At 44.9% G+C, this 71,124-nt stretch overlaps 3 protein-coding genes and 1 pseudogene across 8 annotated transcripts in view; 3 read left to right on the top strand and 1 right to left on the bottom strand.

Annotated features, from left to right (window-relative positions):
• Window positions 1-38,347: 38,347 nt before the first annotated feature.
• LOC104842390 (polymeric immunoglobulin receptor-like) lies at window positions 38,348-45,618 on the top strand. 2 transcript variants are annotated; one of them, XM_010584703.1, is made up of 8 exons: window positions 38,348-38,470; window positions 39,505-39,855; window positions 40,223-40,540; window positions 41,234-41,563; window positions 42,627-42,702; window positions 44,117-44,232; window positions 44,652-44,701; window positions 45,165-45,618. In XM_010584703.1, the coding sequence occupies exons 1-8, from the start codon at window positions 38,428-38,430 to the stop codon at window positions 45,369-45,371; spliced, it is 1,491 nt and encodes a 496-aa protein (XP_010583005.1). In that variant the 5' UTR covers window positions 38,348-38,427; the 3' UTR covers window positions 45,372-45,618. The 2 variants fall into 2 exon arrangements, with proteins under 2 accessions (XP_010583005.1, XP_010583006.1); XM_010584704.1 differs by lacking the exon at window positions 41,234-41,563.
• Window positions 45,619-48,624: 3,006 nt separating this feature from the next.
• LOC104842391 (triggering receptor expressed on myeloid cells 2-like) lies at window positions 48,625-52,807 on the top strand. Its single transcript, XM_010584705.1, has 4 exons — window positions 48,625-48,667; window positions 51,308-51,652; window positions 52,029-52,083; window positions 52,488-52,807. The coding sequence occupies exons 1-4, from the start codon at window positions 48,625-48,627 to the stop codon at window positions 52,702-52,704; spliced, it is 660 nt and encodes a 219-aa protein (XP_010583007.1). The 3' UTR covers window positions 52,705-52,807.
• Window positions 52,808-54,951: 2,144 nt separating this feature from the next.
• On the top strand, window positions 54,952-61,494 carry LOC104842465 (annotated as a pseudogene).
• Window positions 61,495-68,944: 7,450 nt separating this feature from the next.
• NFYA (nuclear transcription factor Y, alpha) overlaps window positions 68,945-71,124 on the bottom strand; it is a 13,815-nt gene continuing 11,635 nt past the window's right edge. For all 5 annotated transcript variants that reach the window (XM_010584698.1, XM_010584697.1, XM_010584699.1 and 2 more), the window contains 2 exons: window positions 70,677-70,778; window positions 68,945-69,881 (listed from right to left, as the gene is read on the bottom strand). In XM_010584698.1, coding sequence (XP_010583000.1) covers window positions 69,828-69,881; window positions 70,677-70,778 — 156 coding nt within the window. In that variant the 3' untranslated portion in view covers window positions 68,945-69,827. The remainder of the gene's footprint in view (window positions 69,882-70,676; window positions 70,779-71,124) is intronic.

Below are 71,124 nucleotides of genomic sequence, written 5' to 3'. Positions count from 1 at the left end.
GCTTTGGGAGCTGAGCAGAGATTTGCAGGACAGCATGGTGGGCTGTGGATTAAGCCTGGTTGGGGACCCAGGAGAGCTGGACTCCATCCATGCTTCTCCATTCATTTCCCTTCCTGATTCAGATGCAGGAAACCGTTCTGGATAAACATCACAGAGCAGCAAGCACCACAGCTCAAGCAAGAGGCCTCCGTGATCACATCAAAGCCGGCTGGGGAAGTTAGGTGTCCACCTCTGACTAGGATTTAGACAAAGCTTCTTTAAAGCACCTTGGCTTAGCACCTGCCTGCATTAAAGCAGCGCCTCTCCAGGCAGGCTGTGCCGGCACCCGGCCGTGGCGTGCCACTGCAGCCCCAGCTTTCCCAGCCACAAGGCAACCGCTGCCCAAAACCACTGCCAGCACCACACTGGCACTTCCAGCACCTAACCACTAAATACTAAGATAACAGCAAGCTTAAATCTCCTCCTGAGCTAGGATTTCAATTGACGGAGAACACCACATTCCCCTCAACCCATTAGATGTTGCAGGAGGTGCAGAGAAAGAAATGGGACCGTGCCCAGCTCCCCATCTGTCCCAGGGCAGCAGCAATAACCTGCTCTTGGGCAGTATTTTGCATTCACAGAGCTCCAAGCATTTCACAGAGGAGGCTGCCATTTTCACCTGCATCTTCGAAGGGAAATGGGTGCTGAAAGCTCATTTGTCTCAAAACCACCCTGCAGGTGAGGGCAGAGCTGCCAGACCATGTTTCCCAAATCAGCCAACTGCAACTGCTAAACAAGATGCTGCTTCTCTCCCCGTGAGACTCAGCCCTGGAGCCAAGTGGGGCTGGGGAATGGGGTGGTCGGAACAGCAAGGGTTTTTCCTTACTCCTTCAGCATCACCAGAGAAGTGAGGCAATGTTTTCTGAGTGGTAAAGGTTTGTGAAAATTTTTCTTTACATTTGACTTGTGATCAAAGACGGAAGAAAAGTAACATCCCCAAGCCCAGGGTTCGCTTTAGCACTTGTAAAGAAAGTTCAAGAAAAGCAAATCTTTTACTAACTCCTACATGACAGTTTTCAGACTCCCATTCCCTGTAATGGCCATGAGAAATGACTCATTTCTGCATCCACCCCTGTACGGCCACCATGCTCCTGAGTGCCCAGTGTTTTGACCTGCCTCTCGCTTGAGGTCATGGCTTTATTTGCATGATGTACAGCACTAGGGACACGGCAGTCCCGGCACACGCGAGGGGTCCCAGAGGTCAGTCCTCAGCTCAGAGGGTGCTGGCGGTCCCCATACCCTGACCGACACAGCAAGAGTAGCTCAGCCACGCAATATCGCACTCTTCCTACAAAAGGGCTTCTCTCTCTGACACCCTGGTGCTGGGGAACCTCTAGCAAGCTCTGCAAAAGCTGCTTTTGTGACAAACCAGCTTCCAGAAAGCAGCTTCTTAGCAGCTCCCTGCGAAATACAGCCAGGGTTTTGCAGCCTCAACTTGTGATCTGGCAGGACACTCGGCCCTGGAGCCTTCATTTCCATGTCCTACTCCTAACCCCACACCTGCAACTCCATCAAAGCAGCAACAGCAGTGTCACCAGCTCCTGGATAAAAGAGGTGGAATTGCTGGCAGCAAATGATGACTCAGAATTTGGTAAAATAAAGTTGGAAGTATATGAGAAGAGGTTTTTGTCAGCTGCCTTTGGCATTTCCTATTTAAAATGAAAATGTAGTGAGAGAACAGGCTCTGAGTGTATTTTGGCAATTTTTGGTGAAGTAAAACAAAGCTGTCAAAAGGATCTATACTTATATATAAGAAGCAGAGCTCACCTGCAGACCTTATTCTGCTTATTCCCCAAGATATTCCTGAGGCCAGGGTTCAGCAGACTTGGAAAAAACATAAAGGAAAAAAAAACAACCACAGAAATTGAAACAAATGATACTTAGAATCATAGGGATAAAGTTTAAGAAAAGAAAGCTTACAGAGGAAAGGGATGCAAAATTACTTGCTGCAAAGGATAAAGCAACCTCTAGCTGATGGAGATTAGGAAGAAACTCTCCCAAAGGACTGGTTATCCCATAAGTTATCAATAGTGTCACAGACCTCAGTCACAGGGTCCTGAATCATTGCACTAAGTGCTACAAGTGTGTGAGCACCCTCCTCTGAAGCAGCTGGGGCTGGCCACTACTGGAGATTACACCATAGACAGACGGAGCCCAGATTTGAACTGACCATTCACATGTTTCAAAGCAATGCCAAAAAAAGGTCATAGTGGTGAATGAGTAAAAACACATGAATCTTTTCTGGTGGAGAGGGTGCTAGCCCTAACTCAAGCCTGACTTGACTTTGATCTTGTCTGTTAGACCTGGCAAGAAATTTCCTAGGATGCGCACAAGTCTTCAGACACACTAGAAGCAATCACCAGTGTTCATTCAGGCCAGAAAGAGTTACTGCCTCCACTACCTACACAGAGAAGACTAGGTGGAGCTCACAGCAAATGCTGTTCTCCTGCAGGTTTAAGTTAACACACCTGCTTGCAAAGTAGCTTAATTATTTTTTGTGGAAATAATTGCTATGCAGAAAGGTAGTCTAAGCTACAGGTCCCAGATCTTCAGGTGGGCATATTTCTGGGCCAATGCTCCGACTCAGCCCCACAGTATGGTCTGGTGGGAGAATCATTTGGATTTTAATCTCTGGCCTTAGGTATATGGGAGGCCAGGTGGTTGCATTAGTCTCTTCCTGACCTACAGTCTAAGAAAAGCTGGCTGCCTTGCAAATATAGTCACAGGGTTATTCAGAGCACTCAATTGCTTAATGACATTTTAGCACACTATTTTGTTAAAGAAATCCAGGTAGCTGTTCTATAACAGTTACACCTTCGCTCAGAGATCTCTGCTCTATCAGGCTAACACTGTTGCATAGCTACAGTCCACAGAGATTCTTAATCTACCCTGGAAAGCAGATTAAACTTCCTCCTCTCTTATCAAACTGCAAAAGGATCCTCCTCTGCCTGACCCTAAAATACATGGGCTGTGCACCGCACTCAGAATAAACAGCCTGATACACTCAGAAAGAGCTGCTTGCTAACACAGAGTCCACAGGGACTCTGCAGAGACACCTCATTAATAAAAAAGAAAAAATCATACTCATCCAAATAAGCTCATGTTCTAAACTTGCCAGAATTAGAGAGAGCCAACTGCCCACACCTCCCTCTGCCCACTATTCCTCAGAAAGAAGAAAAGCTGCAACAGGCTTCCCTTTATACTGCCAGCATGGGATGATGTGTGCCCCAGCCCCTCACAGCTGATTGTTAACAGGGCATGACTCCATGCTTAGAAGGAGAACTGAAAACCCACAGCATCACCTACAGCTCTGGCCTTTTCTGTTCTGAATCATTTTTACATCTCTCCCTTTATGCAAACAGGGCCCTCCCCTCCATACTTTGGAACATGAACATTTAAAACAAATATATTCTTAAACTTTTAAGATACCAAGGAAACAATTATCCAATTACTTTGTTGGTTATTTACTATTGTTGCTCTGGCTGGGCTTATAGCTTCACAGCTAGAGTTGAGCTTTGCACTTAAGGTTGATATTAATAAATAATAGCCATGAATTAACAATATGCCTCTTGCCACCTTAATTATATATGTGATCTCCATTCCATGGCCTTTACATGCCTCTGTGCTCACACCACTGCTGGGCAGGGTTACTGGCTCCCTTGTACAGAGGGGAAATTGCTGCACATGGAGCTTATAGCCAAGCTTCCCAGGGATATTTAAGAGTTTAACTCCCACTGAAACTGCAAATTGCTCCAAGGCTCCCAGCCTAAGAGACTTGCCCAAGCCTGTGGTGGATTTGGGAGTACAGCAGCATTTCCCTCAGGTTCACACCCTAACTTCGAGATCCTCCCTTCGATATCTCAGGATCTTGAGACCGTTTAAAAGCATTAATAAACAAATGCAGAGAAGGGGCCATCTCTGTTTCTCAAAGGGGCACCAATGCAAAGAAACAGATGAAGTAACTTGGACAAGATCACATTAAGGTTTGCTGGAAGCTCTGAAATTCGAGCGCCTGTCTCCTTGTTCCCATTCCAGTGCCTTGACCTCCAGGACCATCTTTGCTCTCTCAGCAAATGAAAATAGGCAGGGTATGACAGATTGACCAGCCAAGCTTCCTGGAGGCATTTCCCACAGATTGTTGCTGAGACATACAATGAAAGCGATAAATATCCCACTGGGAAATATATGGCACCTCATCTCCCACTTGTGTTGCTGTGAAGAGCTGGGGATAAATTTTAAAAAGGCCTTTTCCCTCTTAGGGGATAAATCCTTCAGGACCAATCCTCTGGTGGGAAGCAGAGAACAACTAGAAAACCCCATGACCCTGCCTGAAATCGTGGAGTCAACAAGTGGTCAAGCAGAGGTCAAGAGGCCAAAGTGGGGCCAAAAAGGATGCTTTCTGCCAGGCCCATCTGCTGGCAAACAGACAGCAATCACCCAAAAGGTGCAGCATGGATCAAGCTCCAGGACTCAACTGTTTCTTCCCCCAGACAGTAGCAATTATCATAATCAAGCAGTTGACTCCAATTACGCCTTCCTCTCATTACAGCCGAGGGGATGGACACAGCCACAGCAGCAAAGGGAAAGTTCGCAGCTGTGTCGCCTTTGCATATCTTAATCTAAAATGACAGGGTGTGACACGGGGGGCCGGTGACCCTGCCAGCCTTCAGCTGTTCGTGTGGCAACAATTTCCAGCACCAAATTACTCCCAGGCAGGGCTTGATTGGAGGTTCAAGGCAGCAGGAGAGAGAAGCCATTTAGGGGACTGAAACATTCTTCACAGCCCTATTTAAATACAATTTACATTCCAGGCTCTGCTGTTTGTGCATTGTTAATTGCACCTTGTACCTTAGTTTATTTTATAGTTGAAGGGTTTTTTTCTTTGCTGTTGTTTTTCAGAGGCATGCTTTCTTTGTTTTTCCTTTTTTTTTTTCCTAAGGGGCTGTTGTTCTCAGAATATAGTTATATTTCCTGGAAGGGAAAATAGATTAGTAGATTTAAAGGCCAGAAGGGACAAAAAGATCATCTAGATGACCTCTTGTAGAAGACAGGCCAGGACATTTTACTCAGTAATTCCTGTATCTTGATTTGTCCAGACTTAACCCAATATCCTGCGTTGACTAAAATACCCCTTCCAGAACAGCAGCCCCAATCCAGACGCCAAGAGTCACGCGAGTCACTAGTTCCTGGGATAGCTGGTTCCAGTGGGGAACCATAATCATCCCTCGCCTGGAGCAGTCACAGGCAGAGATCTGAACAGCTTCTGGGCTGGAGGGACAGTATGGACACTTGGATCCAGCCTGTTTTCATTGTGTCATCTCGCAGCTTCAGTTGAAATCTGGTACCCACTGTGCTTGGTGCTTGAGCGATAGAGGAGAGCGCCAACCCAGAAATGCTCACCAGCAAAAATGGACAAGGCAGGCAAGTAAGAAGCCCTGTTGGATAAAGCCACTGCCCCAAGAGACCAGCATTTTGCCTGTGCTGAGGTCAGAGGCTTTCAAATTCCAGCACTTTTGATCTGAGTTTGTATCAAACTTATGATGACTTGGTCACTCTTGGATAGACATATTGGTCTTCGTTTCCCATATGTAATGATGGTGGTTCCTCAACTTTTCTCCAGCCCACTCTCAAAAAATTTACTGCCCTTTGTTTGCTGGGTCAGATTGGTGAGCCAGTGGAGGATGAGATGCATTGGTTAGAGCTTGATAACTGGACAATGTATGGACCATTTTCATCATCTTTCCACTGACTGAAGAGTTGTCGGTAGGAGGTGTAACAACATGGGAACAGAAAATGATTTAGTTAAGAGTTGGAAAAAAAAATAGTGCGAAAGACAGAGTGGTTCTGGTTTGAGTCAATTTTTTCAGTCAATTGAAATGGGGCATATAAACTAAAATAAGAGCATTCACCCAGCTTTTTGCATTACTAAAATATGGTGCAGAGATCAGATTTACCCCATAGTCCTAAAGCCTGTGGACACTGGCAATAAACCCTCTCTTCTGGCTGGTGCCAAACAGCAGGTCAAATCCAGGCAACACAGCTGACTTTCCTACTTAAAATCCTGTATTTTTGCCCTAATTATGCTTTACTGCATGTTACCACACACTGTGGAGGCTGAGAGAAGCCTCATTTTCTAATATTATTTTAACACGCACTGTGTTAGTTGCCTTACATGAGGTTAAGTCAATGAGAGTATGGACAGAAAATCCTATGCAGATGAATTATGGGGGTGCAGAGATTTACCTCTAAGATGAACTGTGTGAACTGACCAAAGGCTGACTTCGAACCTGGTGGTAATCTAAAGTAAAAAGTTTTCCAAGTCCCTTTTCCTCAGCTATGCAGAAAGGGTGATTGCAGAAGTGGAAAATGGATTTTGAATTTCCAAACTTGGGTGGAACTTGAAATCTCAGCTCTGCCTGCAGAAAAAAACAAAGCACCCAAACAAAATATCTGTTGGGGGAGCACAGGGGTAAAACATTGAAAAACTTTTCACTCCTCTTTTTCCAACTTGTTCTGCTATTGGATTTGAAAAGCCAACATCTTTTGCAAGAGTACTAGATTATTTGTGACTGTGGGCTTTCCACCAGGTTAAGAGCCAACTTTGGATACCTAGTAGCTGGAGCCGGGACCCATTTCAGAGCCTCAGGACTGCTTGCTTTAGCAAAGCCCTGAGAGCTTCAACTTAGTTGTACAAGTCTGAAAACAATGAACTATCATCCAGGTGACAGCCAGGAGGCAGGCAAAATCACCCAGTGAAACGTCCTGCCACATGGGAAAGGTTTGATTCTGCCCTGACTGACACCAAGCAGCACTGACAGTTTACAGCTATTTTGGCATTCTTTTCTTTGAGCCCCATCTGCTGGAGTCCCGTGATTTCATGACACATTTCATCTTTCACTCGTTCGTTCATATTTAAAAAGCACATTTTTAGCCGTTGCAGCCAAGGACAGAAGCTGTAAGCCCCAAAAAATGAATGAAAGAAAAATGATCAAATCTGAGGAATTTCAGGATAGTCCCATGATTTCACAATTTCTGAATGCTTGCGGCTGGGAATATCTGGTGCTGCCACTGGTAAAAATAACCTCATGGGCCTGGTTCTCATTTACATGAAGGTCCCTTCACACCAGTCTGGCAATGTTGGAAGCTAGTGTGGATATAAAAAGAGGTGTCGGTGTAAATGACAACTAAGCCCACTTGACCCCAGTGAGCCTACTCCTAATTTACTCCAGCTCTGGGGAGGTCTGAGTCAGACATCAGCTCAGTAAAACTTGACGGAGAGACAGACAAATGTACGCCACAACCTGCTGCTGCTCCAGAGGCCTCCAAGCCAATTATTTTGGTGATCTCACTCCTCCCTTCCCTCTTCTTTCTCTCCCCCTTTTCCCATCACGTGCTCACTTCCAGCACATGCACGTCCTTCTGCAACAAAAAGCAGTGCCGCAGAGGAATGTGGAGGGTTTGAAAGCCCCCTGAGAGCAGGTAGATCCATCTGAGTGAGAGTGCCTGCCTCCTCCAAGTCAGGAGGGGAAGGCGGGAGGAGATCGGTTTACATAAGTACTTTGCCATATGAAGAAATAATTTAGTGGTATTAATAGAGGTTAAAGTTTCCCAGGAATCCAAAACAGGCCCCACAGACACAGGTGGGTTCTTTCACTCACAGGGATAGGGAGGGTAACCCGACTCCCTCCAGCGAAGGGGAGACTGGAGGGCAACGAGGGGCAGAGGCTCTGCCATGGTCTGCGGAGGGTGCGGTGGGTCACGCTGCCTGCCGGCTGATTTACTGTGGGGTGTGATGGCCTGTGAGACAGGGGCTTTGCTGAGGGATGTGGTAACCACGCCGCTAACCCCTCCACGCTGGCTGCCTGGGGAGGACAGGATTTGCAAGGGCAGGGGGTGCTGGCTATTCAGGAGATAGGAGCCGAGTTCCAGATCAAACTTGTGATCAGGAAGGGATCTGTGTGTATGACACTGGCAACACACACACGCACCCATGCATGGGTGTCCAGCACATCTGCCATGGTCCGAGCATGCTCCCTGCATGGGGCAGAAAGAGCACATGGCCCTACAGACACGTGCAAACAGGGATGTGCTGCTTCTTGGATGGAACATGCACCAAACATGCTCAGCAATGTGTGTGGAGTGTGCTGCCCCATTATCTGCACTGGAAATGTCTGCCTTTTCGGAGCTCAGATACCACAGACCAACCTGGAATCACCTCCCACTTTGGCAGAAAGCCCCAGCTGATGCCCAGCTATGATTGATCTCCAGTGCCTCCTGGAGAGCAGGACTTCACCCTAACCAAATGGATAAAATGCCATGGAACACAGAGGGAGCTACCAGTGAGGGACTAGCAAGCCCAAATCCCCCTTTGTTTAGATGAGGATCCCAGATAATGTTGCTGATTCTCAAACACAGAGCTTTTTACAGCCCAGGGATTTTTACGTCACCCCAAAAAGAATAATTTCTCAAAACTCTAGTGATTATGGTGCTTTCACCCTATAAAACACATGGGACCAAGCTCCAGTCCACCCTACATGGGGCTGTGCTGCCTTGCACTGATTTGGGATTTGGCCCACAGCCTCCAGATCACAGACCCTCCCAGAACACGTGGCTGCTGTTCTGCTCAGGAAGGGACTAACAAAGAAATAAGAATATTTGTTAATATTTTTTTTCCACTGAAAAGCAGTTAAACCTCCTAAGACACTTTTTCCAGACATCTAAATCCTTTAAAAATATTCTCTAGACTCCATAAAACTTACATTTTCGCTGGGTTCTCCCGTGAGTTATTAAAAAACTGAAGTCCCTACCTTAAGAGCTTAGAGTTTGGTCATGATCAGAAAACCAACTATGTAGAATGGCACCTTCTTGTGTATTCAGAGACACATCTACTAACTTAGTGGGGAATATCAGAGTGAACTGCAGGACCAGCACAGCCAAAGGAGAACAGCCGAGACACTAAAAAGAGATAAGTGACTTATTGGGTATCCAGGCTAAGACAGATTGAGGGATGTGTGTTTGAGATGACAGAGGCTCAGCACTCTCTGAAAACGCAGCGTCCTTTGACTGATACCCCAGATCGGCACAACAACGTTTCTAGCTGTTGGAAAACAGCTATCACATTCTCACTGTTTACTCTTTTTCTCAACAAACACCTGGCAGAGTCAGAATTTTAACAGCAGCATCTTTGGTTTCTTCCAAAGAGGCACTTAAAAATCAAGATTTTTTCAAGGACCTCTTGACACATAGGCCAGAAGAAAATCTATGTATCCCGTCATCCATCTATCCATGCATCACCACAGCATCAGAGCACTACTGTTACTGGTATGGCACAATGTAGAGCCTCTCCCTCCCAACACAGGTACCTGTATGGAGCCTGTATGGTTCTGTATGGACAGCAGGTCACTCACAGCGAGCTGTGATGGGTGCAAAACCTTGTCTGTGCATCAGGACGAGCAAATGATGTGGCTTGAAAGACACCCAGCACGGAGGGGCTTCAGAGAGTCAGAAGAGGGTGGGGTTTTTCTGTAGCTGCTTTTCTAGACCAGAACTGTGCTCCAACACTGCTGGAATCAAAGGGATCGTAATACCCTCCCTGGTTCACTTAAACATCAGTTTGTCTGGGGCATGAACTCTGCCGACAGCAGCTCCTGCAAAGTGCTTAGCTCTTTCTCCCCCCCCCCTTTTTTTTCCCTTTTAAAAAAGCCTTCTCTTTTCCTCCCTGCTCTTACCTTGCTCCCTGTCTACCTCCCCATAGCCTCCCAGAAGCACTGGCGTGTTTTTAACCCAGGCATGAAACAATCCCACAGCCACAGATTGTGATGTTTCAGATAACATACGGAGAATGTAAATCCTGTCAGCAAGTGCAACAGCCATAAAAGGCTAAAATGGATTCCTGCGGATTAGAAATAAAACACAGAAAGGGCCCTGTTCTCTCACTTTCCTCATCTCACAACCTCCTCCGCCTCCCCTAGCCCTCCCTCTCCTCACTCCCCCTAAAAAATCGCCTGGAAATGCAAGGGGCGGGTTTTTTTTTTCATCAACTTAAAAGAAAAATAAAATACATTCCAGGAAAAGGACTGCTGCTAAGAAAACTAAAACCAGAAAATGCTTAAAGATGTTTTAATGACTTAAACACAGGGCCGGGATTGTGTCTAAAAGTTTCCACATTTAAAAAAAAAAAAAAAGCAAGCAAATTCAATATTAAATGTCCCCCACTACCACTGCTGCTGTATTTCTTTCTTGAACCATCTGATTTAAGCAGTGTATTATTAACACGGCCAGCGCGAACAGACACGAGCCTACATTTAAGCAAAGTTTACTCTTCTGTTCCAAACCAGAAAGGCACAACTGAAAACACTCCTAAAAATAATGAAGGCCACGTGAGTGTGGGTCCGAGAGGCTGTTAACAAGCAGCTGACAAGTTTCTGCTCTAGGAATTAGACCCTCATTTAGAGGGAGATTAGCAGAAATCTTCCTTCTAATTACAGAACAAGCCCAGCGATCTCTCCACTCCAAATTTGCTGTGTTCGGCTGGAGGCATGTGTCCGGCTCAGCAGACAAAGAGCCTCCCTCCAGCCAGAGGTGTGGTTCAAGTGCTGCTTCAAAGCCTTGGGGTAAGGCGAGCAGGGTCAGTTCTCAGCTCCCTTCTGAAGCCAACCCATGTAATTTGTCACGACCGGTAGCTTGTGTTGTGGAGGGGCCTGACTGCTGATCTGGCATGAAGGGCTGAATCAAATCCTTTCACAGAGCAGACAGTGCGGTTCTTCTAGGTCACGGCAGAGGTTAGGGCAGGGCAGGGTGCTACAGCTGCCTGCAGTGTATTTGGCCTTCGGATATGTTCAAAGTGAGAAGTGGGGAAAGCCCCATGCTAAAATGTTGGCTTGCATGCAGGAGCAGGAGAGACAAACCTCCTGTTAAAACCAGCAGCTGAGAAGTTAACACACAGATACGCCATCTGAAACACACAGCGTCAAGAGCATTTTGTTTAAGTGACCAAAATCTAAAGTATTCTGGGCAGAATGTGAAAACCCCAAATTTGAGTTGATGCTTTGAGACTGTATAAAGGATAGACAAATCATCAGACAGCAGACAGGCTGAGCTTTGCCTATTGAATGTCACCCGTCTTATTGACACATGTGTAGACACACACATGCAGACACAAGATGTACCCACAGGTACAGCTGTTCCCCAAAACAACCCCATCCCTGTCAACGGTGGGGTAGGGAAGCTATCAGTATTGCAGAGCAAAAACATTGCCTGGATGGGAACTCTAGACAGTCCTTGCATCCCGTCTAGAGTCAAGCTTCCCACCCCTGCTCTCACATCCTACCTCTATCCCCTCCCAACTTCGCTATATCAATAACAGCCTGCAACTACAGGGTGAAAGCCTGCTGACAAGCCAGAACTGCCCAGAAGTCTTGGAGAGATGAACAAATTCTGGACTAGGGGCTGGGACATGTTGACTGAGGCTGAAGAACCACCTAAAGGTGCATGTGTCCCTCAGGAACTCCCGGAGGGGAAAGGGAGGGAATCAAGGGAGCTTCCCGCAGTTCATCACAGTTCTCCAACCATTGCCACGGGGTCTGACCCTCTGTTTCCTTCCAGCGTACCTAAATCTTTTGGGGACAAACCAACAGATTGAAATAAAAACCTCCTGCCTGCACACAAAAGGGTGGTTATCTAGCCAGGTCATCTGATTGTGTGTGTGAGCCTTCAATGGGGCCACACCAATTTGCACCCACTGAACACCTCCCTTCCTATTTGCAGCCTGGCCATGAAACCAGCTGCAACAGGAGCTGTTACGGAGAGAAAACAAAATGGGCTTAATTTCTTTTTCCTGAAGTCAGACTTGATGGACCCAAGGCTCTTCTCACGGCTTTGAGAGGTGGAAAGCCCTCTCCTGCAGGGACCCTTTGGGAAAATAAACCTGTGTGGGACCAGGGGATCTACCAAGACTCAGCTGAAAGTGACCCCCCTGCCCTCCACCTCATCTCCCTACTGCAGGAAGGAGCTGCTGAGACTCAAGCCCAAAACAACTCTTTAGCAGCCACTCTGACAACATCTCTCCATCTTCATCCAAAAGCTCATTTCTCTTTTCAAGTCAGCATTGGGGAGGGGTGGTTGGCTTTTTTTTATCAAGAACGTGCAAACGTGTTTCAAACCCAGATTTCCATCCAAAAGAGTAGGAGGCCATAGTCAGACTTCCCAGACCACAAAGACGCACAGCTCAATCTCTTTCCAGCCAGAGTTTCCATTGTATTCTTCCCAGATGAACTTTTAAAATTTGTGTGTGTGTGTGTGTGTGTTAATATGTGTCGGTGTGTGCGCAAACGTACATGTTTTTACTTCTCTTAAAAAAAAAGAAAGAATAGAAAAAAAGCGAATGAGCAAGTGAGGCTTTTAGGAGGTTAATAAACCGACCTGTTGCCAAGTTGGATATGTGCGTGGAAGGGGGGAGTTGAGGGTTTTAATCCCAGTTTTTGATAAATAGAAGACATTCTAGTCATAATAAAATGTGTTTTACACTTGAGGGAGGGAATAAGGGGGAGAAAAAAGGAAAGTTTTGGCCAGGCACTGCAAGCTCCTGAGCCCAAACAATGAGGTTAAGAAACATAACTGTAACGCATTAGTAAATTGACAATGAAATTGCAGTTACTTCACTGGCTCTTTATTAAATAAACACAGCCTGAAACGGACCTGTCTGCCCCGGAGGTATTTGTATAGGGTTCATATTACTAACTCAACACTGCTGCTAACGCACTCTCAGGCCCTGCACACCCTGGAGTGCAAACACATTCCAGAGCAGACCCTGCAAGGTGGGGCCGACCTTGCTTTTCCCCTTGTCACTTTTTCCCTTTCGTGTAGACCCCAGATTTTATAGCCACTGGCTGCTACCATGACATTTTATCCCCAGTCACAGCTCCTTTCAGGACCAATTGAGAGAACGGCGTGTGTGAATACACGTGCGAAGAGCACGCTCGCGGCCTAGCACTCTGCCACACACTCTGCCCCTCTTCCTGCCCCACTCTGACCCCTTGGAAAAGGTCCTCCTCTCTCAGGGCTCCTTCACAGCCTGCCCCCAGCTCATGGTGGCTGCTTGCCCTCAGCTCCTTCAGTTCTTCTGTTCCTGATCAGCAGTCGGCCCTTCCCACCTATTCACAACCCCAACAAAAAAAAAATCACACACCCTGTGACAGCATGCACAGTTCAAATCAACAGCCATTTACCCCTTGCAGCTACAACCCCAAGCAGCAAACATCACCACTTCTCACTCACCGGCTGTTATACCTCTGCACAAGGGATTTTCAACAACACGTCTCCATCCCTGTCCTCTTATATATCAATCTAATCAACAGTCCTGACACTTGTGCCATAGCCTTACCCACAACCATCCAATGCTGCAGCTACAAGTGGCAACTGTAATCAACAAGAAGCTGTTGCATTTGGAGATACAGCTGCAACTCACGTGCAAGGTGAAAAGCCACCTTACAAAACCTTTACCTGTAGTTCTACCTAACCATTGATACATACTACTAGCCCAGCCAAATCCCAGTCCCACTCACACAAGCAAACTCGGATAATCCATCCCTGCACACATGCACATGTTGGAGACAATAGGAACTTCAGCATGTTCAGCACCTTGCAAGGCCTTGAACAGCTGCCAATGTCCTTTGGAGATGCGCCAAACCAGTTCATAAGATGTGAATGATAGAGATTCTCAGCAGCCCATGGGGTCTGTAGCAGGCTGTGCTACTGTTAGCTTGCATGGTCACGACACGCTTTTCCCCTTGTTCTAAGACATACCTCCTGTGGAGTCAGGTTTTCTCAGTGAGGAATTCTATTCCTGTCTGCAAGTAGAGTGAAAGCACTCTGCTCTTCTTTTATATGTGACCAAAACAAAAAGAAGCAGTGGGTTAAGCATTTTCTTGCTCCCACTGTCATCAAGAGCTTTATGGGAAAACATCAGACTCTCACAAAGGTAAAATAGAGAGATAGGACCTAACGATTTGTGTAGAACAGAGAATTTACCTGTCACTAATTCCATCCAACTAGTCTTCACCTAGACTTGAAATTTCCCCAGATACTCAAGGCTCACATTTTCAAACCTTCATGCAGAAGAGAAATCTGATGTGATGAGGAAGTGCACCAAAATTCATTTTTTCTGGAGTAATTTCTTCAACAACTTCTACACAAACCTGAGCCTTGGAACAAGAGCAAGGCCATCCAGCACATGCTGAGCAGCCTTCATGCATGTTCCTGCAGAGTGCAGCCAAAGTTAGCTGCAAAGAAAGCAGGAAGCAGAGATGCAGCCACTGATGGGAATTTTAGTAATATGGAAGAAGAGATGGACATTTTGCAAATGTGTCTCACTGACACAGAAGACAGCAGATGAAAAGGCGACTGTAAAAACACAGTACAATAACATGATGTGGCTTTACTAAATCTAAGTGCCAAAGACAAGGGTAGGGATGATCTGCAGCACACTTAGAGATAGGTGTAGGGACCAATGGATAGTGATGATTTGGGCTCCTCCTCTTTGTCCCTTCTCCTCAGGTGCCAAACTGCATTAAAATCCACCAGGATCAAGCTCGCACTGAGTATTTTCTTAGTCATCCTGTTTTTCCATATAAGCAAATGGTGTTGTTGGCACATCTAGGCTTTGGAAGAGCTTACCAAGGGGGGAAAGAGGCAGAAAATTCTCAAATTGTTTGGAATCCTTAAAGCAAGACTGGATGTCTCTCCCTAAGAGTCAATGCCCTAGCTCCACCAGGGACTGCTTGGAGCATGCAGGAGCAGCAGATGGAAATCCCTGGCCAGCTGTATGCAGGAGGTTAGCCCAGCCACTCCAAGGGATTCCGTCTGGCCTTGCAGCTGAATGTGAAATCAGAGAGACGTCTCCTGCCTTGCCAAAAGCAGTTTTAATTTTTTAAGGGAGTGAAAGGGAGAGCTTTCCACTGAGTTCTTTCATTCATATAGACTGGTGGATTTTTAGCCTCCCCCTCGCCCCCCTGCCCCAACTTGTTGAAGCCTCCAAGTTTCCCTCTGGAAATTCCATCATGGGATGGTTTTCTCTTTGAGTTACCTTTTGCAGACTCCTCAGGTGCAACCCAAAGGCCTCCAGGGGCCAGGATTGAAAAGCTCTGCAAATTTAAGTGGATGCAAATAGGAAGATGCTCTGTTCCTACGTTTGAGCTGCCTTTGACAGAGTCTCTTGGACAGGAGTCAACCTTGGCTGTGGATGGGAGGGAAGGTCTCTCAGAGAACATGGCTCTGCCCTATGGTGCTACTTGTTCACAGAGATATTGTTGAAATAAAAACTAAGAGTAAAGCAGTACCATATGTATCCAAAGATTATTTAAAGCACACAAATATTGCACAAGGGTCCTGAAAGCCTCACCTTCCTGCTCCTATTAACACGGCAATTGCCAGAGTTGGGGAGCTGGAGCCAGTGAGCCCAATATCCTTCTCCAGAGGCATGACCTTCAGACCAGCTATAGCAAGTAGCAGTGACATGGCAGCATCAGCCTCAGATTTCTTGTTAGGTTACCTTAACTGAAGCAACATCCATCATTAGCGGCCAACTTGTGAGCCTCCAACAATAAAACAAAGAGTTGAAACAGCTTGGGCCAATATCTGCTCTTCTCTTTCCACAAATAGAAACATGGAGCACCTGTGTTTATTGCTCACCTTGTGCAGCTCAGTCCTGACAACAGGCATAGCAGGTCCTCAGGACATGCTCTTTAAAGGGGTCCCAACCTTCTCCTAACTGGGATAGGGTGAAGAGCTTCACTTTAAGAAACTCAAATCCTTTGTGGACTTATCCTTTGGGGGTAAGTCATAAGAGAGAGAGAGATTGTAAGACACACTTACAGTGAGTTACACCAGTCCCTTCTTGAAGTTTCCCTCTTTCCCCATCCATCCAGGTGGTTTTACACATCCTCTATTCCTCACAGTGATTTGTCACTGCTTTCAGAAAGCCCCCCCCTTCCCCTTACCCATTTTCTAGGCATTCACTTGACATCTGGTAAAGAGCGATATAAGCCACTCTGCAATGAAATCTTACCCTGCCTCTTTTTCCAGCCTGTCTGACAGAGAACAAGTCAGCTGTGGGCCTCACCAACAATTTTAAACAAAACCCCACAATCCAGCAGGTCAGGCCATTTTAGCATATGTACCTTTTATTTGTAGCTGACTGTTAATAATTAAGTGATGCCTTTCATACAGACATTTACAATAATTTAACCTTGCCCTTGCTGTGTAATTTATTCTTTGCAGAAGCCAATAAAAATAAAGGCCCCATATTTTGTGTCTCTCTCTCTCATTCTCTGTACATATATATAAATATATATATATACACTTATATCCAGAATAGCGTAATAGGTTTCACATATTGTTCCATAGGTATCATTAGGCTAACAGAGCCAAGTGTCTCAGTTCATATGACTCTCTTTATAGGTGCCTTATAATCCACATAAAATTGAGTTTATGTTTCCTCTCCATTCACTGATTCTAAAACAAGATGAGGAAGGGTTCCCTCTCCCTCCCTCTCTCTCTCTCTTTCTCTTTTTTCTTTCTTAGTTCCAGTCCTCACTCCACCAAACTCAAGATTTTCCATTGGTGGGAAAGACCAATCTTTAAAGAACCCAGCAATTACCAAACTGGACATCACTTACAATCCATCTCTTGTAATGTCTTACCTCTGACCATGACAAGTATTAAAGGCTCCAGGAAAAAGGTTTGAGCAATGCCCATAGTAGACAAGTATCAAATTGCCTGCCCAGGGAGGAAAACCCTTCCTAAGTTTGTGAGTGAGTCATTACTCCTGTTTCTAAAGCCACAGAACAGAGAAGCCAGCAGGTAAGTGGAATAGGAGCAAGGGAAGGGACTAAAACCAGAGATTTATTTCCTTTCCAAAAAAAGAGAGGAAAAAAGCACAGGACAGGGGAAAAAAAGAGCCAAAGCTAGTACTATTGGCTTCACTTCCACAAAAAGTCCTAAAGAGGCTACACAGAGAAACAAAAGAAAAATATTTTCCCCTAAAGAAACATTAGTAAAAACACATTTATTAAAGCACAAAACATTCCATAACACTTAAGAGACCTCATGCTCTGGAAAGTGCAGGGTTGACCACTGTGTGTAAGCCAGCGAGGCTGAGGAGACACGGCCGCATGCCCGCGCAGACTTGCTGCTCCAGCAAGGAAGAGCTGGAGAGCCTGGTTTGCCAGTCTACCCACTCCACATACAACCAAGGCAACCAGCACAGCCCAGTTTGTCCTGATCCTGGCAGCTATGGAAAGGGGCCTAGAACCTCAGCTGCACCATTGTTGTGCTCCCAAAATAAAGATCAGCTTTACTGTCCTTCCTGAGGTCTCACCTACTCTTAAAAAGCTCCTGCATTAGATATTCCACCTTCTTAAAGGCAACCATGCCATGCAATTAAGACATTCAGGCTGTGTTGGAGAGGTCGAGACACATACAAGCACTATGGATCTCCTAGCACATGTGGCCTAGAACCGATGGGTCACATGGGGGACATGCTTCCCCCATGCTGTATATCCATGCTAACGCTGCAAAAAGTTTCCATTCAATCCCAGCCACAGCTTTTTACCAGGGTCCTTTAGAGCAGCAGCTCCTAAGAGACCTGAAAGCATGTCCGTATTGTTATTGTTGTTATTATTCACTGGTGTGGCAGAGGGAGAAAGGAGCAGGGACAACACGGCTACTGGTCCCTGGTGCATGGTCGGCTTGTGGCGCACGGCTGTTTGGTCCATATGAGGTGATGGAAAACTTTCCCTAGCATCAGGTGTTGCTGCTGAGTGTGAGCTGCTCCAGTTACACTCTCGGCAAGTGTTATAAACACACAGGCACAATCTAAATATTTATGGCACATGAAATCTCCCGTCTGCTGTTCCTCAGCAGAGAGAGAAGAGAGGAGGGAGGGTGGGAGGGTGAATTAAGAGGTGATTATTGTGCAGGGCCTGTAAAATCAAAATATGGAATCAAGATGTATTCAGTCCCCAGGAATGGTCACCACAGAGAGGAGCCAGGTGTCAGCTCCCTGACATTGATCTAAGAGGTTTGCCACAGACTGGGGTCAGCTGGCCCAAGCCATGGCCAGGGGAAAGCACTCAGCTCCCACCAGCTGAAACACGGCTATTTTACACCAGATGGAAAACATGGCCCTGGTTTCGTGGTCTCCCTTTTCCTCTCAAGCACCTCCTGAGAGACTGATTGCTTCAGCTCGTAAAACCTTCCTGGGGCTGTGAAGAAGGAGTAGAGCAGGCTGGGAAATTATTTCCCTGCCCTTGACAAAAATCATGATAGAATTTGTTTTCTTATTCTTTCTATTTTTGCTCAAATCTCTGGGGTTTTTGTTAAAGGCTGAAAAAAGGAAAAAAAAAAAGAGAGATCCAGACTGGGGAAGTTCAATGTGTTTCTGGAACAATTGCCCATTGATCCAACCTGTAAAGCGCTGAGTATCTGAGGGTGATAGGACCGTCTTGGCAGGAAGGAGAAGTGGAACCGCTTTAGGAGAAATGCCCCACTTAGCAAAGCTGGGGAAGTTACTATTGACCAAAAAGGCCCCAGCAACAGAAATCCTGTCTGCACTGGTCTCTGGTGCTAGCAAATGCCATTTCAGCCCATTTCACCACCATGGCAGGAACCAAGGACAAGGTGTTTACAGGTGCACACATACATTTGGTTGGATAGCAGGGAGCCCACCAACAATCTCCTCCAGGCCATCACAAAGACCTGACAAGGAGAAGAGATTGCAAATACATTTTCAGGACCATAACACACTACAGTTCCCAAGGATGTGTCTGCCCACACACAAAAGACATGGAGGGCAAGAGCATCATCCCCTCTGGTAATGTAGATTCAACCTGGAACACTGACCCATGACTGGCTTGAGCAGACAACCCCTGTGGAAGACTGCCTGGAGAGCAGGCAGATGAGCTCTCAAGGTGCTGCCCTGACTTCTACTTTGGATTTTGCACTATTGTTAGAAGAAAAAAACAATGCAGAGGCCAACTCCCCTATTGCAGAGTGCTTTTTCTTTACACTGGTGTTAAGATATTGACAGTGTTAGATACTGCATTGGTGGCTCTGACTGAAGCTTGGCGATGTCCAGCTGGAAATAAAGCAAATCCTTCCTCCATGTGTTGGAGCTGCTGCTTGCTGTGTTCCAATAGCCCCATTGATTTCTATCAGGAAGGGTGACACCACAAACAGTAATAGTTTTCTAGCTTCTGATTACTTTGGTTTCTGGCTGCCAGAAATCTAAGAGAACCAGCACATGGGAATTTGTATACTGCTCTGTTTTCAAGGGAGCGTGTTCAGTTAAGGTGGGGCCCCCAAAGTTATTTTTAGCACAGCACAAATAACGGAGCAGAAGGCTTTGACGTTTTTCCTGAATGAGTCCCAGGACCAAATTAAAAAATCTAGGCAATTTAAGCTTTGATCCGGAATTTATATAACCTTTCACCTTCATTTGTGCTGGCTTTGGTGAGTTTGAGCACAGGCTGGTGATAGCAATGGGAGGATCAGCAGGAGGAAATGCATGGGGTACGGTTGAGGTGAGCTATACCAATTGAGACCTCATTTTTCTGTCCAAAATATGGGTTCAGTTTCTTCAGATCTGCCCTGCAAAGTTGCTGAACAGCAACTCTTGACTTCAAGGAAGTACTCCAGTGCCTCAAAGGGCTGACGGCTCACTGTTGCCAAATTAGAATAAACAAGCCAATTTCCACGTCCCCCGGAACTGCAAGCACGCCGATAATCACTCAGGAGAAAGTTTAAGTGGAGCTGAGCCTTAGTAATAACAAAGCCAGGGCACGTTCTAGTTGGCACACCCAGATGGATGTTTACACTCACACCCACAGAGGCGCCAACCCCAATCTCCTTCCACTGCAATGGCAGGCCTGACTTTGCAGGGCTTCCAAAGGCATAACACCTCCTGCCCTGCAGAGGAATTTTACTCCCAGAAGGCTGAGAACGTTTTCCATAGGAATCTGCAGTTGAGAAAGGTGCTATTTTCCATGTTTCAAATACGCAAAATGAGACACCATCTACTGCTTACATTCCATAAGCCACACACCATCTCTGTCAAAAGCTGGAACAAAGGTACTGAGTTCAGTGGACTTCTTATGGACTCAGCAGGGTCGCTTGTCAGTGAGACAAGGGGATAAGGGGTAGCTTCTGAATTCCTCTTATTATACATTTCCAGGGTCTCTCATTTAAACCCCTCCTATCCTATGCCTCTCTAAAATCAATCCAGGGAAACAAAGTACGTTCCCCCTAGGGACAGCTCAGCTGATTGCACAGCCAAAGGTAAAGCTACTGTGGACATTAAGAAGCCTCCATGCTACCCTGTGTCTGAGCTGAAATGTCAAAAAAGCCAAAAATCTCCAGCTCAAACTAATAGACACATCTGCCAACAACTTCTTTTAATTTTTTGGAACTACTCTATAGATTATTTCATTGCCAAGAAAAAGAAGAGATATTTATGATGGTGACTGAAAAGCCTTGAAATTCCAAGTCAGATTCTCAGTGGTGTAAACTGGAGCTGCTCCAGTAAGTCAAGGGGACACTGCCAATTTACACAGGTTGAATTGGCTCTCTAGTTTTACCTGCCCGACTCTCTAGCACACATGGACAATTAAAGGTAGCTTATTGAGGTACTATATGAATATCTGCCACTCTTCCCTCTTGAGTCATCTGGTTGGAAAAGAAATAGAAGGGCACAAATGCCAAAGTAAAACCAGACATTTGCTCCTACCTTTAACTTAGAGGTAGCTGGTGTTGCAGCTTTAGCATGAAAATGGGAATGGAAAGCTGGACAGACAGAGAACGCCTGCTGATACAGTGTCAGGTAGTTTCCTCAAAGGCACTGGGTCTGTCCTGTAAACCAGGGGAAAAAAAAATCTTTGGTTTGTGATAGAGTTGCGAGTATTAAAAACAGGTAAGACAGGGAGGTGTTTCAATACCAAAGCAACAGGAGCATGGGGGAGTTCTAGAGATACAGAAAACATGTGCTTAACATTCAGCATGTGCTTAGGTTTACATAAAGTGCAGCTCAATGAATTTCTTAACTTTCCTGTCCTGAGGTTCTCTATGAACAACATTGCCCCAGGTGGGTCTCGTTCAGAATTGGGGCCTTATTTAACATCAGGGAGGTTCTTTTGATCTGTCAGTCTCCTGGTTTCCATTATGACCAAGACATCTTTTTGAGAAGGTTAAGGAAGTGTGTATTAAATAATGGCCTTTATTCTTAGTCTTTGGAGTTAAAAAAACAAAGTATGTAGTCAACAGAAAATACATGTAGATTATGACAGCACGCAACTGAGGACCTTTCTGAAGGTGTGCACCTAACAAATACCAGGCTGTGGTATTAGCAAACACATACACATGAGTAACTTTACTCATAGCAATAGATGCCATTGTCTTCAACTACTCACACTGGTAAAGTGACTCCCATGATTAAGAGTGCTGCAGGATTGGGCCCTGTGTACAATACATAGCATTTTTAAAAATTTAAATGTACCTAATCCTTTAAAAAAATGTAAACCAGTTGTGACCTCCTGGCATCCTGTGAGTTTAATGGGGAGTTTTGTCTGCACAAGGAACGAATCCTTTGTTAGATCGGAACATGCTGAATTTAATCTCAGAATGAATTTTTATGGCCAAGACATAACCCACCCTTGAAAAGAAAGAGAGTTTATAATGGAAAGGCTGACACAATCTGAATTATAGAGCTACAAATGACAGCACTTTAATCATTCGATTAAAATGACCAATCACTTCCAACAAAGGGGTGCTTGAGCCAAAGCTCTTGTAGCAGGTGGAGGGATCCTCCAGTGACTTCAGAGGTCTTTGGATCAGGCCCAGATTGTTAGTGGATTTCAACTGGTTTATATTCATTTCAATCCTTATTCAGCTAGATATTTAAACACATGCTAAATATTTATTGTTTGTGCAACCTGGAACTAATCTCAAGTTTCAAATTAGGACTAGGTGTAACTATTTTGCCAACTGGTACTCAGATGAGCTAGTTTAAAGAGGCTCTTACTTGAATTTGATATCGTATTTCACTAAGCTTTTTGGTGTTACCCTGATTGCTTTAATGCAGTTGTCACCTTTTGTTAAAGCACATACTGACACTGTAGTGCAGTGATTTTAATTGTGTGGATTTAAAAAAAAACCAACGACCAAAAAACCCAAACCACCTCTCCAGTTATTTGGGGTTTAATTTTCTTTTTTTTTTTTTTCATGTTTGGGGAAGAAGAAAAGACACACCAAAAAAATAGAGTGAAAATGGAAGGTTGAAAATGATTGGGTTTCGGGGAAAAAAAAAATCTTTGGCAATGAAATCAGGAAAAGAAGCAGGGTTTTTTGAATAGTGAAGCTCACCAACTAAGCCAGGGGAAAAAACTGAACTGAGCTCTGAAACTTTACCTTCCTTTAATTATACAGGTGACATTTCAGACATTTAGTCTGATTTTTTTGCATCTGCATATTGAAAACACCCTTTTAAAAATACTTTAAAAAATAGCTGCTACAGAACATTTATTTAGTGAAAAGTAAATCTTATAAAAATTCAATTGCAAAGTAGTTAAGGTATTTGAATTTTTTTTAAAGAAGAAGAATCCCAAGAAAGAAAGTATTTGATGGCTAATAATCTCATTTCAATATAATAGGACCTTTCTTTTGCAAAGAGCAAGACAGGTTAAAAGATATAATTATGACTTTGCAAACTCTCCCAAGTGCTACGAGATCATCTGACAGTTCTGATCCCGGGCTCAGCTCTCAAAGGGGAAAAGTCTTTGTCTAGTTAGAGAGTTAAAGAGACAGGATCCCTATTCCTCCCTCTGCCTACATTGCAATTTAACTGTCAAAAAAATCCAAGCTGCAAAATTGTCTTATTCCAACACAGCACAAGAAAAGAGAGAGAGGTTTGAAACTGACCTGTCAAAAGCACCCTGTTTAAAAATGTATAATATATTTTAAATATTTTTTTCCAGAGGTACTTAAAGGTTAAAGATGTGCCAAAGAAGTAGGATGGATTTTTTTCCCCTTCACTAAAGCTTTTTAAAACAATTAAAAAAAAAAATCATTTCAAAATTAGGGATCATCAGTGTAAAAAAATCCCCTGAAGATCAAAAGGAACACATTAGAATCACATTAATTCTGATTAAAAAAAAAGAGAATAAATCCCCTTTTTCAATGGAAAGAGAAACTTCGAGGACATTTAAATAGTGTTTTCATTGTCAGAATTTACAAGAAGGTGGAGCAGAGTGTCTGGAAGAGACGAAGACCAAGGCAAGCACTGAGCCATGAGGAAAGATACAGAGGCTGCTGTTGACAGTCCGTCCTGGATATTCTTGGGCTCTTTAAAGCTTTGCTTTTTTTAATGTTTCAAAATAGTGAAAGAAGGAGGGGAAAATATTTTTCCCAAGTAACCAAACAAAAGAAGCCATTTCTTAAGGGGGGTTTCCAAGGAGCCACAAACAAACAATTCCAAATCATTTTTTTACCAAATATAGATGGCAAACAGACAGCCGGACATGACCAAAGGCTTTTACACAGTGCCACCCACTTGGCATTTTGCAGTACCACGAGCATGTAGCGTTGCACCAAAGCAGATCCAATTTGTCGTACTACAGCAGTACTTCCCTCGCTCAGCACTCCCTCAACGGGATCAGGCCCCAGAGTGCGTTAGCAAAGCCAGTGGGATGCTGGGGGCTGCAGAAATGCCAGACTGGGATCTGTAAGCATGAGCTGTGTGTTTATCTCTTAGAGCATGCAATGCATTCCCCTAAGCAGGGAGCACAGGCCAAATTTCCCTATTATTCATCTTACTGCAAGTCAGGAATGAGCCCTTCATAAATCAGGAGTCAATTCCTCAGAGACAACAGTTTCCCCACCTGACAGAAGCCAAGTAGGAGTGTGTTCAGTTCTGTTCATCCACCTCCATCAAGCCCTGGCAAACACTACAACAAATTGGAGCAACTGAGAGGGCTCTCACACCAGCAGCCTCTTTGTAGCCTTTATTTGTTGCAGGAGGACTTGTCCTCCAAGGAGCCAGTTGGGTTTTCTTCCCTCCTAATCAGCAAATTGTAACCTGCTCCTTCCCATATGTGGCTTGACTAATGGTCCTGCCGTATATCTGGCAGGGGGACAGGCCAAGCTGTTTCACACATGTGATTGTATGCACCCAGCATGAAGGGACAGCCAAGGGACAGGCAGAGCCACGGGTGAGAGATTTGTAGCTTTTGGACAAAAGGGTTGCAAAATAATGTCCCTCCCTGTCCCTCTTTGGCATTTTAGATCTTTCCCATAGATGAGTCCTCTTGCAGATGGTCCCAAACCCACCAAGGAAAACAGGAATCTCCTTTAGGCTCTGCAACTGGTCCTTCCAACCAAAGGCTGACAGGGAGGGGTACCCGCCTGTCTTACCCTTAAAGTCACAAGCTAAAATCTTTCTAGGACTGAGAGGCAACGGACACTACCTCAGGGAGTCCCCCAAGTCATAGAAGGAGATCAAAATAGCCCTAACTTAATAGCACTCGCAGACAGACAGACTTGTGTTGCCAGCACAAGGGCCATGCAGCTGGGCTGATGCCATAGAACTGCTTTGAAACATACACTTATTTATTTAGATTTATACAAACACCAGGGCCATAGGCTCCAGGCATCCTTGGCATACCCAATAAATACACCCTAAATGGTATCAGTACAATCCAAGATAACATGGCACCAGCAAGACAACTGGCATAAAAATCAACCTACCCCCCCACTGCTCCCCCTGCCAAATTTCCTCCCTTTCCAGCCCTCTTCACTCTGTCATTTCCAGGTGGGTGGGGAAATACATGAGCTTTGCAACAGCACTGAAGTCACCATCAGACACAGGGAACTTTGGAACAGGGGTAAAGCAGCAGTTGTGTATTGGTGCTTATCTTCAATATTTTAATATATATAGAACTCTAGTAAATTGGGGTGTGAGCGGGGGACCTTGTTAAAGCATCCTTGCAAATTGATTTGCATAACTCCTGCTGCATTAGGAAGTGTGTCAACACAGTCCTGTGCTTCCATAGGATCTGCAAGGTGACCAGGCTTTAAGTATTACTCACTAAAAGTTAAAGCCAAACTGGACTCCTGCTCTAGGAAACTCGCCAGATTTCTGCTCTTAAAGGAATGATAAGCCTTTGAGATGCTGCTTTTCTGACTGTGCAAAATCAGGGTCAAGTCTGGGATAAGAGCTCCTCATTAAATAGCTCCAATCCCACTTCCATTAAATCTGGAGGGAAGTCTTCCTTGAAGAGCAGAACCAGAACCCACCAGCAAGATGAAGGTATGCTCCTGACAGCCCAAATGGATTATACTAGGGCAAAGGGCTTTTTAGAAGGTGTTCCTTTCATGTATGTTGCTCATAAGAAGACAAGAAAGCCTTCCCCATCCTTTCCAATAAGCTCTTTGGTCCCAAATTCTTGTCAGTTTGCCTCAGCCTTTCAAGGGATGAGATAGTGATGGGGTTTCCCTGGTGTAACCAAGAGCGGGACCTGGGTCTCCTTGGTAAATATTGTATGCTAAAGCCAGCTTCCTCATGCTACTGGAAAGCTGCCATGATTCTGCCCACATATGAAGCAAAACTCATCTGCTTTGCTCATTTTCCTCTTAACCCAACCTGTTCTCCAGCTCATCTTTTCTTGTTTGTGATGAGTTTGGAAAGATTTATGGCTTTGTGTCAGGGACGGTCTAGCTGCTTCCTTATGACAGCACCAAGAGGGCTGCAGGTGTCAAAAGGGAATTCCTGCAGTGAAAATCATGGATGTAGTTCTAAGGAGACACAGATAGTGGGGAGTAAGACAGTGTGAGTGTCACCTGGTGAGAAAACAGTAGAGAGTGGCAAAGAGCCATGGCACCCACTGATTTTACATGTTAAGTGTGTAGCAGGAGCAGAAATATACACATGAAAGGGGAGAGGAAGTCAGCAGGTGTAACCTCATGAAATTACACAACAAGACCCGTGCTTCAGTTTACCATTTTCACCTCATCACTTTCCTTCCACCCTGTTGCCACAGAAACCACCCTCACCTGAGCACCCTCAATGCCTTTTTCCAACTGGCACCCTCTTACTGGCCAATTCAAACCAAAGGTCATGGTTAACATTAACAGCTTTACCAGGATCTTCTCAGATAGGGGAAATTTGCAGGTTGTGTGAAGCTAATGATGCTGGCTTTACACAGCAGAGTGCGACCCTACAGAACCAGAGTACCTGTCCTCAGAGCAATGTCTCACCATCAAACGAGACAATTTCAGCTGAGCTGCGAGCTGAGCTGCCTTCAGGCTGGGACAGGCTCAGGCGACGTCCCCACTCTGCAGTTGGTCCCCCCACAGCGCACAGCACACGTTTCGGTTTGATTGATTTTGTAATTGCTCGTTTAATTGAACAGTTACAGCAACACTATCAGGAAAAGGTTTCAGGGCTGGGAAGGGGGGTGGGAGGGTGTGGGGGTGGAAGGGGAATTGGAGCTGGGGAAAGAGCAAAATGGTTTTTTCCCTTTCTCTTAAGATGAAAACAGAAGAGGAGGCAAGGAGCTGAGTTCCCTTTAGCAGGCACTGAGGAGAGGGAGAGCTGAAAACAATAAATTACAAAACGAGAAGAAAAATGAGAAGTGGGTTGAAAAGTGTGGCAGGGCCAGAGGGTCCCAGGGACTGCTTAGCCTCTAACTGACATCCTCTTCCTGCTAGCTGTGAATGCTGGCATGAGGAAAATGGGCCACAGAGAAGGAAAGCTGGGAAGCTGTGAGAGCTAGAAGGTGGAGAACAAGCAGGACACGGTGGGAGAAGATGCCAGTGTGCCTAAATAAAAGCTGCATGAGCAACATGGAGAGACAGGGAAAGACATACCTGTGTCAGACAAGCTGCAAAGAGCAGAGAATGTATGAAAACAAAACAGATGTGTACAGGAAGGTCTGCATTTCAAGCACGAGTACAGGTGGTATGTGTAGCATATCCCTGCATAAGAAGTAAACCTCCAGGGAATGGGAGAATGGACCAGCAGGTGTACATAGGAAAACCGGGATGTGTGAGAGTGAAGGGAGAGTCCATAAATATGAGAAGAAAGCGAGAAAAATAGCAAGAGAGATATGGATAGACACCTCCGCAAAAGGAGGCGAGTGTGAGAGAGATCAGGACACGTGCTGGCTGGGTTTATCAGCGAGCCTGCTATTGGGTATGCTCTGTTGTTATGCTGTGATATGAGGTTGCCACTTCTTTGCAGAGCTGGTGCCACACCGCTTTTCATGTCTGGGGCTGTGTGGGCACTACTTCCTTGTGTCTGTGAACTTCTTGGAGCATTTCTGCCTCCGACCTGCATACACTGCCTAGGTGGGTTTCACAAAGGGGTGAGCAGCCTCTAGTTGTCGGCACAGTGGGCATTTGCATGACTTTTCACAGCATGTTTGTGTATACCTGTGTGAAGGGATGGGCATGGACGTGTGTGTAAATCCACTACGTGCCCACCTGTGCGGTGGGCATAGCACCCCTCTGCCTCTGCTTCCAGATGTGGCAACGTCACTGTGTGCCCCTCTGTAGTATGTGTGTGTCTGAGCAAGGAGCACGTGCTTGTTGGGTGTGTGTCAGGAAAAGGACAGGAGAATCCAGACAGGGTCAGGGGGGAAGGTGCACACAGAGGCCATGGTGCAGCTCCACAGCAAAGGAGATCAGGTTTCAGGAGAGCCTGGAGCTAGGGCTGGAGGGGGACAGGAGGTGGGCTTTGCTGCCTGCATTCCCTGGCAGGCAGCACAAGGCAGGTTTTAAAGAATATCCTTCCATTTAGGAGTTTGTTTATTATTCTTAACTAAGCAGCTCAGACAGGCAAGCCGGCAGCACCATATCCACACTGACTTTCCAGGAAGGCAGGGAAGGGAGGGACAGGAAGGCAGATTTCCAGACTAGGGGACAAAGGGATTTATGTACCGCTGGGCTAGGGAAGGGGGCAAAGCTGCTTTGCCGACTATTTAGAAAGAGTGTGGAAGACACTCAGCTTTGGGATGTCAGAGTGGAGCCTAGGTGAGTGCAGCTGGAAGTATGGCAAACAGGATCATCGCTGAATTGGTGTTCCAAAACCCAGCAGCACCTTTGGGTTGGCTGCTCCTCTTACACTTAAGAACTTCAGACTCTTGTCTGAAATTCCTCAGAACCAGGAGCAGAGACTCGGCTATGTGTTTTCTAGGGAGGAGGGAGAAGTGATCTCTCTTCTGTTAAAATCCACTTACTCCATCAGAAGTCACAGGGCACCAGGACGTTTGTGGTTATAGAAATTCCCTCACCTTGCAAGTCTGTTCATACCAGGGACTCAATGCACATCTCCCAGCTCTGTGTTTTGGCTTGCCTGGCCCATCTAGCAAGTTTTCAGCTACTACAGCAATGACCAAGAATACAGCAACCTAGACAGAAAGGAGAGAAAGTATTGGTGTATATTTCTCACAGGGACAGACCACATAAATCTGTGGGCTGCCTCGAAGCATAGGTGATGGAGAGGCGAAAGGTTCTGCACATCTATACATAGAGTGAAATACACAGGAGTATATTCCTGCATACTGGTTGTGCATGCACACCAGCTCAGCTAAACACTGTCCATATGTACAAAGATAACACAGATCAGCATTTTTCAGCCAGCATCTTCAAAGTCTCCGGACTCTAGTGTGCAAGGGAGTACTGCAGATCCAGGTGATGAGGCACCCATCTGCAGCATGCGAGCACACACACCAAACCTACCCCACGTGTGAATGGGAGAGTTAGCATCCTTGCAGCTCAGAGGGCAGGACTGCAAGGGAGGGACTATCTTTGCCATTCGCCAAGTGCCGATGTGTGTGCTCACACTGTCATGAAAATGAGGTCAAGGAAGGTCATTCAGTTCAACAGTATAAATCAAGGAGGAAAGTAGAGTGGAAGCCTGTGAATACTCGGGAGATCTCACCAGTGGGGGGTGGCCGGGGGAGCGGAGGAAGGGCTAATGAGACCGAGAATGCCACACGCGGGTGAAGCAGAAAATAACAGTGAATGAAAGCAGCAAAACGGTGGCAGCCAAAACAGAAGGCAGGAAAGCCCAGCCTCAGGTCCTTTATCCTGTGCTATAACCAATGCTTCGTGTTAACTCACAGGATTATTCTGCCAGAGCAGGCAGAAAGGCTCCACGCCCTCCAGTCCCAACCCGCTGACAGGAAACCTTTCACTGGAAACTTGCTTGCATTCAGTGCAAAATGTCTCACTTCTGTTAGCAATTTGTTCCCCATCACAGGCATTCCTGGGAGAAGTTTGGTGGGGGTAGGAAACAGGCCAGGAGGGCTGCGTGCGGGGCGATTCCACCTGGCGACCTGGTTAATAACACAATGGAGCAGACAGCCAGCCTTTCACCACCTCTCGCTTTCTTCTATGTCCCTCATTCTGCCTTTCACCACCTCCCCCTCCATTTCTCTCCTTTCTCCTCCCTTTTGCCAGCCTCCTCGTTCCCTTTCTCCACTTCCCCTCTTCTTTCATCCCTTTATTTTTCTGCTGCTATGTGCTCTTAGCACATTTGGACCTTGCACGCTCTCCCCCATCTGCAGGCCTCCCAAACTCATCACACCTGTGCCCCACCACACTCTCGGGTATGGCAGAGCTCAGCACTTTCTCCTTGGGCTTAGTCTGAGCCTCCAAAACGCTTTTTGCAATCAGTCTTCCCCCAGCGCTCTCTGGACAGAAGTCTCCCTCTCTCCCTCTTCCCTTCCCCCTTCTCTTTCTCTCCCTCACATAATATTTTCCATATGAAGAAGCCTTCCTGAAGCCGCGCACTGCCCTCTCGGCGAGTCTTAGGCGGGTTAGAGGAGACCCTGGGAGCCTTTAATCCTCTCTCTCTCACTTGCTTTCATCCTCAGCCACAGCTGGATGCCCCATTGATGTGGAACAGACCAAACACCAGGCCTCTCGCTAAGCTGCTGCTGTGGGGCCTCTTCTCCTTTAGAGCCGAGCCGAGCCGAGCCCATGGCCCATGTCCTGCTTACAGAATGCCTGTCCTGTGTGCCCAGCAGCCCCTGCACACACACAGCCAGTGCCTCCGGCCCCAGGTCTGCCTGCCTCCCCCCAGCCATGCTCCTGCTCCCACTGCTCACTAAAGCTACCATTTCCCTGAGCCATCTTCTACCATCTTATTCTAAGACAAGCCCTCACCTTCTCCCTTATCCCAGCATCCCCCTTTCTCAGGATTATTTAGCATCAATTCCCCACTGCCTCGCATCCCTGCAGAGCATCAGGCCTGGATAAGGGTAAAGGACTAGTTTGTGTTGCTCTGCTGAAGAAGCAACTGGTGCTGATGCCCCCAGGAAGGGCTCGGCAGGCTCCATCATCTGACAGATAAGGTCTTAAGACTTTAGCCTCCCTACAGTTTTGGGAAGAAGGATCTTTGGCTCTCTGTTCAAGATCTCTCTTAAGGCACACCGCAGGGTGAGGCAACGATAATACAGCTTCTCTAAAAACTTTGCAGCACGCACAAGATGGGCTCACATGGGCACCTGCCTCCCAGAGCCAGGGGAAACAGAGAAGCGACAGAAAAACTGCTATGCCCGGGCACCTGCCTGCAGCCAGCAGCGTGACACCCCGGGCTTCGGTCACTGCACAGTCTGCTAGCTGAGCAGAGCATTTCGTTTTCGTTGCAAAAACATGGGGAATATGGCGAAGGCACTGTGAAGGCCAGCATTTCACCTTGGTGCCCACCTCCAGGCAGCTAACCGGCTGCTTGCGGACAGAGACGGGACTTGGCTACCGAAGACCCCCTGCTGCCTGCGAAGCCCCCTCCTGCAGCCCCCGTCCCCTAGCCTGGCACCCCATTCCTGATCTTCCTCTGCCCTCTAGCGGCCTCGCACCCCAAAACCAGCCCTCCCCTTCGCACACAGTTCCGCGGCAGCACCCGGCTTCTGCCTGGGCTCTGAGACCCCATGGAGCAGCCCTAACGCTGCTGCGACAGGGACCCCTCTGCCAGGTCTTCTTATAGAGCTCAGCAAGGGCCAACGCATGGGGCAAGTAAACCTAAAGCAGGGAAGTCTCTGTAAGGTCACTGACATTTTAAGAAGTGTCTAATCCAAAGAGGTTTCTGCGGCAACGGGAGTAAATCAACGGGAAGCAAAAATTTCTATGGAAGGCAATGGAGAGGCGTATGGTTTCATCCTTGGTTGGATGAAAAGCTCAAAAGAAACTTCAGGGGGCTTTGAGGACTCCAAGTAGATAGGCAGAGAAGAGGTGGATTGATGAGAGAGTTCAGAGAAGGGAAAAAAAAAATGATCCAAGCTGTCAGAAACACAACCTAGGAAGGAAAATTAAAAGAATTGGGGATGGTTAGTCTGGAGTGGAAAGACTGAGGGGAGGCATGGCAGGCATCACTGCATACAAAACAAGAGAAAGGGAATAATCTGTTCTTCAAGTTCACAGTGGATACAAAAGGGAACGACGTGTTTAAATAGCAGGGAGAGTCAGATGTTAAGAGAAGCTTTCAAATAAGGATGGTGCAGCACTGGAATAGGTCACCAGGAGAATGCTGCAACATAAACTAGTTAAACGGAGATCTTTAGAAATTGCACTGAAAGAGCTGATCCTATTGTGTGTCACTGGGCTAGATTAAGTGACCTCCTGAGACAACATTCATCTTTTTTTCTGTGATACTATCATTAAAAGCCATAACAAACCTCTGTCAGAGATGCAGCAAAAGGACCAACTTCATTCCTTCCTTGCTACTCCTTAGTGACAAACATGATGGGTCCTGGACAGACATCTCTTCATGACCTGTCCTGCCCGAAAGAGCTTCTCTCCTCAAAGACAGGACCTCCAATGGACATGCCAAATGCAGATGCTATGGGGAAGGATGAGGCATTGCAATGCAGCACACTTCTTGGCTCAGTTTGCAGGCAACCAGTTGCAGAAACTGAACTAATTGCAGACTCTTGGGATTTGTTCATAAGAGAACGAGTGCGTTCCCCCTTCTTGTTACTGAGCATCAAGTGCCTGATGAGAGAGGGATTTGGGGACAAGACAATGCAAAGATATCTAGCACAAAATGATTAGCCAGAATGTATTGTTAATAAGCTGCTTATTCATATAATTGGAAATTATTTGCAGCCAGGGTGTCAGTACAGTCTTTCTGCACTGCTCTGATGGAGCGAGGCAGGTAGGTACTGGCCCAGGGGAGGCCGCTGTGAGCACATGTGCTGGCAGTGGGGAGGCAGAGGAATTTACTGCCATTATACTTCTTTACTGTCAGTGCCTTGAAGGGCAGAGAAGGGCACAGGGATTTCAAGGGGAGGCAGAAGGGAATCTGCCAAGTCCCAGTGACTAGGGGCATGTTTCCCAGTATGGCAAGCACAAGGCGTCTGGGGAGCAGAGTGGAAGGACAGGCATTCTCCAGTATTCTTACAACAGCTAAAATGAGAATAAGGCCAAGAAAGCACAGAGTCAAGACAAATAAAACCTGCCACTGCTTGTGCTTCCCAAAGCAGCTATTTGAGTTAGAGCCAGCTGTGCAAGATCCATGAGTGAGTCCACCCCAGAGCTGTGACAGCCATCGCTAAAGGAAGACTTTGGTTGTGGCTATGATGTGGCTTGATGACTGAACTGGAGGTTTCCACAGGTGGCTTTGTCCAGATTTCCAGGAGGCAGAGTTTCTCAGGGAGGCCAAGGGAAAGGAGGGGAAAAGCTTCTGTAGAGCATCCCCTCTGTTAGCTCTGCCCAGTGGGTGCACAGATACAGGGATGTGACATTGCACCAGCCTATGTCCTCCTTCCCTCACCTCCACTATGGTTGAACGCAGGCATGCAAAGCACTCAGGTTCAGAATCAGCCACATGGAAGTTTATGTGCCTCAAAACCTGAAACGGTTCTCCATTTTTCTGAGGCCAAGGGCTGGCTGATTTTAATGATGTTGCTAGTGGGAGTGTCAAGGGGTCTTTCAGGGACAACACTGAAAGTGTAGCAAGATGGTAAAGTGTGGCTTCTGTTGATGCAATGGGGAGAAGAAAAGAGCTTCACCTTGAATTCTGCCTAATGCATCTGTGTCTTCTGAACTGGCCAAGCTTGTTGATATGGAGAATTCAATTATTTAAGCATGAATTTTATTATAAAACAGCAGTGAAGGATTTCTGTGCCAAGCCAAGTGGTAAGCCACTAAGCTCAGCCACTTCCTCCAGAAGTACCAGTGTGGTATAGGAGGGTACAGAGAGCAGACATCTACTAATCCTCCGATCTGCCTTCACCATTGCCCTTTCTCTTGGCTCCAAGACAGGCATGGAGCCAAGATTCCTCCTGCTTCTGCTCTTCTGTTTTTTAGGTAAGAGAATGGGTGAGGCAGTACAAGAGGCAAGGGGAGCTCAGGTACAGTGTTTCTCTTGCATTTGCCTAAGGTCCTGTACAATGCAGGCCATTCCAGCATTAGGAAAGGAATTTTCTTAAAGTTTCTACCACCAAAGCCAGTTTCTTTTCAGACAGAGAAATTCTCTGCACTGCTATGAAAGGAGATGGGCCAGCTCCGGTTCCTATTACTTGGAGATTCCGGCTTCTCCAGGACCATAAGCCAAGTCACTCTGGGCACAGTTTCCTCTTCAAAAACAGGTGTAAGTGTGTCATGCAAACACATCCCCTGGCACTGCCTGGCCCAGCTCCACCACTCCCTGAAAGGACCATGTGGTCACTGGCTCAAGGGACAGCTGTCCTGGCAGCAATTCCTTCTCTGCATGTGCAATATTTAATAGAAATCACAGCTACTTAAGGACAGGCTAAATCTGTGTGAATCAAGATAGGAAGGCCTTAAAGCATTTGTTTCATGGCTGTTAAATGCCTCTTAGGAGTTGATTATTAAGATGCAGAATCCCAGGTACTGAGGCATACCAGACTAAGTGCACAGAGCAATGTACCTTTGATGCAGCACAAAAAGCAACTCTGAAGGGAAGGATCCCTCTGAAAGGCTCTGTCAAGGAAAAGGAGAGTCTTTGGGAGGCAGCAAAGAAGCAAATGTACATAAAAGACTTGCTAATAATTTTGGAACTGGGATCATCCAAATGACAGCAGTGTAATACTATTTCAGCAGCCCCCAGAAATGACTAGCACAGATTTACCATCACACACAACTGACAGAGTCTTCTGTTTCTGCACCAAACCTTTTATATCCTCAGTCTTTTGAAGCCTCCGCAGAGCCAGCTCAGGGCTGTTAACTATTCCATAGAGGGAATATAATTCCATATATATTTGTGCTCACTGTATCTCTAGACACAAAGCTTGAATAGGTATGAAAAGATCTGTCCCTGAGCACAGTACTAAGCTGTAACCAAAGCTGGAGAATCTCCTCATCTTTTGACAACCACAGTTTCCTGCCTGATCCCTCCCTTTCTCTTGAGTACACACACTGAACCCACCAGCCATCACAAGAACTTGTGCAGAACTACAGTGGAGCTGGCACCGAGCCACACAGCACAATTTCTTCATTTTTTAAGGAACTGTTTCTGACTCATGCTCAAGCAGGACAGACTAAAACCAAGGAATTCCCCAACACTACAACACAAAGAACAGTTTCTACACCAGATCTTCACAGACAGTCAGTGATCTTTGGTTGAGGAAAACTATACTTTAGTGCAAATTTGTGATTTTTAACCCCAAAATATATTCATTTTCTGTGAAAGATCAAATTTTTTACTTAAATTCGTGTTATCCTTTACAATACAGTATAAAATGAATTTGGAATAAGGAAAAGACCCCATTTTCCTATTAGCAATGCAGAGGGATGCTGAGATACAACATTCCTTCTCTTCTCTTTCAGTGGAGAGCGCTAAATTCTGGAAATTTTGAAAATATGGCTATAAGTCTGTCCTCCCCATATGGCACATCACAGCCTCCTGAACAGGACAATGTTCATAAGCTGGCACTGAAACAACAGCATTCCCTCTGCCAGCCTGGCACTTTATCCTCTTGCACAACTCGTGACACTGCATGGGGCATGGACAGACCCACATCACGAGAAACACTGCAGAACTGGCTTCTGCAAATGCTCCGCTGCCTGCGCTCTTGCAGTCCTTTTCCGTACCCTTGTTCTGTCTTATTTACTGCAAGGTTTGTACTGATAAACAGGCAGAGAGCACAAAAATAATGGCTATAAAAACTATGCATGTGACAACCATGAAACCTGGGGGAAACATCTGAATGTTTCCCAGACTCCCCTTCTCCCTAAACTTTTGTTACGTTATTGCTAGATCACACACTCCTGGGACCAAGAATTCAAACCACATGCTATTAAAATTTGTTACATTAGTCTCCTTCTCAATTTCTGTGAAAAAAGGACAAGTTATTTTAAGGCTTACCTCAACTTCATGTTCTTTAAAATATTTTTACAAGAGGCTTCCTCCCCGCCCCCCCAAAACCACAACCTGAGGTAAGCAGTCTAAGAATTTACTCAGCAACTCCTAGCTTGCTAGATTCTCCCACAAAGTCTGAAAAAGGCAATAACTTCCTCTACCTGAGGTTTTATACTAACGCATTTGATAATGGGCTGAGGCTGCTCAGCTGTGGACACCGCTGGTTTCTCCCAGCTGTGCTGTGATGGTGGTAACAGGAAAGGAGAGATAGAGCGCTTGTATTTTAAAATTGCTACTACACCTAAATCCAGCAGCTTTTTCCTGTCAGAACTTGGGACACTGTGGGGAAATAAGTTGTTATGGGAGAGACAGAGAGAGCAGGTGGTGTGTGAGGTACATAGGACTGAGGTCCCAGCTGAAGCCAGGATCTGGATTTCACCTGCAAAGACTTTATCCCATAGTGGATATGTCATTCATGGAAGATGTATCATCATGACTCTTAGCTGGGATTTATACTGTGGTCCTTATGTTCTGTTCTATGGCCTGAAACCACTCTGCTACGGAGCTGAAGAGTCTCTCTGCTGTATGTTCCTATAAAGTCCAGAACTACAACGCTACAAGGAAAGCCTGGTGCTGAAGGAAAGATAAAGATAGATGTGATATCTTGGTCAGCACTGATCACCACCTATCAGCATATCAAAACAAAGCTCATTCTGAGAGAAGCACTATACTTGATGACACCCAGAAGGGGACAATCACTGTCACAACATAGAAGCTGCAAGTTGAAGACTTAGGAGTGTACTGGTGTGCACACTATACATGTCCTCATTTTTCTCAATTGAGATTAAGCTGTCCGTTTCCAAAAGTGAGTATTTCTTTTTTAGGAAAATGTGGACATTTTGTAGATTTCTGCCTCACTTTCTCTGCTTACCTTTTCAGTGTTTTGTATCACCTTCTCCCAGGTTACTAAGGAATAGCCATAGTAAGTCAGACCAAAGGTCTCCAACACTAGCTGAAGCAGATAATTAGGAGTCTAAAAACAGAGAAGCTCATAGAAACAGCTCTCCAGAATACTCTCCCAGCCTCCAGTGATTTTCTGGAGAGAATATTTTTGTTATAATAGCAATGGCTAAATTCTTTTTTTCTCTTTAATTCATCTACTCATTCTGCTGACACATAAAAACTTTTGGTATATAAACATCCTCTGGCAGTGAACTCCACACTCAATGCATGCATGGAGAATTTCCTTTTCTCCTAACTAGTGACTACCTTCTTATAACAGGCACTGAATTATTGCTCCCATTCTCTCTATCCCTGCTATTCGTGATTTTATAGACTTTTGTAATATCACCCCCATCATTTCCTTTCCAGGCAAAAAGTTGTTCTAGTAATTTCTTGTATGTAAGGTGCCTCAGATCTTTCTCTGTCTTGGCTGTTTTTCTCTGATCACCAACTCAGCTGATGAATTCAGAGCAGACTCCTGATGTTTCTGTTACGACAAGCTTTGCTTTGTTTGGGGATATGATTATAGTATTCTAAAGTTGCTTCAGGAGGACAGAATATTTTGGATATTATTTTATTTAGCATCCCAGTTCAATTTGACCCTCCTGTAGCTAAAATGTCTGTGAATTGGATTACAATATTGTGCTTATTCTAATTGTGGGAAACTGATGTAACTGGTCATTTTGTCTGGACCTTACTAACCAGTTCGACCTTTTACAGAAACCCAAGGATATGTAGCTAGGGAGATGCAGTCTCTCTGCTGAGTGCCCATACAACATACAAGATTACAAGGCTGTGTGGAAAGCCTGGTGCAAAAACACAATCGGGAAAGAGTGTGCTTTCTTGGTCAGTACAGAAAAGACGAGCAGTCAGTATAACACTCAAAAAGGAAGATACACCATAAATGAAGACACCCAGAAGGGAGTTCTCAGCCTCACCACAGAGAAGCTTACAGTACCAGACACTGGGGAGTACTGATGTGCTCTTTATGATGACTCTTGTCTCTTCTGAATAAAGGAAATTAAGCTGGCTGTTTTCATAAGTAAGTGCCTCTTTTTTTTTAAATTAGAGAGACTCCCTCCTTATTTTCCTTGCAGAAGAATTCACTTCCCAGGCTTGCTGCCTCACCTGCTCCACCTGATCTCTGCTCTCTGTACTCCGCAGTTCATTTTACCTACTAGGCTGCTCCTGTTCCCTCACCCTGTCATCTCCAGTTCCTGAATCATATGAGGGAACCAAAAGGACATGCAGAGCCAGGAAGCTGTGTTTAGATGTCCATTTTCACAGTGAGCCAAGAGTGAGTTGTGTCAGGAGCTGCTTTAAGTGGATTATTTCAATATTTGCATTGTTTTCTCTGTATTTAAAATGACTTCAGTTGTGCCTGTGGAGACATTACTGTGTAATGTGCAAAAGCCAAATGGTTCTGGTTTGGTTTCCACAGCTGGGCACTCTGGGGGTAGGCACTCTGAGGGCTCTGTGCACGGCAGAGCACAGGGCACAAGGGGACTGGCTGGGGTGGCAGAGACTGGGGATCCCAAATGGCTTGGGCCATGGGAGGGTCCATGCAGACACAGCCCTGGACTCATTGCCACCCTGACTTTGAGAAGACTTTCCAGCAAGGGCCTGGGCAGAGGACACCTTGGGACCCCAGAGAGAAGGGCTAGGCCAGGGCAAAGGACCTGCTCCATCTCCCATAGCTTGGGACAGGCAAACGAGTGCCCCACTGCCACTGGAATGAGGGCAGAGTGTGACAATGGCCAGGCGAGAGCAGCAAAGGGCCTTTGTCATCAGGATGGGCCGAGCTCTGCTCTCAGCCACTTCCCCAAATGCACTCCGAAATGATCTTAATATCAGTCTTGTAACAAAACATGGTGAAGGATTTCCGCCTGAGGCAAGACCTCAGGCACTTCCTCCAGCAGTGTCACTGTGATGCAGGAGGGCTCACAAGGCAGACACTTTTAAACAGGACACATTGGGCATCCCCCAGCAATGCCCCTTCCCTGGGCTTGAGGACGGCCATGGAGCTGAGAGCCCTCCTCCTGCTGCTGCTCTGCTTCCCAGGTAAGAGAAGGGCTGGGCATGCCTCGGGCTTCCCACACACCCAGGGGGAGTGGGACACCCTTTCCCACCTCCTGCTGCCTGGGGAGCTCCAGGGTGGGGGGGAATCCAACACCAGCAGGACTCTGAGCTGAGCAATTTCAGGGGTGGGGAGGGAAGGGGCAGTCCCAGTTCCCACCATCACACATCTGGCTCCTCCAGGCTCCCAGGACGAACCATCCTGGGAGCAGAGAGCTGTGGCCTCCAAAGCAGCCCCAGTGCCTCCCCCAGCTGGCATTTCCCATCACACTGCCCAGCCCCACTCGGCTCCTCCGATTGCAGTCCTGGGTCAGGACAGAGCTGTACAGGGGCACCCGCCTGCCTCCCCTGCCATCCCAGCAGAAAGCACAAAGCTTTCAGCATGTAGTAGGTTGGGAAATCAAGGCAGCCCTGCACCTAGCACAGCCTCGCAACCATGAGTCACTGGGCATCCTCCAATGATGCAGCATGGAGGAGCTGCAGGCTGCTGGGGGCAAGCTCAGGCCCAGCCACAGGTCAAGCATTTCATCCCCAGCGCACACAGTGCCCCAGCTCCTTCCCTTTGCCCCATCCCACCATTCTGTACAGATGGCCACCCAGCTCCTGAGGTGTGCTATGTGGGGAGAGGGTGGTCTCCATTTTGCCTGCGGCAAGAAGCAGTAACAACAGGGCTGGGCTGCTAGCGCAGCTCCAAACACTGCACCACAAACGGCTCCATTTAGGCTTGAAGGTCCAACACCTCTAGCACCCACATGTCTGTGGGTTTTAAATCAAAGATACTGGATTTTAAATCACAGCTGCAGTCCCAGCTCAAAGCTCAACACTGCCCACCAGAAATCAACCTTCCCATTTCCAAGCAGGTGAATTTAGCGGGGGGAATGGATCTTGGTTTTTGGAGTTCCTCCAGCCAGAAGTGCCCATGGGGGAAGGCTGGAGGCGGAGTTTGCCTGTGTCCATTAGAAGGCTGTGGGCAGCCCTCCATCAGCTCCCCTCTCCCTCACCACATCTGATATTTACAGCTCTCCAAGCCCAAACACCTCATGCTGAGGAAGGACTATCGGAAGGAAGCTCTCTCTCCATCCAGTGTCCTTACACAGCACAGACTGACTACCACCAGCAGAAAGCCTGGTGCCACGTGAGAGGTGGACAGTGTGAGCCCTTAGTGGAGACGACCTACCCAACACAATACCCACGCACAAACCGGGTCACAAACGGGAAAGTTACAATAGAGGACAACCCCATGTATGAGACCGTGTCCATCACTATGACTAACCTCCAGGTAGAAGACTCGGGCACTTACTTATGTGCTTACCGTTCCTACCATTACGACTATCTTCCACTCAAGATGATCTCACTGAATGTTTTCAAGGGTGAGTATCTTTTTCCCCACACAAACCCAGGTCTTGTCAGAAAGCAACATCATTCCTTCCCCCGCTCTGTCCCCGCTCTCCCGCATAGCTGAGCAGCTTCCCCCAACTCCCACAGCCCCACAGCCTTGCTTGCTGCCTTCCCCGCTCACATAGGCATGTTGTGAAGGAGTCCCACAGACCTGGCTGGCCCTGCAGGCTGTTGGCTCTCTCTTGTCCTGCCCTACCTCACCCCTGCCCTGACTGATGGGCTGTCCATGAGGGAGTTGCCCCAGGGAAGAGTTTGGCCCAGGTGCCCAGCTCAGGCTGGGAGGCGGATGCCCGTGTGCCCACCACTTACGGGTCAGTGACCACACTTGCTATTTTGCAGAGCTGCACAAGTGGGAGTTGGACAGTCTCTCTGTGCAGTGCAAATACAGTGGCTTGGTGCACAGCACAGACAGAAAAGCCTGGTGTCGGAGAGGTCGGACTGGGTGTGAAATCTGGTTGATAACAGATAACCTTTCAACATGGACTAAGAGCAAAGACCTGGAAGACAAAACCTTGATCCAGGATGATGCCCAGAAAAGGACTGTCACCATCACCATGAAGAAGCTGCAAGCCCAGGATGCTGGCGTGTACTGGTGTGTGCTCTACAGAGGCTCTTCTCCCACCCAGAAAATGGAGATCAGGCTCTCTGTGTCCAAGAGTGAGTACCTACTGGCAGCCAAGTGTGGATTTATGCAGATTTCAGCCCCACCTTCCCTGCTTGTTCTCCCTCCTGTCCTGCACCACACCACCGAGGAGCTCAGTGCTGCCACCGCACAGCTGACACCCATATCTCCCTGCCTGCCTGTCTCTAGTGGACACACTGGCGGCTGCCCCTTGGGCCTGTGGAGCCAAAGCTTAAGCCTGGCCTTTCATGCTCTGTCTGCTCCTGGCAGAGACTCAGGGGAGGTCCCTATGAGCTCCCACAAACGGGGCCACTCTTCACAACTGCTTCCCACTGGGCCGATCCAGTGGCTCCAGGAGCAGCTTCCCCAGCTCAGCACTTGGCTTGCCCATGCTGGGCACTGCTGGGGACCTCCCACCACTGCCAGGGATTGCTCTTGCTCTAGCCCCGCAGCTGCCAGCCCTCCCCAGTCCTTGCCTCCCAGAACCTACAGGCTGAGTGCCTGTGAGCATGCAGTCCCTGGGGGAATCAAAGGAAGGGGACAGGACACCCACCCAATTTGTGACTCACCTCTGCATGAGTAATCCGGGTCCAGCCCCCTTCTGCTCCTCATGCCTGGGGATAGGAGATCCAGGGAGCATGCAGCCCACAGCATGTATTCCAGTGATGGGGAAGGGGTGCAATTGTGCCTGCTTTGGGATCTCACCAAACATGCCGGGTGTTTTCCAGGGACCCAACAATACACACCCAAGGAGTCAGACAATGTCTCTGTCCAGTGTCCGTACAGCGCCTCATACTATGGGGCTGTGAGCAAAGCCTGGTGCAAAGAGGGAGCTAGGGGAGCATGTACCATACTAGTCACCACGGATTTGAAGCTGTCAGGATACCGGAAGAAAATTCAGCAAGGCAGATTCACGATCCAGGATGACACCCAGCAGGGGATGGTCACTGTCACCATGGAGAAGCTGCAGGTGCAGGACTCTGGCGTGTACTGGTGTGCACTTTATGAACACGGCCAGCTTCTCCGAATGGTGGAGGTTACGCTCACTGTTTCTGAGGGTGAGTACTGACCTGTAGGGAAACATAGTTGGTTGTAGATTCCAGACTCACTTTCCTACTCTCTCCCTCTAGTCTCTGCCCTGCCCAGCTTACACCATCTTCCGCGTTACATCTGGATGCGTTTCCCTCCCAAACCCTACATCATTGTACGTTCTCACACTATGGTATTCAATGGTATGGAATAGCAGCAGGGATCAGAACTGAACCATGCGCATGTGCTCTGCTGCTTCTCCTTTACCTGAGAGCAGCTTCAGTCGTCTTCACAGAGGTGTTTCTCATTCTCAGGATAGCAGTTCTGCCCCTTTATAGCAACTCATCCCTTGGCTTTCAAAAACTATTAAGACCTTCACTTTTGGTTGCCAAGGGGACAACCTTTAGACCCATATTTTAAAGATCTGTGACTTCTAGGTTTTCTTTCGGCATGATAAGGGATAACAGTAAGGGATAACCTTTAGGCACCTGATTGTGGCAGACCAGCACCATGCTGCAGCCTGTCTTTCAGGAATGTGGCAGACCAGCACTGAAGGGATACGGCAATCCAGAAGATGAGAGGGAATGGCATAATTCTCTAGGTGAAAATCCTAACATGTAGGACTGAATGCAGTCTCTAAGCAAGCAGGCTCCTGCACACACAACCTCCCCTGGGCACAGACACAGTCCTGTACAGCTGAGTCTTTCACAGGCAATGCTCTTTGCTTAGTTTTCGCAAGCTTCTGTCTGCTTAAGCACAGAGTCATTAAGTACTTCATTGCTACCTGAAGATCTTTGCCATAAAACATATCTGCTTGCACTTACAGCACTTCCTTCTGCCATGCACTGGGGTGGGTACACACAGAGTGGGGCTCCTGCTGAGCTCCTTGCCCCTCAGTCCCACATTTTGATCCTTACATTGCTTTGCTTGCTGCCAGCAAGTCTTGATGACACAGGTTACAGCCTGGGCAGCTTGTCTGTGTTGGGTGTCACAGCGGGCATGGATTTATATCCATGTAGCAATGGCGGGGAAATTTAGCTGGTAAATACAAAGCAGCCAAGTAGTGATTATTCTTCGTGTTCATGATTGCAGTATTGGCTGGAACAACTTTGTCAGGTACTGCAAGCACCAGTCAAGCAACCCCTTCCAGCAACACCCCAGCACCGAGGTAAGGCCTAAAGAAGTCTCTGAGCTTGAACACAGACAAGAGTTACTAATGTCTTGTCCACAATATGCCTGTCTTCCTGGGGTAAGCAGGTTCTGGGCATTCTGAAGACTCCTGCTTAGAGAGGAATTAGATACGACAGGCACCCTTACCAAAGATGGCCTCTTGTCGTGGTTTAACTGCAGCCAGCAACTAAGCCCCACACAGCTGCTTGCTTACTCCCCCCCCGCTGAGATAGGGGAGAGAATCAGAAGGGTAAAAGTGAGAAAACTTATGGGTTGAGATAAAGACAGTTTAATAACTAAAGCAGAAGCCACGCACACAAGCAAAGCAAAATAAAGAATTCATTCACTACTTCCTATCGGCAAGCAGGTATTCAGCCATCTCCAGGAAAGCAGGGCTCCATCACATGTAATGGTTACTTGGGAAGACAAACACCATCACTCCGAATGTCCTCCCCTTCCTTCTTCCCCCAGCTTTATATGCTGAGCACGATGTGATATTGTCTGGAATATCCCTTTGGTCACCTGGGGTCAGCTGTCCCAGCTGCACGCCTCCCAACTTCTTATGCACCCCCAGCCTACTCCCTGGCAGGATGGTGTAAGAAGCAGAAAAGGCCTTGACTCTGTGTAAGCACTGCTCAGCAGTAACGAAAACATCTCTGCATTATCAACACTGTTTTCAGCACAAATCTAAAACATAGCCCCATACAAGCTACTGTGAAGAAAATTAACTCTATCCCAGCCGAAACCAGCACACCTCTCCTCTTCCAGCTCCTGCCCAGAGTGTAATTACAAAGGAAGAAGCAGATTGGTAAAATCAAGTCACAGTTCCCTGGAATGTAGATGCCTATCTACATTTTTATCCTTATCTCTTTGGGCTGTGCTCTTTGGAGCAACAGAAACCCCCAGATTCTGCCCCTAAGCCTTTCTGTCTTGATTTTGCTCACTCCTGTCCACGAATATTTAACAATGAAATAGTCCTTGGCTGCTATTTTATCCCTCTATTTACCAGGCTGTTAAATGTAAAGGATTTTCTTCCCCTTTGGACATCTGCTGTCATCAACACTACAGCAGCACCTAAGAGTACAATCACACATCAGCTCCAGTGCGCCAGGTGCAGCAAAACACAGGAGGAAAACGCAATACCTGCTCCAGAGAGCCTGGAATTGTTTGAACAGTGGCTTGTTTTTAAAGCCTGGAGAGTAGTTTAGGAAAAGGTCAGAAGGCACAGCCAGGTAGAAAAATCAAGATAGCATTGCTACAGGAGAACCAGACCCTCCTACCAAGTGCATAAAAGCTAGTGCATAAAAGCTATTCCTGTCCCTTTTTTTGGTCACTGTTTGGTAATGGGCTGCACCAGCATCATGCTGTGCTGCCATCTAACACTGGTAACTCCTTTGCCCTCCTGGTTTCAGCTCAAATGTAAATAACTTCATCCTACTGTCTGGGGTCCTGAGCATTCTGTTCATCCTGGCACTCACCAGCTTGATAACACTATGCATCAAGCGGCACAAGCAGCTGAAGAGAAGAGGTATGTGGAGACTGGTGATGCCTCATGTTCTAGTCTGTATTAAACAGGGCCTTATCTGGCCATCACTTTTTCACTCCAGGCGAGCTTATTCCCAACTCACAGTGCCCTGGAGAAGATAAGGCAGTTGAAGCCTGCGAAGCCTTAAGGCAGGCTCCTTGCTGTGATCTCCTCTCACAATAAGTCAAACCCATGTTCCTCCAGACTCTGCACAGGACACCTCCTAACATGTTAGAGGACAAGTGAAGGGAGAGCAATGTCTTCACCAGATTTAGGGTAGATGGGTCCCACTGGCACACCCATTGCTTCTATCACTGGGCAATCCCACAGCCTTCCCCAAAACTCCCTGAAGCATAGGCAATGCCCAGGCATTTCATGGACTTCTCGACTTCTAAAACCTCTGATTTTGGCTCATTCCAAAGGTAACAGACAAGCAGAGGACATCTATGACAAACCAGAGGGCATAGGACAGGTAAGAAAAATGATAGATTTCCCATGCGGTACTGAATCCCTTACCAATAGTCTGTGATGAGCTGGCTGACCCATCTGATGAGGACCTTGGTGCTCATTTTCGGTTGTGAGCAGGAGGGGAGACGGTATTTAATGTCATCAGAGAGAGGAATGTTCCTAGCTGGAGAGAGATGGGGGGTAATTAGTGTAAGGAAACTCCAGTAGGAAAAAAATACAGTGGAGCAAATTCTAGTAATCTCTGAGAAATGACTCAAAGACTAGAAACCGAGGTTAGATGATGAGGTTGTAACCTCTATCAAGGAGAAGTTATGAAAGAAAGTTTTCTGTTCTTTCACCTCTGTCATTACTGAAGGTAAGTTCTTACATGGCTTCTCCCTTCCTCCTGGGAAAATCTTGTTCTTCTGATAACAGCTGTGACCTGGCACTGAATCATGCTAACAAGTGTTTTCCCTTTCTTTTCATAGCTTGACAGCACTGAAAGAATGGAAAGTCCCAAGGATGACAGCAAAGATGTAAAATACATTACCCTGAACTTTAAATCCCGACTCAGCCCTGAGGATCCTCTCTACTGTAATGTTGAACCAAGCCAGGCTCACAGGAAACCCAAAGATGAAAATGTGGAGTATGCTACCATTGCACTCAAGCAGTTACCAACAAATGACAAAGGATGAAGCACAGAATCCCCAAACAATCCAGAAATGGGGGAAAAGAACTGGAATACAAAGTGGGAATGAGAAGTAGAAGGTGTGTAGATCGACACTAGGGAAAAATATAAGTTTTTGCTGCCATGTGTATGTTGCCTGTGCATTTTAAGACCTCCCTCCTATCAGAGGCCTGTAGAGAATTTTGCCGCAAGTGTGCAGATTCTCTCGGGTCAGACAGAAGTGCTGAGTAATTCTCAGGATCCCTTGCACATCTGCTTTCTTCAATTCCATTAAAATGCAGACTCTTTTGGAGAGGCAGGTGTGGAAGACTGACCTTTTGAAAAAGAGCAATATTTGTCTGGAAATGGATGGGTTTGGTATTTCAACTGTCTTCCCTGGTAGAAACTCTATCCCACTCCTAAGGGTTCAGCTACTATGGCCAAGCAAACTCATTACAGTTCTGTAGGGATAAAACTCTAACCTTGCTGTGCCCAGGTTCATTTGCCATGTAATGCGTGGGGGATATGAGCACTGGATTATAAGAATAAGCAGAACCAGCATCTACCTTAAGGCAAATAGCTTGAGAGTGTATTGCAACATGATGATATGCTGCATTGCAAACTTTGCAGACTGAGGATTGTGCTATATGAATCTAAGCACCAGAAGGTCTTGTAGCTACAAAACAACAATGGTGCATATAAGTAATACATACACTTTTTGAGACTTAATGCAAATTCCCCTATAACCTAAATTTATCAGTCTACTTAGGTAAGAAGTAAGATGGTAAGAGGCTTTCAAACTAAAGCTAAATGTTTAGCTTTAGATCAAGAAATAGAGTGTGCGCAGTGGAATTTCCCTTGTGCAGACTGCCCCACCCTTTCACCACCTCCTAATCAAAGGCCCTTACTTTGTTCAAAAACTTCTGGCTAGCCTGCTGCCTTACACCCTCTGCTCCCCAAGAACACACAAACTGGCTGCTTAAACCAAGGCAGTGTGGAATCAGGACAAGCAGGGAGAACCAAAAATGAGTATTTCTGGAGAAAGGAAAGAAGACAACAACATTTGGTATTGGACTAGAGGAGTGGACAGGGCACTGGGATGTTTTTGAGCAGAATTTGCCTTGCTGTGCTAACTGCAGGCATGAGCCCTGAGACAGACATGAGGAAGGTCTGTACTGACAGTAGCACAGAGCAAGAAACTGGTGGGCTGTGCAAAGAAATTGCAGTAAGTATGACACAGACAACAGCGGAAGAAGTATGGGCATAAGAGGGCTGGTCTCAACATCAGATGATGTAACAGAAGGGACACAATGGTAATTAAGAGTGGATTACTTACAGATGTAAATGTCCAAGTAAGTCAGACACGCAATATATTTATAGATCTCCAGTGCAGCTCTGATGCATGCTAGCAATTTCCAAGAGCTGCCACAGGAACACTGGACTGGCTGGGACCTCATCAAACCCTGCTATCCCGAATAATCACACCATAAACTATCAATCAAACATGTTTTTGCAATGCACTCGGTCTCTCGCCTTCATTGTTATGAGGCATCTTCGCATCTCTGCAGCAATCACTATCTAGCCAGTCTCAGATGTAGCTCTGTTCTTTTGCAGCATTGTGCTATACTTTAAACAGCTCTTCCCAGCCTATTTCACCACTGCAGCTGCTTGTTTGGAAGACCAATACAAACCAGTACTTCCAGCACTTTCTATTTTTCTGGCTACACCATAGAAAGCAATCTTTTGCGGCTTCTTCTAAAGTCACAGGAGACTAGAAATGCATGTGCGGTTTCATGGGAGAGCTCACCAGGGCCTTGGAAAGCAATACCGTTACTTCCCTCTCTCTGCTGGAAATACTCCAAATGACACATTTGTGGCCTTTATTTAGCAGTCATGTGGTGAGGAATATGAAATGAGTTTGCTGGGGCTCAGCTCAATTTCTGCAAAAGACCAGAAACCCTTGCACTTTATTTGGCTGCACCAAGCTCTGCTGACAGGTGGCAAATTAAAAGGGCCTGAACCGCTCCCTAATTCACAAGCCAGTCACATCCAATAAGCTTTTCTTGTTATGGCTGCAGCAGGGAAGCTGATCTACTTTTTGAGATTTTCAGAGTTGACACGTTTAACTTGAAATGACAGAAAGAAAAAGAAAATGGTTCTGGAAATGCTTCATTCAGCCCAAAATTTGCCTATTTGCTATTCATGCAGTCAGTTACACTGGGTCAAACAGTGGAAGAGTAATAGTAGAAAACAATCGAGTGGAAAAGAGACATTTTCAGGGAGGCAGTTGCTTCTGATCAAAGAGAATCCACATTTGTGCTCACTGGAGCAAGAATGAGCAAAAACTGCAATCAGTAAGCCTCACAGAGAATTTTTGGATACTACAAGGTACCATTTTCTTAAACACTAATCAGAGGAAAGAAAAAGAAGGCACATTTATGAATGGACAGACCTGCAGGTTTATCTGCCTGTTAAGAAGGAGATAAGCACACAATTTAAGAAGCCAGGGTCTATTGGCACTTGCATGGAAGATCTCCAAGTAAATAAATTCAAAAAAGAAAAAACAGTAACCCATCCACAGCATAGCAGTTTGCTAACACCTAAGGAGGCTCCCGTAACTGCAGCCCTGAACTACTGCATCAGTATGGCACTGATGGGCTCTGAATCAATGCCCCCTTGATCTTACGTCCTTTCTGCTAGGTACAAAATAAAGATGTCTGTTTTGCTCATCTAAAGCACCTCACAGCTTCACCCAACACAGTGTTCTTGCCTTCCTGTCTTCGGTTTTATGTCAAATAGGAATGCTTCATGCGCAGGCTCTTCTAAATCTTCCTTCTCCTGTAAATAACCCACAAGATTATGTCCTTGCCCTCCTTTCACCCTCGTGATGCTGACTGAGCTACCTGCAGAGTCTCGATGAGAGCCACCCTTTCCCTTTCGGCTTTCCAGAAATTCACCCCATGCAAAGCTTGCAAGTAAAGCACCACTGCTGAACTCAGAGAGACTCCCAGTACCATAGTTTCAGGCCATCACATGATGCTCTCTTTCAGGCTGTCTAGACTAAATCGTGGCTGTGAGTGGGCAATGCTGATGCCTGAATTTTCAGCCCACGGAAGAAATGCCTGCTGAATTGCTCAATATGCAAGATGAAAAAGATGCCAAGTTCTTGTGCTCATTCCTTCCGGCAGAGCAAGGAGGGGGAAAAGCAAGCTGCTCTTGGGCAAGAGCCCTTTTCACTTTTCTGCAGATTCCTCTCTTGTCCCCTTTGCTGCTCGACTGACATGGAGAAGCTCGTGCACCTCATATTCTTGGTCTTCTTGTCAGGTAAGCATACATGGCCTTGGGTTTCAGTTAACAGATAGGGTAAAGGACTGGTGCAAAATTTAGTCTCTACCTGCACCTCATATGAGATTACTGATAAAGCTATGGGGAAAGACTGCACAGGTCTTGAAACACACTAGATTTTTCCAGATGCAAAGGCATCTTCATTGTAGCATGCAGTTCTTTGGAAGATCAATACAAACACTTACTACGGATTAAGAGTCTTACTGCCTGTCTGTACACTGCAAAGTCCAATGCAATGCAAGCAGAGGGAACCTGGAGCACTGCAGTGTGTTCTGCACTCTACTCTTCCTCCCCAATTACACTGCAGGGGTGGCAGACTCCTTCCTCAGAATTCGCTCTTGTCCCTTAATTTAACAAAGAGCCAGCGGTGATCCAAGTGCTCAGCTTTTCTCATAGGGATCCTTTTGAGTCAGAACAGGAAATGCTGTTGACAGAAGTCTTGTGTGCCTGCTCAGAGTGAAATGTGAAATTGCAAAATCCTATTTGTTTGCATTTGTAGGGCTTTGAATGTAAGTTGCAGCAGCTAGGGTTCAAGAGGAAGAAAATAAAAAACTCAATGAAGGGGGTGTCTCTGAAATCTTGGGCACTTGACTGTTTTCAGCTTGGAAAGCAATGTTCATCTGAAATGAGAAACAAGGGACAGGACCCAGCTGGTACTCCCAGCTGGCAGCCTTCTCTTTCCAGCCACATTTTGGAGATCCCAGATACTTGCAGCAGTGCACAGAAAGGCAACAGATTCAGGCTTCAGGAGCATAAAAACCTGTCTCAAAAATCTGAATGAGTTTGGAAGAAAGTCCACTATACTTTTTTTCAGTAGGACACAAGGGAGGAGGAACGCAAATAGTAAATGATCTGTCAGCAGAACTGGTGGAAAAGATAATGACAGAAAGTTTTCCACAGGGGCATCAGCAAATCTTTAAATGCCATGATTCTGATCAAGAGATTTTTTGCAATGCTCTTTCCATTTAAAACAAAACCAAAAATCAAAACCCCTGGGCTGTTGCAGGAACCAAAGGGGCAGAACTGGAGGCAAGGAGGGATCCACAAGAGAAATAGGAGAGGGAGTTAAAATGTTTAGAGGGATTGCACAGGACTGGACTGGACATGCAGCGCAGTAAGCCTTAACTGGAACATCTGAGTGGAGCAACATATCAGGATGAAGAGTTGTATGTGTTGGATACTTGGAGAACACAGATCCGTTTTTATGCCGCCTTCTAGTCAAGCCTGAAAGATCTTCAGTTTTTTTAGTTTACAATTCTCTTAGAATGGTTGAAATTATTTTATGAAGTGTTATTAAAAGGCTCAGCCACCACAAAGTCCTCACAAGAGCCTATTTTTTAATTTATTTCTGTTTTACCATTACTTATGGTTTCATAAAAGGCACTAGCCTCTGAATTTTTTCACTAGAAATACAGAGATTTCCACAAACACCACACTGCACTTCTCTCTGGAAGTATTAATAGCTCAGACTGTCCCTTCTGCCTTTGCTTACCATGAAGAGGAATGGAAATTAGAAATAAGGAACTAAGGCAAAAAAAAAAAAAAAGCCAAGCAGCCAAAGACCAGTGGTCAACATGATTAAAATTAGTAGGATATTAAAAGATAGGGTGAAAAAAATTGCTAAGAGCCTGGACTTGGAAATTAGGAGTGGGATTAAGAAGTAACCTCCTAAACAGCTAGCTGGACACTGGTTTGTAAGCATCACTGTGATTCTAGTATTTTCCAGGGTTGTGTTGCTTCTCTCTGGCTGTGTAAAGAGCCTTAAAACGGGGATAAACTTCATGGGCATTTACTGCAAAGGACCTTTTCCGCAGCAGCGGGTACTCCAGAGCCAAATCTGCATCTATGAACATACTTGGAAGGGCTGACCTCAAGGCCAAAACCCGAAGCAAGCTGCCTTGCTGCAGCTGTATGCAAGTAAGCAGGCTGAACTTTGCAAAGCAGGGGTGTTAACAGCAAGACTAGCCTACTGAGTGTTACACAGAAACAATGTCATTACTGGGACAAGCTATGTTTTTATAAGCTGCCTTGTAAAAAGAGCTTTTAAAAATCAAGACAGCTTGTCTGATGCTAACTCAATCTACCTGAGTGCCTACCTTGACGCTCCTCAGGACCAAAGGAAAATGCAAGTTTGTATTTAATCCCCTAATCGTGCTGACAAACTGCTTCACTTTACTGAGCAGGAGCCAAATGATTACAGAAAGTGTGATGTGGTTGAGCTCCAGACTGCAATCCAGAGCAGCCAGCACAGGGCCAGAAGGGAAGGAAGGGGCCAAAATTTCCTGAGCTTCAGAAAATCTGCAAATATTAATGAAGCTGATACCTCCTCCTTCCCTCAGTGTCCTCCCCCCGCCCCCCGCAAGAATAGCTGCCTGGCAAGAGCCAAAGAACACACCAGTCAGCGGGATCACTACAGACATGTTTCAAGAAAGTCTGAACCAAGGCTCTGAATCTGAGCATACTGTATCTTTCAGGGGGGAAGCAGACAGGTGACAGCCCTAAAGTTGACAGCAGCCATCACTAGAGTTGTCAAAGATGCAAATGACATTTAGCATAAACATAGTGGTAAGGGATAGATATGAAAGAGACTTGTCTCACCACTTCTTCCTTCTCTCCTAGCATCCTGTGCTGCAGAGAACGTCACTGTGGTCTACGGAATGGAGGGGGGCACCATTTCTGTCAACTGCACCTATAACCCCTGGCAGCAGCGGTGGAGAGAAAAGAGCTGGTGCAAGCAGATCGATGAGACCAAGTGCCAACATGTGGTGAGCGCCCGACGCTTCTGGCTGCCATTCTTAAAGAACAGGAACGGCACCACTTCCATCAGTGACAATGTCCGTGATGGGGTCCTCACGGTGACCATGAAGCAACTCAAGAAGCAGGATGCTGGGTTGTACCAATGCAAAACTGACTACCTGGGGGAAACAAACAGCTTAAGGAAGGTGCAAGTGGAAGTGCTGACAGGTATGTCCTCTGCTGTAGAGAATGTCACTGTGGTGTACAGAATGGAGGGCAGCTCTTGAGTTCCTACTTAAATTTCATATGTGTCTGCAGACGCCAAAGCCTCACTTTAGTAAACATCTACTTTTGCCTTACTTGAGGAGGTACCATGTTTCATTGCCTCTTTTTAGTTCTGATTTACAGCAACATGACCCCACTGTTACAGAACATCTAACACATGTCATCCCATTATTGCTACCCAGATTAATCTTCTAGCACACAGCCCATTGCCCAGTCTCACTTTGGTTATCTATGCCTAGCTGGGGCACTGGTGTTGGTGACACCAATGAATATCACCCAGAAACATCTGCAGACTAAACTGTTCTGTTTCCATCATCAGCTGTCCTGGAGACCCAAATGCCAGAGGAGCCTAGTGCTGTGCAGAGCATCTCCAGGTAAGCCATAAAACTACTCATGCTGTGATCTACAGTCTTCCTAGGACTAAGGCAGATCAGCATTGGCAATCCCATTTGAAGCTGAGAGGAATACCACCATAGGCATATTCTCTACCTCTCCCTAATCTGTGACAATTCCTAGAGCTTCTGTGTGGTTTCTAAACAGCAGCTTTATCCTAATCCAGAAAATGCAGTGCTTCAGTGCCAAGCAAAACAACTCGTGCAGATCATAAATTATGTGTAAGTCAGAGAACCTATTATAGTTGCTCTAACGTCCCAGGCTGTTGTGCACAGGCAGGGACTGCCTGTTGCAGGAGACATTAGCATCTTCACATTGTGTACTACAAGAGTTTCTTTAAAGGTTGAACCATCCCTTTCATTGTTGTATTTATGGTTCCTCATAGCATCCCTCCTGAAGCTGATTTCACTGTCTTCTATATCATTGCTGGATTCCTGGTTATTAAGTTTGTGGTGGCTGTGCTGATCTTTATCGCTGGCAACAGTAGGAAGAACAGAGAAACAGAGCAGAAGAATCCAAGCTTGAATGAGCAGCAGGTCCTCCCTTTCGCTGGTGACGTTGCACATGATGGAATCAGCCGCTCCTGGGAGAGCACTGCTTAGAGCCAAACCAAAGGGAATCCACAGAGAAATGAACATCAAGCCTTTGAAGGCAAAGCTTTGCCACCTGCGGTAAGAAAAGGATCACCTACTAACCATAGGTATTGATGAACCTATCACTCTAGAGAGGGAATGTCACCATCTACCACCTCTTATCATTGGCACTGATCAACTTTTTCCAACACAACTGAACTGAAAAGATGCTGCCATTAACACCTGAACCTAAGGGAAGAGGATGGGATCGAAGGCCAGAGGGAAAGGAGGAAGATGAAGTCTTTCTGTCAAGAGATCCAGCACAGACTTATTTATAAATCTCTATCTGCAGAGATGCCTCCCCAGGCATGGTAAAGGTGAGAGAGGTCTGCTCTATTTTCCCCCAGCTTATTGCTAGGCCAGAAAAAACTTTGCTGCTCTATACAGCTACTGGCAAATGCTTTGTTATAAGTAAAACTACAGATACACCTGCAAACATAAATAGAAGTTCAGGTAACACATCTCAATGGTCGTGTTGAGCAGCTCACACACACATCCACATAATGTAAAAATGGAAAGACATGGTTCTGTCTCAAATCTCAAAGAAACTTCTCCTGATTCATTGAAGATCAGCATTAAAGAACTAATAGCTTTTTTCAAGGTGTCCTACATGTCTCTACAAAACACTCAAACGCTTCCCCCGAAGCATGAAATATAACCAGAACTAGATGGTTTGTATTGAAAGCTAATAGTTTGTCTAAAAATCAGCTTTTTAACTGAGATTCTACTCACTAAAGACTGAAGCTTTTGACATGCTTTTGGCAATGCCATGCTCTGCTATCATCTCCAGTCACTGCCAGTAGCTGCGCCACACCTCCAGGCAGAGTTATTCCAGATACTCATCCCTAGTATCATTCCACAAGGGTCTGCACTGAGACCGATCAACTTCATATCACCCCAGAGCACTGCCAGGGGAGAGATTCTGTCTTTCCAAGGTGATGGAGACTAGCTCCCAAAAACTGCCTCGGACAGCATGGATCCTTGGTGAATAGTCACTGTGGAAACGCATAAGGAACTGCAGAACATAACAGAAAGGGATGTGAAGTCTACACACAGCTCTAAGCATGCTTCCTCATTTCTAAAATGGCTTTGTGAACAAAGAATGAACTGTCTTTCTGTATTTCTCCCTGTATTTTTTCTACCCTCTCATGGGGATGTTACCAACATGTGATCATTGTTCATCACTCCCCAAAGTGAAGCTGCATTTAGCTCTCCCAGGAAGATCCCCAAACCAAGGGCATTCACACTTCTTTTCCAAGATTTTCACACTTCCCTGCACTGCCTGCAAAGCTAAATAAAATCAAACTGAGTATCTGACTTGGTGTGGATTCATGATAAAGAGCTGCAGTACACCAGATCACAATATGTCACCCAAAGAAGAGGTAACACTTCAAACATGCTGGTGTGTTTATAATGTACAGAAATGCTCTGAGCCAGCTGGGCAGGTTGGCACATCCAACCAGCTCCATTTAGCACCATGCAGAAACAGCAGCTCAGATCCCAAAACCAGATCAGCCTATGCATGGTTGTGCTCTGTCTAAACTAATTTCCTCTATTTCCAGAGGGTAAATTAGCCCATACGCAGTCACACACCACTGCAGCTGTACTAACACAAACCTAGCTTCAGTATTCCCGGACAGTATTGTGATGTCCAGCTAGATGAGCTACAAAACAAGGGAACTGCAGCTCTAACCAGTAGATCTGGGTCCTAGTTCCAGCTGCAACCTATTGACAGACCTCAGGCAGGGCCATCCACTGCCTCTGTGATGGCACAGTGATGGCTCTCCACCACTATACAAAGGCTTTGGGAAATAGGGATATCAACCTTGCATGTAAGTGCAAAGCAGCAGTAAGGATGAACACATCCAACTGAAAGCTGCTCTGTAATATATTAAGGTAGCTCTAGAGACCAAAAATGCCTATTTCTTTTCCAGCTGCACAGCCTGATTGCTAAATACGACTATCTAGACAACAATATATTTAAAGCGAAGCAGCAGCCAGTAAACATTGTCCAGCTTTCCCACCCAAGAAGCAATATTAAGATTGTGGTTAAAAGACATTCTCAGCAATTCCAGACTGGTATAATTGCTCTAGGCAGCGGACGACTGCAAGTGACAGAGCAAGTTAGCTTCCTCTGCAACAGAGAATTTCTCAGTGATAAAGCAGCTCTGGGATACATTTTTTTCCGCTATGCCCTAAAACACTTTCGACTTCAGGATGGGGGGTTTTCCAGCCCTGCTGCTCTTGCTGGCACTACCAGGTAAGGCTTAGAGACTCTTCATTTCCCCTAGGAACAGGATGCTCTCTGTGCTGTTGCATGCATTGCACGCTGTTACTGGCTTGAGCACTTTTTATTCAGGCCATCTATAGTCAGGCACAAAATGAGATTCCCAGAAGTCAATGAGGGGAGGAAATGTTCAGCCCGAAATGTCCTTATTTTAATTATACAAGCTTTTGGGTTCTCATTTTTGCTTACAGTAGTTCTGTATTTTGTCCAGAAACTGAACTTCATGGTGGGACGTCCGGCAACCTTTGCCCTTCTGAGACTTCTCTCCCATTATTGCAAAGTTCTGACTGAAATCACCTAGCATATGGGGAGGAAAATCTAGGTTTATTGCTCTCTCGACACATCATGGATCAGGTATTGTCACAGACAGGCTAGCTGCTGTTTGCTTTCTTACTGCAAATAAATACTGAGTCCACAGAGAGGAACAATAGGAATAAAAATGGAAAAAGGGTAGTGGCACTAAGGCTAAGCATGGATGTTTATTTAGGCAAACCTGCAGAGTTGAATTACTCTTCTCAGAGGCCCAGCATGAGAGTCCCAGTGATATAATGTAAGAAAAAATGGCATACTAAGGTGTGACTAGTTGTAGCATCATTTTTTTCTTTCTTTGGAAGAATCATGCATAGCAGGAGAAAACACACAAGTGTTTCTGCATACAGAGGGAAAGTCCTAACTGCTCATATGACATGCACAAGAATTCACGTGAAAAGAAATTTTGGTGCAAGGAGCTGTGAGTTCCCCTTTAAAAGAAAGGATTAACCTTAACTGTGCACTGCATCATTCAGTTGACCTGATAGACTTTGGTTATGACAGCACTTCGAAGAGGGAATTCTGGCACATATCGGTGGAGGGTGGGGGGGGATCTGGAGAATATTCTGCTGCAAAGAATACAGATGGTGGTTTCACTTGAAGGTGAGCTATGAGGTCAACAGTGTGCCAGGTGGGAGACAGCCAAAATAAATCAAGAATGATGTGTCATTTCCATTTTTGTTTCACAGCAAAAGATGGTGTATCTAGACACAGAGATCCCACTAGATGTTATCAAGGACAGGCTAAAACTATATAATATCGTTCAACATAGAACCACAATATGTACCTGTATGTATCTACAGGCAGAAGTGGCCAGGAAATTATTTTTGCCATATGAAATAAAAAAGTTTCAAAGGAAAAAAAAAAAGAAAATAATCAATATTTTATGGATTACCATCAAAAACAATGAATACAATTTTGTAGGATTGTATTAATCAAAACCAAATGGGCTTGTGACAGAAATATTTCAAGTAAGTTGATGGAAACTAAAAAACAATACTTGCTTTTGCACAAAATTTTCCATTCTGTTAAAAGTGTTTTACAGCCACAGAAACCTTTCACACAGAAAAGCTTTGATAATGCATGTAGAAGACTCATGAGATGGAGCAACAACATCTTAAACTTGAACATATGTATGAGGCATAAGAAATATGCTGAGGTGGCTCCATGTCCCTGCACCTGGGGAATTTGACAGCAATAACAGTCCTGGAACCCGATACAGCTCATGTTCAGGAAGGGGAGCAGTAATCCAAATTTCCCATTTGCCACCCCAACTTCATCTCCAGTGATCACCCTCCTCAGACTGGGGCTGGTTATTTCCTTGTCTTCTGCAAGTTCTCTTTGTGCTGATATTAGCTCTGCTCCTTTGTTGGGTGAGATGTACGCCACAATGGGGACTGATTTTTCCTGTCTTCTCCCTCTAATGAATCAGCATCCTATTTTCTTTAGCACTTGTAAGGCTGTTTGCAAAAAAAGGGAACTCCCTGTCCCTCCATTGCTCCTATTCTGTGATAGCCAACATCAGGAAACTTCAACATTTTATTTGGTGCAAAATGGTGTCCTGAATTAGATGTCAACCTATTATCAGAGGTAACTCTGATCAAAGTATTGTTAAAGTAGGAAGGACTGAAATGATGAATGACTTCTCATGGAAAATGATTACAGTGTGGCTGAAAAAGCTCCAACTTAATGACTCAGGAGAATATCATCTTGAGAGCCATTTCCAGGGGAGAAACAAACTACTGAAATAGGCTCATGCTGGAAGTTTTGGGTGAGTTAATCAAAGAATTAATGATCTTCTATAAGTCAGCAATTTCTTACCACTTGACAAGAAAGATTACAGGTCAATGTTAAAGAACTCTCTTCTGAGCCTGGAAATTTCCTGAGACACAAATAATTCCTGAATTTCTTCTTTTTAAACAGATTTTTGGTACATACTAATGGTATAAACAAATTGCAGCCAACTGGTGGGGGGAGTCTGGCTTGGCTTCATTGACTAATGCAATTTTACATTTATACCAGCAGATGAAACAGACTCCAAGCAATCTGAATCTTTGCCTGAATTTCTACCTGAGTTCATCTCTTTGCCACTGCTCATTAGTAAACTTCTGTATTTGTTTTAATATTTGACTTCCTTTTCTGCTTTTAGCCAGCATGGAAAGCAGAAAAACAGAAGCTGCTTAGTGGAAGGTATTCTTTGATTTTTCTGACATGACTGAAAAATGTGTACGGGAATCACATGGCACATTGCTTTTCTAAGATGCTTCCTTTCTAACAGCATTTAAATAAGCAATTCAGTTTTCATATCGTTCTCTAAAACAGTATGAATTTGCATGGCTGACCTATACCTTCTACAAAACTTGCCTCCTGCAGGAACTGTCCTTTCTGTTTGATCTGTCACAGGACCCAAACTTGTAAGGAAAGCAGAAACCAAATCTCATTTGTCCCTCTGCACATGATATAATCATTGAATAGGTAGGTTTTCCAAGGCATCATGCAATCAAGTATCAAGGATTTTGCAAGAATGAAAAAAACACCAGAGGACCACAACCCAAAGGGAAGAAAGCTGCGATCACAGTATGTCTGTTCTTGCCCTCCTAGCTACTTACTACTAGTTCTCTGGCTGGGCTTACACTTGATATTTTCATTTAGATACACTGATAACAGGTACTATCCAACAACCCAAACAAAACCCTTACCTGAGGAACTGATTGATCCCATTCCTGTGATTCAGCTGCATTAACTAACCTTTTACTGGTAGAGAGCACAGGATTAATTTTATTGTGTAACTTCACAATTTCATAGCGAACAAGCAAGCAGTAACTCTGGACCATTCTACAAACCTGCAAAGCAGGATTTTTTAGCACAAGAAAAAGTCACCAGGGACGGACTGACGTGGGAAAATCACCTGCTCTTGTTTTTTTTTTCCAAGGGGAAAATTGGAATTGGGATGCAGATTTGGACACCATTTCATTTCCCACTAAGGAGGGGGATGTTGCCAACTCCACAGATGACAGCAGTAAGGATCACAGGTAAAAACCAAAGACTCCCAAATTCTAGACCATTCTGGATACACTGCAGGATTTGAACAGTGGTATGACAAACAACTGAAGCATGTGCACGCATACACATACACACACAAGGAGGCTTCCCCCTTCTCCCCTATAGAGTTTTGTCCAACCTCCCCAAGTCCCATGAAAAGCTGTAGAAGGTTCCTATCAGTTTCAGGAGCACTGGGTGAGGCTTCTACTGAAGATGCTTGGTTTAACTGTGTTCTTACGTTCTACCTGGTTAAAAAAGGGACAACTACATGGGCCATGCAATGCTACAATGACTCTGTCTTTTATACAAGCAGGCCAGCCTAAGACCAATCCCAGCTAAATAACATAGCATGTCAGGAGAGTTATTACCAGGCCTGACCAAAGGTGACCCTATTAATGATCCTGATCAAAGACAGACCATGAGAGGGGCTACTGCATCCTGATGAGGGATGCCTTTGAACTCTGGTAGCACTGCAAATGACCGCAGGAAGAGAATTCAAGCTCCTGAGTATTCCCCAGGCTTGCCAAGTGCCAAAGAAAATACAGCTGGGATGGATCCTCTGTGGCTGTAGATCAGTACTGACCCCACAGAACCACGCTTGTTTTGAGACAGCAGGGGTAATATTTGCAGGCTGAATTTTTATTCTGGAACGATAATCCATTTTCAAACACACAAAATCCACTCCCAAATTAACCTAGTCACCTCTGGTGCTGTAAATAGTAATGGAGATACCATGCTTTTCCCTGCAGGACTCTCTATGCTCTCATGGTGCTGAGTTCCTTCCTGCCTACAACTGCTCTGATTGCTACTGTTTTACTCCTCCTCACCACTTACATCAGAAGGAAAAGTGCAGGTAAAGCTCCCTAATCCTCTTGTCTAGTTTTCCTGCCCCTACAGCTTGTTGTCCCACCACCCTGAACGTAAGGAAGGTTCATAGCAATGATTGTCCAGGGAGGCATTGAGACTGAGCTGAGAGGGAAATGCAAGATGTGAGTTAAATCGCAGGGAAGGGATAGTGGGGGTAATAATTTTTAAAATGAAAAGGTAAGGTGTAGTTTTACACTCAAAGGAGATTCTGTCCTTCATGGCAGGAAAACAGATGGACTTTGGCAGACATCCTTCTTTCAGACAAGCAGCACTGCAGGTAAGACATTATCAGAAATCCCACATTCCTGGTGCTTTGATCTCTGTCATGCAGAGGCACTGGCTCTGTGTTCACCATTCATGGGGATTATAAAGCATGCAGTACCACACATCTTACAATGGATGCGTAGCATCCACTCAAGCTAGCTGACTAAAGCTAGCTGTCTGTATTTGTTGATTGTCTGACATCTTGTTGCAAAGCAGACACAACCTAACTTGGTTATTTGAGTTAAGTCATAGCCCTTCTGCATATTTTTGTTTATAGTACTCAGAAGAAGAAATGTAATAACAAATATATAATTTTGATAATTAGCTGGCCTTGAATCTTCAGTAACACTAGCAAAGTTTCTCATTAAAGGAAAATTTTGCTAGTTGTAATCACCCTAAATATTTAGTGTGGTAACTATTGCTGCACCCTTCTACCCAGTCCCTTAAATCTTAGGAAGTGGAGTGTTGTGCAAGAGAGGTTTTCTAAACTTCTCTGAGCACATATCCTTTTCCCATGCATCCCCTCCACTCTTCCCCAGTTTCATGATAAAAGGAGAAAATATTTGTGGTTGTAGATGAACTAAGACTAATACGCAGAAGCAAAAACCTCTGAATTCTTTTAAACTTCTCATTCTTCGTGGTTTCTCAGAAGGATGGAAGAAACAAAGCAAGTAGAATGCCAGAAGGGGAACCGAATGATTGTACAATATATGCTGTCATAAGGCACCAACCTCAGCCCGAAGATGTTATATATGTCAACACACAGCCTTCACCAAAAGTTTTCTTCGGCATTCAAGAACCACCAAGCAATTCACTTTCCTCAGGGCCTATGGAATATGCTACTGTTATCTTCAGAGCCACAAATCCACATTCTGGAACTGAAAAAAGAAAAACAGGTCCACCTAAACAAAACAGCACAAAGTCTTGGGCTTATTCACAGAATTTTGCTGAACTGCACTTAGAAACAATCCATTTGTAACCAGTTGCTGAAGCTGAATACATATGGGGTGTGAGGCAGAAAGAACTGAAAGGATGAGGCACATGGATGCACAAACCTTCCCTGAAAAAATAACTACGCTTTTGTAATAGCACAGCATTACAATTCAGCTATTGGTAACCAAATCTAGTGGAAAGCTATTGCATATTTGCTTTTTCCAAATTGCTCTATTTTTAAATGACAGGCAACTACAAACCCAAAGACAGGAAACTGGTTCTCCCTGGTAGCAGCTGATACCGTGCCACAGTCAACAAAGGGCTGTGAAATATGGTAACATGATGCTTCCTTTTAGACTTTCTTCAACAGCTCACTTAGATACTCATATATAAAATGTTAATTATTGCCCACTCTGATAAGATGCAAGTCAGCAAAGTAGTAAAGAATCTGCTTTATTTTAAACATAGGAGTTGTTTTATGGACTTCAGAAAGACAAGTAATGCATCTGACATATTTTAGTAAACAAGGGTCTTGTTGAAAAATATTTGTCTACATTATAGTATGAACTGTCTTCAGCTTGAACACATGGGTGTAGAATTTACACCCAAAGTTATTTATTTATTTATTTTTATAAAGAAATAACTTTGTATTTCCTTGCCTTTGGTGCTTTTTGTCTATTAATGCCACACCCATGCTACCAGTATAGATCTAGCTTGACTTTATTATAAATTACACATATTTTCATCAAACTACTGAATCCTTTTATCATGGTGACACATGCAAACATCAATTAGGGATTATGGATAAATCCCAAAATTCATCTGACTGAGATTTTCATTTTAATTCTGTGAGTTGGAGTTGCTGAATATGATACAAAAATGGTTTTAATTTTTCGGTATTAAGATTGCATGAAGACTCCAGCCTAGGTACTGGGTAGCATGGGAGGAAAGGAATGTGAAAAGGCAGAGAATATGTCCATGAGTCATATAAACTCCACTCTGCCTGTGAGTCCTTGTACAGTCCTGAAAGGTGGGGGAGAGAGGGGGGCAGGGAGAGAATAAGAAAATGTTGTTGATGGGTCTGATGTGGCTACATGATAGCAGGCTTTTTGCCATTATATCTGAGATTATTTTGGTTCTCTATTGCAAATTCTCTGAAAATAAAGCTAGAAAAAACCCATAACAATAGCTGAAGAAATCAATTTCTGGCTTCCTAAACAGGCTTGCATGATTGCATTCTTCACTTCCTGTCCCAGCTTCCCATGTTCTGTTCTTGCATATTGTTATTTCCTTTTTTTTTTTTTTTTTTTTTTTTTGATCATCACTGCATTGATCAACTCTGGAAAGAATTAATGACTGACACCCTTGTGCTTTGGGTCATTTCCGAGATGTCAAAAGTGTTGGTGTGGGGACCATACCATTAAGGTCTGAAATGATACACAACAGGAAAGACAAATGGTTAACATAATAAGCTTCAATATACAAATTCAACTCCTTATTTAGCCTGTTTGACTCTTTGAAAGCACCTAAAACTTTGTATGCCTAAATTCCTCACAATGCCATACAGAGTGAAAGTTCTGAGGGCCTCAGATCCTTATGTAATAGAAGTTAAATAACTAAATAGACAGGCTTACTGGTATGTATTTCTTTCTGCCTACAAAGCTGAAGAAGATCTACTATAATATGATATGATGAATTTGAGCATGTTTCTAGGGTCAGTTTATCTCTATGGATGGCATCAGTCCTCTGTCACAAAATGTAAAAATGTAACTGCCTGATTTAAAATAAAGACAGAAGAAATATTCTCAAATCTTTCTAAATTTGTAACATCTTACAGGTATTTTCCTTGTGTGCAAATAATGGAGATTTGCTAGTAACCTGAACTGTCTACTATGAAGGAAGAATTATCTTAAGACCCAGTTTAGACTGGCATGTTTGGTAGTTAAATTTGGAAAGCATCAGTAGCCCATCCAATCTCCTTCTGTTATGCTCAGCTGTGGAACCACATTCAGGAATGGTCTAACTTACGTACAAGCAGCCTCTGGACATGTGGGACATTGCAAACCTGGCCATGTCTTCAGATAAGCCTGACAGAGGCACCTAGTTAGTGACCCAGTTTTATATTGGCTGTTGAATAGTGGTATAGACATGTATCTGGCTAATGTCTCACAGGTCCTCCCAGCTTATCTTTCATTCAATGGTAGCAGGAAATAAAATTGCAGCATTCTAGGAAATGGGCTTGTCAGATGGACAGGGCACAGCTCACAGAATGTAAAAGGACAGGAGTTTTTTCTAAGACTGAGGCTATTAGTCAATACCTTCCATTCCAGTTCCTCTGTACATCTCCTCTGTCCTTCTACAGGACGTCTAGTTAAAACTCACTCTAAATCTAAACATTCTCTGCAGCCTATGCTGAAATAGTTATTTGTTTCTTCTTTGTCTCACTTCAAAAGCAGTGAACGCTAAGAGGACCATTTTCATCTCTAATAGGGAGCAATCTAATATCCATATGACTAATGCCTGGGCACCTTCATCTGTTACCTGCTGTTCACTGCAAAGAGCTCTTGCCCTAAGTGCCCTAAGAGCACTATAAGAATGGAACAATCATATAATAAATTATACTGTGGAGATTCTGCTGAAGTCATCATAGTACTATGCCATCAAGTGCCTTCCAGTAGCAGTTTTGCAAATTCGGTAAAATTTGCCAAATGCCTAAGAAGCCAGGGAGACTTGAGCAAAAGATTAAAAGGACAATGTTTTATTAGTCACTATGTAAACCATCCAGTTCTGCTCCATGTCTTGAAAGACCCACAGAAAGCAAAATGGGAAAGTAAACTGCATTTTGGATATAGTACAAACCACAGACCAAGGAGTCTCCTGCTAGACAAAGTGAAGTTGACTCATTCATACCTTTCCTCTTCCTCTGGAAATCACTGAAACATGAGAACATTTTTGGAACAAATGATTGTGTCTAACTCCTCCAAGTACAAAGAATCAGCAAAGTGTTGTTGAATGAAGAACCTAAAGAAACACAAAACCCAGCTTACCAACCCTATTCACTTCGCATTAGTAGTACAAAATTTTATTAATTCTATTCACTTTAGAATACCTGTTCAATTGTTCTCAACTTCCTGCCTAACTTTCCTCCCATGCCTAGCAATCGCAAATATTAATTACCAGAAAGGAAAACTAAGCAATAAAAGGCAAGATCCTGGCAACCGTGACTAGCCCAAGATTAGCACATAGAGGAACTTCTCTCCAAAGTGAGAGATTGCTTTAAATTAGTCTGCTCCTGTTCTTGTTAGGGAACTGAAAAGAATTTCAAATTAAGAATAAAGCAAAAAGCTGTAAAAATCAATATCCGAGTAGCTTTGTAATCAGATAACCTATTATGTGCTAAGGGCATTCCCTCCAAGCCTGTGATGCCTGCTTACTCCCTTGGGCTACTGCCCTTCATGCTCTTCTGCATCCACGAATCTTCAGCTGTGAGATCCTTGAGGATTTATTCCGCTCTATTTGCCAACAATCACACTTCCAGCATTTCTGCATTTCACCATGATTGCAAAGCTGCCAGCAATGCAGTGACAGAAAACCAGGCCAGCTTTCTTCAGGACCCACACTAACTGCCAGCATGTGAGGGTTTTGCAGCACCTAACAACAGAGTCTGAGTTAGGAGGCCAGATCCTGTACATTTGGCAGAGGGAAAAAGGCACCTTCAGAAGATATTTCCAATCAGCAGGACCTAACTGGATGCTCTGAACTGCCTGCTAGAGGAACTTCCATCTCACCTATGGGTGCAGCATCCTTGTAATTTCAACACTTAACATAGGCAGTATGGTTATGCCCCATTGTATCTGGCATTAGAAGTACACACCAATTTTCCATTGGATCTCTGAGACCACTTCAGTGTAGCTAAATACAAACTCATCCAGTATTTCCAAGCTGTTTTACAGCTAGCGTAAAGATGTCACTCACAGTTGGTTCACTTGGAAAGCACTATTAAGGCATCCACTGCAGGAGAAACACACACAAGTGTTTGGGGTAGAACTTGCCTTTTTTGTTCTGTTTGTTGCCAGCTAGTGACATTCATGTCTGCTTTCAACCTCTGCTAGCAGAGAGATCCTTTTGCACCAGTGAGGGCAAAACCAGGCCCCCTGAACTACAGCAGTGACTAGTGTTCTTTCAAGATAGCATATAGCTACAAATACCTGTGAAGTTCAGTGTATCCCTTCTAAAAGCGTGCCCATCCCAAGAACACAGGGGAAAAAAAAAGGCAGATGTAATGTTTTGCTTTTTTATGGCTGCTGTTAACCCAAAGAGCTTTGCAAACTGTAAACGTACACAGGAACTGTCAACAATACTACAACATACAACTATTTCATACCACACAAAGATTGGCTAACAGTGCGAGACCTCAGCCTTGATTATTGTAGTGAATGTTTAAGTTACGATACTGCTGAGAGATCCTGAACAGCACATGTGGAAGAAACAGCATGCCTGAGAGGGATTAGCAGGCAGACATGGAGCTATCTCTTAAACCTTTCAAAGCCTGCCCAGTCCTCTTAAGAGGAAACCCTCCTTTTGGGCCAAAACACAAGAAATAAAACTCTTTCCAAGGGTGTCCATTCAGTCATGTTTGGCCAAAAAAGATAATGAAATGATACTTGGGAATTTGGGGACAAGAAGAAATCACCTTCCTGGAAGGTAATCAAGAATATAAAGGAATGAATGTCTTACAAGGAAGAGCATTCAGGTAACATGATGTTGGATTGTCATCTCTTACACTTATACAACTCTGTACAGATCTACCACTGCACCCATAGGACACTCCCTGTGCTCCAGGGCAGCTTCTATATAATCACTGGATTCTTCGGCATGGCCTTTCAGGGATAATTACTCAATGCAATGAACCCTGCAGCAAGCATGCAAAGAGAGTGAAACGACACTGAGGCACGCTGAGCATTATGCTGACTAGCTGTGGACAGGACATAGTATGACTATTGGGCATATTCCTCTTCATTATTAGAATGATAATTTTTTCTTTCAAACAAAAATTGCAGTGCATCCTCTTTCCTCCCACCCCAGACTCATCAAACATTTTCCTCACACTCAAAGGACATACCAAAGCAACACCAGCTGGCTCAAAGAAGCCTGCCTTCCTTCCTTCCCCCAGCTCAGTGAGGCCATTTCCCAACTCCAAGCACATCACAGCAGCTTCCCTGGGCTCAGAGCTGAGAGGCAAGGCCTTCTTCCATCCTTCCTGCAGCCCTTTCTCCGGCAACCCAGCTCCTGCATGCAAACCACCCTACAGCCACCATCTTGAGGCACTACTTCAGCCTGTGAGGAAGAGCAGCAGGGCAAGATGGAGGCCCTCTTCACCAGCCAATCAGAGGTGACCCAAAGCAATAGCCATCCAATCGGAACCCATGTTGGGACATCCCAGCTTCCCTCAGCCAGTCAGCTTCCAGCACTCACCAGCAGCCAGGCCCCAAGGGCGGGCAGAGCAATTCCCTCAGGCAGCAAAATGGCGGGATGGGGATGGAGGGGAAGATGAGCACCAAGATGTCCAGGCCCTTCTCCACAGAGCTGAAGAGCAGCAGATGCACCCAGATGTCCCCCAGGCTGGAGGCTGAGCTGCCCTCATGGAGGGCAGGAAAGCTCACTGGCTACCTAGGCGTTTCTGAGCAGTGCTAAAACCACTGCCTGCCCTCACCGCTCCATGTCACTGCTGCCACTTGACTGAAAAGAGCAGAAGGTCTGAAAAACAGAGCCAAAGCTTGTTCTTGGTTTATAAATTTTTATTAGCTGGATAGTGTACACAGTACTTACAATTGCATCTATTAAAGACCAAAATACACTTGAAAAAATGCATCATATAAAAAAAATTATAAACTTTTAACTATATACAAACTTTGCCTTACATTACATTAATCTCAGTACCCTCCCACACCCATTCACAAAGAAAAGATCCCCCCCCTCCCCCCCTTTTAACATGCAAGGCCTTAAAGCCATTTAGCATCACTTGAGGACCATTTTCCACATCCCATTCTTTACACTCATATAAAACTGGTTTTTGATCGGTTCGCCGCTCCAGTGCTCTCTGGGTCAATCGACCACGTTTCTCCCCGAGCCTCTTCTTTTAGCCTCATCCATTCTTTTATGCACTCCTAAAGTGGAGTTTTTGCTCAAATGTATCCAATCCACAAAGAATTCTCATTTAATTACTAGAGAGGTTTGAACTTGATGACATCTCCAATTTAACAAATTTACCCAGGAAAAGAAAGCAGACTTTTTTGGTAACGTGGTGCTGACCAATAACTCCAATCTCGCCAAGCAAACACTACTTTTAGAAGTGATACACATAACCCAAAGCAAATGAAAAAAATATGACAGTAGCACTCAGGCTTTCACATCACTATTTAAAGTATTAACGATAAGACTTCCTATATAACACAAATCCATAGGTCTTAATACACATTCTACAACAACGGATTGGAGAACCTATATATGAAGGGCTTACTGGGAAAAACATTCTAGCTGTTTTGAAGAAGTTTACAAGTTCTTCAAGGAGTCATTACTCATTAAAAAAAACCCAACAAACCTATGTCAGAGCAATAATCTTGCTTCCCTAACTTCCAACTCTCAGAGGGGGTTCTCCAGGACAGAGATTAGCCATCAGCTGAAGAGCAGAAACGTTATAGAGAGGCTGTCTTACTCCAGCACAGAAATATTCCTCCAGTACATGAATACTGCACTGACAAAATGTACAGATGCTCTAAAAAAAATATTTACAATAATGCTGCAAATTAATCTAAAGCAAATTTTGTGTTATTCCTTCACTAAAAGAGAGCTACATATTTCCTGAAATGGGTGACCTCACAAGAAATGCTAGGTGAGGATTTCATAGTCGCCAACTGAAGAAAATAAGCACCATGCTCTAATTGGCCAAGTATTTTAAGGCAGAAGCAACCAAAGGCACCAAAGATGCCATCAATGCAATGGAGGTAAACAAATGCCTTTTAAATCATTAGAAAAAAAATCCTAATGTAAGATTTGTGAACAGAGCATTAGATTACTAATATAACTTCAGACAAAATCGAAAGAAAGATTTATTTGCATGTCAAGAACTAGGCCACCTCCTCCCATAGCTGCAGGTGTCACTGTGTGTCAAACAACTTCTTTCTCAGCTTTAGTTCACCATGTCAGCTGTGGTAAGGGTAAGAACATGGAACTAAAAATTCAGAAAAATGAACTGAACTCCATATAGAAAATCCAGCTGCCTACCTACAAATAACAAATCTGCATTTTTTTCTTTGTTCTTTCACTGGCTACATACCTCCCCACAGGTGGTGGACCTAAACATTGTCATCCTTAGTATCTAGACAGGCATAGCCTTCCTCCAAGATTGTCTGCTGGCAATCTAGAATCTGACATTTCTCCACATTTCTGCTCCCTCCTCTTGCATTCCTTCCCATCTTCTCATACTCTTAGGTCTAGTATTTTTTTTCTTTTATCCAAAATAAACAGAATTTTCCAGGCTCTGTCTTTTTGTATCCTCCCAGTCTTCTACAACCTGCTAATTTGTCCTCCATTTTGCATTTAGTCATAAGCTTTCAGTAAATGCTAAAAACATAGCGGGGAGATAATATGGGTTGTATTTTCAAGTTGCATTTACTTTTTTTGTCACTTGAAAACAGAGTTCACTGAATTTAAACCAGTCTCACCCATCCTTGGCTGCTTTCCTCAAAAACACCTCAGCCTCTGCAACTTTACCTACTCACGTTCATAATCACCTCCCTCAGTGACAATGCCTGGCAATATTTCCAATCCCATGCTTAACTGCCATGATGCAGTTTTATGTTTTAACTACAGAACACAAAAATTGGAAGAGATGGGACTACAGCAGGCTGGTGATATGATACACAGAGCATCTGTAAAACTCATTCAAGATGGGAGGAGACAAGCATGGAAAGATGCAAGTATCACCTGTTAAAATGTTATGAACTACAGCTTCCATCACCAAATTTCAGAGTAGTAAGAATGGAGCAAGCTTAAAATCTGTAATGAGCTATGGAACTAGAGATAAAGATATGTTTTGTCGAGATACTCAGCCAGAAGCCAGCTATAGGTCATGAAAAAATAATTTTTTTTAAAATGTAAGTACTCCTCCTTCATTAAGTGCTACTTTTTTTTTTTTTTTTAATTTAAAGAGGATAGTCTATAAAAAGCCTGAAAGGTTCATCGGTTCATCAATACCTGCCTTCATTTGTTTAACAATCCTTCAGTTGCATCAGGGTAAGATGAGTTGCCCTGTGCTTCTGCTGTCATGAATGATCCCTCACTCTGTGTAGAATGAAAGAATTGTAGAACTGATTTAGAACAGACATCAAGAAACACCGTCACAAAGAGGGTCAAGTGCTATCGCTCTGAGATTGCAGATTTTGTGTCTTCTGCAGGAACCATGCACTGGACTGGCAGGTTAGAAGGAAGATTTTTTTTTAAAAAAAAAAAAAAAATCCTTTGGAAGGGACTCACTCAAAACTTTTAATCCTTTTTATGCTAGCATCAACTTTTCTTCCAAAGCAACAACTACTGGCAGTAAACACACTAAAAACCACCCAGAGATTGCTTTTACTAATTAAATCCTTATCCCCACAACACCCTCTCCCGTCTTACTTCTTGGAACCGATACACAATATATCAAGTCCTGTAATAATCTTGAAATATTTCTATCATTTTGACTGGATGGCGGAACTTTTCCCAGAGAAGAGCTTGCTGTTTACATATTTTACAAGGTGGAACTTAAAACAATCCCCTTTCAGTTTCTGCCAGTTTCAGAAGTGCAGATGCAACAACAGGGAACAGTTCAGTTGACAATAAAGTCCAAAGGTGTAAGGAGTGAATGTAAATAACAAGTCTCTGCTGGGAAAACAAAGTACTGTGGTATAGCCACGTCAGTGCTGGTTGCTATAAACTGGATTATGTCTCTGTACAGAAGGGCCATAACTCCAAGAGGTCTTTGCTGGCCCTGCTTCAGCGTGCCAGAGTTATTGCTGATCACTGAGTCAGTGGCACACTCTCACCCATGGCCAATCTTAATGCAAGAGATGTTTAAAAGAAGAAGAAAAAGGCATGAGCAGTCAGACTCTGAAATCCTTGTGCTGGATCAGAACAATATACCAATAAAGTCGTTAAGTTTCTATCTGTTGAGTCAACTGCAGTTAAAATCTTGACCACATACTGAAAATGTGGTGTGTGTTCTGTAGAAAAGGATAGGCTGTGATATGGTGATTGTCCCATTGAAAGACTCGCTTGATACACTGGAAAGGTAGGACAGACTTGCAGAAGGGACGGGAATTCTATTCAGTTATTTTTTTTCTTTAAGCAGTGGTTAGGAGACTCTGATCATCTGTGTCATTGCTTCTTCATTGGCCTGAGTTGGATCCTACAGATACAAAATACATACCATGTTGTAACTTCAACATTTTTCCGTAACAGCAGAGAGATTCACACACAGCTATCAAGAGGAGATACTCCTGCCTCCTCCCTTGATCTCTAAACATACCATATTTTTCCCGAGTTTTACAGGCCAGTGTAGAGAATGGGATATATAAATCTTAATAGTTTCTAGTAATGTGTTGTTTCTGGTAATAGGGAAGACCTAGTACAGGTCTAGGATTTGGGAAGGATTCTACTTCAGGATAAGAAATATTCTTCTGCTAAAGCTACAGGACTGCTTTAAAGCACTAATCAACAACAGAATTTGGTAATTCTACCCTGTTGTGTCCCTTCCTTGGAAAACCTGTCTTGTACTTTTAATGTAAATCAATATGCAGCTAAGAATCAGATATTCACATTTGTTAACTTTCCATCAGGTGGTGTCTCTACCTTTAATTCATGTCCTAAAAAAGTACTTCTGGTATGCAACCAGAAAGCCTGCAAAGACTGTATTTCTTAGGACAAAAAAATACATTCTCTGTTTGTAAAACAAAGTGAGTACATTTCTATCAATATTACTATGATTTAATTACTCAAGGCAAATAGACACTTGCTCTCTATGAGAAGTGAGACAGAAGGTTTCTTTACAATGCCTGAAACATAAATTCAAAGGCAGAGCGGGACAAAGGTCAGCAGCCTAGCCCAAAAAAGAACAAACAAAATAGTACAAAGACACCTCTGAAGTGTATTCTGAAGAACTGAAAGTGGCAGTTGTCCAAAGAACAGATAAAATTCTACTTACCTGCATATGAGGGCTGTCTTTTTCCTTTGGTGAGAAGAAACGTCCACCTTCTCCCCGCTTCCTGGCCATGGCATGACGATGCCGAGATTCATGCAAGTATTTCTGCAACAATATGAAGGTGGTAATGAGAGACTAGCCTTCTATTTCAAATTCAGTACTTTCAGTAGGGAAAATTCCTGACCACTAGCCAATCCCCATCCTTCCCCTTTGCCTGAGGAGAAAGTGTTTACAGTAAATGCCCATTTGCAATACAGCTACATACAAATTCAACAATTAAAGGCATGCAAAGGAAACAGGACTGCCACCAAGGGACTTAAAAAAATTGTTCTGATGTAGCTCATGGGGGAAAAAAAAAAAAATAAAAAAAAAATTGAAGAATACTTTAAGATTCTAGTCCCCATTTTCCAGCACAGGTGGTTTTCTGTGCCTTTCTCATAGAGCAACCCTG

This window comes from Haliaeetus leucocephalus, unplaced genomic scaffold (assembly GCF_000737465.1).
Source record: "Haliaeetus leucocephalus isolate CR32 unplaced genomic scaffold, Haliaeetus_leucocephalus-4.0 Scaffold1000, whole genome shotgun sequence".
Lineage (NCBI taxonomy): Eukaryota > Metazoa > Chordata > Aves > Accipitriformes > Accipitridae > Haliaeetus > Haliaeetus leucocephalus.
This window is presented reverse-complemented; position numbering and strand designations above follow the sequence as displayed.

Excerpts from the sequence above, each read along its gene's own strand:
- LOC104842390 (XM_010584703.1), top strand. The coding sequence starts at position 38,428 with ATGGAGCTGAGAGCCCTCCTCCTGCTGCTGCTCTGCTTCCCAG. Across the intron at positions 40,541-41,233 it reads CAGGCTCTCTGTGTCCAAGA|GGACCCAACAATACACACCC; the intron begins GTGAGTACCTAC and ends GGTGTTTTCCAG. Across the intron at positions 44,702-45,164 it reads AACCAGAGGGCATAGGACAG|CTTGACAGCACTGAAAGAAT; the intron begins GTAAGAAAAATG and ends TTCTTTTCATAG.
- LOC104842391 (XM_010584705.1), top strand. The coding sequence starts at position 48,625 with ATGGAGAAGCTCGTGCACCTCATATTCTTGGTCTTCTTGTCAG. Across the intron at positions 51,653-52,028 it reads GCAAGTGGAAGTGCTGACAG|CTGTCCTGGAGACCCAAATG; the intron begins GTATGTCCTCTG and ends TTCCATCATCAG. Across the intron at positions 52,084-52,487 it reads GCTGTGCAGAGCATCTCCAG|CATCCCTCCTGAAGCTGATT; the intron begins GTAAGCCATAAA and ends GGTTCCTCATAG.